Source organism: Silene latifolia, chromosome 11, assembly GCF_048544455.1.
Source record: "Silene latifolia isolate original U9 population chromosome 11, ASM4854445v1, whole genome shotgun sequence".
Classification (NCBI taxonomy): Eukaryota; Viridiplantae; Streptophyta; class Magnoliopsida; order Caryophyllales; family Caryophyllaceae; genus Silene; species Silene latifolia.
Window position 1 is genome coordinate 209,075,977 of NC_133536.1, and position 72,089 is coordinate 209,148,065.

General features: G+C 37.4%; 3 protein-coding genes across 3 annotated transcripts; all 3 read left to right on the forward strand.

Annotated features, from left to right (window-relative positions):
* Positions 1–25,472: 25,472 nt before the first annotated feature.
* LOC141612528 (receptor-like protein kinase FERONIA) lies at positions 25,473–29,552 on the forward strand. The gene is made up of 2 exons (XM_074431345.1): positions 25,473–27,661; positions 27,837–29,552. Exons 1-2 carry the CDS (start codon positions 26,454–26,456, stop codon positions 29,374–29,376), a joined length of 2,748 nt encoding a protein of 915 aa, XP_074287446.1. The 5' UTR covers positions 25,473–26,453; the 3' UTR covers positions 29,377–29,552.
* Positions 29,553–33,975: 4,423 nt separating this feature from the next.
* Positions 33,976–34,208, forward strand: LOC141614780 (uncharacterized). Its single transcript, XM_074433528.1, has one exon. It carries the CDS (start codon positions 33,987–33,989, stop codon positions 34,206–34,208), a length of 222 nt encoding a protein of 73 aa, XP_074289629.1. The 5' UTR covers positions 33,976–33,986.
* Positions 34,209–34,883: 675 nt separating this feature from the next.
* Positions 34,884–39,504, forward strand: LOC141614781 (uncharacterized). The gene is made up of 9 exons (XM_074433529.1): positions 34,884–35,222; positions 35,334–35,793; positions 35,901–36,039; positions 36,107–36,966; positions 37,057–37,288; positions 37,423–37,486; positions 37,628–37,992; positions 38,243–38,473; positions 38,703–39,504. The coding sequence occupies exons 1-9, from the start codon at positions 34,884–34,886 to the stop codon at positions 39,502–39,504; spliced, it is 3,492 nt and encodes a 1,163-aa protein (XP_074289630.1).
* Positions 39,505–72,089: the final 32,585 nt, after the last annotated feature.

The following is a 72,089-nucleotide window of genomic DNA, read 5'->3' on the forward strand; positions in this document are numbered from 1 at the left end:
AAGAGTTTGATATTGAAATTAGAGACAATAAGGGTGTGGAAAATGTGGTAGCCGATCATCTTTCTCGGCTATTCCATGTCAAGGGTAAGGATGGATTGCCAATTGATGACTCCTTGCCGGATGATCAATTATTCGCACTTGCTTTGATGGATGTCCCTTGGTACGCGGATTATGTCAATTACTTGGTATCCGGGGTCATCCCACATGGTTATGACTCCCATAAGAAGAAGAAATTCTTCCACGATCTTAAGCAATATTTTTGGGAGGAACCATGTCTTTACAAGTCTTGTGCGGATGGGATAATTAGAAGATGCATCCCGAATGAAGAGGTAAAACCCATAATCTCTCATTGCCACGACATGCCAAGTGGAGGGCATGGTAGTTCACGAAAAACCGCCGCAAGGGTACTTCAATGTGGTTTTTATTGGCCTTCTCTATTCCATGATGTGGCAAGATATGTCAAGGGGTGTGACAAATGTCAAAGAAGCGGTAACATTTCAAAGAGGCATGAAATGCCAATGAACTACATACTTGAAGTAGAGGTATTCGATGTATGGGGCATTGACTATCAAGGCCCTTTCCCCTCATCAAATGGGAATGAGTATATCCTTGTTGCGGTGGACTACGTGAGCAAATGGGTTGAAGCAATCCCAACAAAGACTTGTGACGCAAAATCGGTGACCAAACTTATGGAGACGATCATATTCCCAAGGTTTGGGGTTCCACGAATTGTGATTAGTGATCGTGGAACTCATTTTCGGGAAAGGACTCTTGATGCTCTACTTAAGAAACATGGGGTGCAACATAGGCGGAGTCTTGCCTACCACCCACAAGCTAACGGCCAAGCCGAAATCTCTAACCGCGAGATCAAGATGATTCTTGAGAAGACTGTGAGCCGGTCAAGGAAGGATTGGTCAACCAAGCTCAATGATGCATTGTGGGCTTACCGGACCGCTTTCAAAACACCGATAGGAACTTCACCGTTCCGGTTGGTGTACGGGAAGCCTTGTCACTTGCCGGTAGAGTTGGAGCACAAGGCGCATTGGGCAATCCGACTCCTTAACTTTGACTTGAAGAGTGCCGGAGAGAAGCGACTACTTGACATCAATGAGCTAGAAGAGTTTAGGCTAGAGGCTTATGAGAGCTCTAGATTGTATAAGGAGAGGACCAAAAGATTTCATGACAAGGCCATAATTCGGAGAGAGTTCAAGGAGGGAGAGTTGGTTCTCCTCTTTAACTCAAGGTTCAAGTTGTTTGCGGGGAAGCTCAAGTCTAAGTGGTCGGGACCCTTCACCGTGGTCCGAGTCTTTCCCCATGGCGCGATTGAAATATCCGATGGAGATCAATCCTTCAAGGTGAACGGGCAAAGGCTCAAGCACTACGTTGCCGGAACCCCTATCATCAAGAATGTGAGCTCCATCGCTACCTATATTCCAAATTATTGATTGTGATTCATAACTCCGTCGAGCCTACGACATAAAACAAGGGCGCTTCATGGGAGGTAACCCATGCATATTTGTATATAGCTTGCATTTTAGACTAGTAGTGAGAGATTTGGAATCGTTTTTTTGTCTATTTGGATTGGTGACGGAGGTCACTTTTGAAGAACACAAGTATTATTTTCGTTGACCCGAAATCCCGACATCATGCGTCGGTGTAGTTGTGGAAAACAAGAATCCCGGGGTCAATGAAAAAGCTAGAATCCCGAGTTGAAGAAAAATTGAGCAAATTGGAAGAACACAACGAAAAATAGCTGTGTGTTGTGTTTTGTCGGTGGACCGGCAGCCGGTTGGTCCACCGGCAGCGAGGCCAAACTTATTTGCTGAAAAATTGAAGTAATGGTGTGTTTTGCCGGTAGGCCGGCAGCCGGCTCACCGGCATAACACACCTGACAAAGCCGAAAACACGAAGAATTGATGATGAGGAGTGTGTTTTGCCGGCAGGCCGGCAGCCGGCCCACCGGCAAAACACGCATGCTGACTTAGAAGAATTTGGAAAATTGGTGAAGATGAGTGCTTTGCCGGTAGGCCGGCAGCCGGCTCACCAGCAAGACACTCCTACCTTGAAGCTGAGAAGTTGATTTTTGAGTGGGAGTGGTGTTCTGCCGGTAGGCCGGCAGCCGGCTCACCGGCAGAACACACCTGGTATATTGGAAACTTAATTGAGGAGAGTGATTTGTCGGTGGACCGGCAGCCGGTTGGTCCACCGGCAGCGAGGTCAAAAATCTGAGGAGAAAAATTCGAAGAATAGGAAAATGGGAAGTGCGTTTTACCGGCAGACCGGCTGCCGGTTCGCCAACCGGTAAAACACACTCGCATAACACAATTAAAACCGAGAAACCCCCCTTTTCCCAAATCATTTCATCATTTCTCCTTCATCTTTCCTCCTTATTTTTCCCCCTTTCTAACCCTAACTCCCTCAAATCTCAATCAAACTTCCCTCAACCTTCACCAATCTCCTCCAATCATCAAGATGGCTGGAAGGCGAACAAGAGCAGATGTAGCAAGGGATCAAGCGGAGTTGATTGCTCGCGCCGCAAGTGATACAAATCCCGATCCGGACTTTCCTACGGTTGAGTTTGCCACACAAACTCAGAAGGGTAAGTTTATTCTACTCAAAAATCGTCCCCTCACCCCAACTAAGTTTTTACATCATCCTTCCTTGTCGACCCTTGGGATAGCTAGGGAGACGGAAGCTCTCTTTACGGGGTGTGGTATGAGGGGAATATTTACAATGCATGAGTATACTTACCCCCGGATTACTTGGGAATTTTTGAGTAGTCTACAGATTAAAAAGCACCGGCAATCGAATATGGTGGCTACCCTTAGCTTTCGTCTCATGAACCGGGAGCACAATATTACTTTGGGTCGGTTGGCTAGCATGTTTGGGTTAGAGAATGCACCGTCACATAACCCACCCGCTGATTTTCATTATTCCCGAGCGTGGAAAGCAATTTCGGGCCTTGATGATAAAGTTGGGGTGAAAAGGCCCGCGATTAGTTGCCACAACCCCGTCATTCGGGTGTGGCATAGATGTATGGGTTGCACCGTTCTTGCGGTAGATGAGCCATGGATGTTTAGGACCCACGAACTTGAAATATTACTTTGGGTCGGTTGGCTAACTTGTTCGTTCTATACTTGGCCCATTTTTCCAAGTGCGGGAACCATTGCCTCTCAATATAAGCCGCCACTCCCGCCCATTGCCTTGCCAAATTGCCCCACGCAACATTAAACTTATCTTCGGTCTCCGCCTCGACAACCGCTTGAAACAAGTTACAAGTTATGTGCTTAGCCCAACTATCATGTTTCGTGATATCAAGTGCTTTCGTCTCCACGTTAGAATATATATGCCAAAGACATAGCAAGTGAGACGAATCCGGAAAAACAATGGGAATCGCGTTCAACAAACCTGCCTCGCAATCAGTAACAATAGCATTAGGTTGAACGGCATCATTGAGAAGGGCCTTCGCTTTAAAGTAAGACCCACAAATATCCATCCTCGGACTCATGCGTCACAAGAGCATACGCGATGACAAAGCTCTTCCCGACGGGTATGACTCCAACCATCTCAACAAGCGGAAGACGGTATAAATTTGTCTTGTACGTGGAATCAATCAATACCACATAATAGTATGATCGAAACATCTTAACGGCTTCTGGATGAGCCATGAACACGTGGGTTAGCTCATCGGTCTCCGATCGCTGACCCAATAATGAACGTACTTATCTTTGAACCGCAAGTGCTAACATCTCATTGTCTTGGGTTTCTCCCATCTCTTTCCTCGGCCCTTACTTTCGAGAACGATTGTAGATTTGTCGCCGATTAGGTCTTGACTTTTCCGGATTCCGCCGATGCAAACCCGCACTAATAATTGCTTGGTCTAACGTGAGCTCTAACTTGGGCATCGATATAAGCCAACTCCTCGTCATCAAACTTTGCAAAGTATCTGTCGCCGTCACAATACAACATTAAAGCATGATTATGAAACCCGGATCTCATCACAAGCTGCCACTTATTCTCTTCTAATTCAACAACTTTCATTGAAAATTTGCAATTGCACCACGCGGTAGCCGTGTTACCCCTCATTAAAGAATCGACATCCTTATTTACGGGACCTTTTCCACCCATCCGACAAACAAAATAATCTTGTCTCAAATTCGTATTACGACCAACTTTCTTGTTGCTTGCTCTTTTTATACCAAACCCGAGTCGGAGTCCGATCTCATATGCCCAATTAAACGCTTGAATACTAGATGCAAAGAACAAGCTAGTCGTAAAATGATCTGAGTAATCAATACCGTCTCCATCGTTAATCACCTGCGCACGCATTTCGATAAATTAGTTATTAATTAATTATTTGCTACGGAACGAGTCGGAATAAATAAAAAATAATATAAAAATAATACAAAGACGGTAATTAATTATTTTAATTGTTTATACAAAACGAGTCGGAAATATTAATGAAAAAAATATAATATAAAGACGGTCATTAATTATTTGAATTGTCGGAAAAAATAAAAAATTAAAAAAATATAATACAAAGACGGGAATTAATTATTTTAATTGTTTTATACAAAACAGGGAAACAAAAAAAAAGAAAAAAAAAATTACACGAACTGGTCCTGGACGAAAGGATTTTTCGTCCAAAACCAGGCCTGGACGAAAAATTCTTTCGTCCAATATGGGCCTTGGACGAAAGAATTTTTCGTCCAAGACCAGGTCTGGACGAAAATTCTCTTCGTCCAGGCCCAGTTCGTGTAATTTTTTTTTTCTTTCAATTGCTTTTTCAAATAAATCCGTCACAAATTCTATCATAATTTTGTCTACATTCATGGCATCTATCCTAATTCGGGATTCAAACGATAATAAAACATAAATTTTTAACAAAACTAAATCGTAAACTAACCTCGTTACTAGCTTCATTGTTGGAATCGTTGTTAAAAATCGTTAAGTTCATTTGTTAATTACAAAACTCGACTTCTTTTTTTGTTTGAAATATTTTAGTGAGACGGTGACTTGTGTTTTAGTGAGACGGAAATTGCATTTATGTTTTGAGACGGAAATTGCATTTTGGTGAGACGGATATGGAGTTATGATATGGAGGGCAAACTTGGAAATTTACATTAATTGTCGACGATATTTAGTAATTTGTCGACGACGTATAGCAGGACCTAAAACAAGATAGGTAGCTAGTACACATGTGGGGAAATGACAAATAATAACCACTCCTTTATCATCTCAAACAAGAACCCAACCAATAAGGAAAAATAAAGGAAAAATACTCCTAACAATGGTGATAATGACTTGACACTCACTCCCCACTTTGTGTATTGTCTACTTAAACACTGATAAATCTTCAAACAAAACCACAAGAAGAAAAAGAACTCCGTAGAAAAAAAGGAAGAAATAAAATCGGGAATAAGTTAAATAAGATGAAGAAATATGGTAATAATAATAATACTGGTGTTATAGTAGTTGTAATAGTTCTGATAATGAGCTTAATAAGCATGGCAGACGGTTCGTGTCCCAGAGGCACGGTCACCTCTGGAACATCACACAGGAATTCACCCGCTGTACATCCAGGGAGCCAGAATTTAAACATTAACACCTGTGCTATATTACAAGTACACGGAGCATCTCCCTGCGTTATTGGACCAGGCAACTTATGCCATTACAAACCCGGCATGGGTGGGTGAGAATTAGTTCTAATTAGTCTTATTTATTCTTGTAAGCTTTATCTTCAAAATCTTGTTCAATCTTTCATGTTTTCTTTCACTTTTGTAATCATCTTCAATTGCAAACTTAAGCGATCCATCTCTACCAAGTCGATCCTATAATGGTGGGTGTTTGTTACGAGCTTACTAGCTTTCATATGTTCTTAATTATTCATTCTGCTTCCTTGATCCATATCCGCGCTTTCACTTTGTTAAATTGAATACCATAATTTGACTAGCCATAAACTAGCAAATTAAGAATTCATCATATAATCTTACACTGTTCACATACGGAGTATTAAGTTATGAACAATGAATCACGTACAAGAACGTGATCACTTACCGCCCGAATAAATCAGTCGGTAACATATAAAATTGGTCGTTAAAATTATTAACCGAATGAAATTTAAACTTGGCTGTCTACTGAGAACGATCGCTAAAGTTGGTTGGTAAATTAGTTTACGGACCAAAATGCTTCAATCGATATTTCGGAGATTGACTCATCAGTCGAAAAAAAGTAATGTAGTCAATACTTGTAGATACCCGTTGCAGTACTTTGTATTTGCAACTCCCGATAAACACCGGAATTTTTGTTTTCGTTGTTCAATATTCCTCGTTTCTCCCTCTCATTTCATGCCTCGTTTTACATGAAATTGATCCCGACTCCTTGCTCGACACGCATCAGGATGCTCAACCCCTTACCGGCCACCCTCGACACACATCCCTATGCCTATGTAAAACCAAACCCTATACCCATTCCGATACTACCCTTCACCCGTGTTCAAAATAACATTCAATACCAACACATCCTTCTTCAAAACCAAGCCCAGCCTTCTTGATGTAAAATAACTCGCATGAATTAGATTGAACAGACCGAGGGGCCTTTCAGGATGTAAAACATGTGTATCTGAGTGTCTGTTTGACTGTTCGTCTAAGTATTTTAGGAATTTGTAGCGGAATTGTCACTACAAAAAGAATAAGTCATAGCTACAAAAGTTTTGCGATGGAACAATAATCCGTCGCTAATTACTGATTTGCGATGGATTTTGTGATGGACTACTTCATTTGCGATGAATTATGCGATGGACTATAGTTCGCGGCCAAAAATCTAATAGCGCCAATCGTATGCGACTGATTTTGCAATGGACCACTGTCACCACTTTAATTAACTCTCCACCCCAATTAAACAGAGTGATTAAATCCCTTCGTCCGTCACAGTATTAATCAATCCATCGCAATGGAAAAATAAAACACCAAAACCCCTAACTCGACATAATACAATCCCCAAATGTATTCCCAAATCAATTTAAGCACTCAATCCCTTGCATGCTCCTCCGTCAATCGTCCGCTCCGCCATCGTCCTCCACCATCGTCCTCTGCTAGCTCTCGTCCTCCACCATCGTCCTCCGCCGTCGTCCTAGCTGCGGTAGCTCTTTGTTTCCGTTTTTTTTTTGTTCTCCTTCTCCCTTTACGCTAATTAATCCTCTTCCCCTTTTTGTTTTTTTGTTTCACCAAATTAACTCTTTCACGTTTATGACTATTTCAACATTTGGGTATCAATCATTTTTACCTCACCATTACCCGTCTCGATATCGCTTACGCCATACAACAGGTTTCCCTTTTTATGCATGATCCTCGTGCTTCGCACTTTCAATTTTTAAAGCGAATTTTTTGCTACATTCAAGGTACTGTCGATCATGGTCTCACACTACGGCCGTCTCGCTCTATAACTCTAATAGCATACTCTGATGCCGATTGGGCTGGCTGCCCTGACTCTCGACGGTCAACATCTGGGTATTGCGTGTTTCTAGGAGACAATTTAATATCTTGGTCTTCTAAGCGCCAAGCTACAATATCTCGGTCTAGCGTTGAGGCCGAATACCGGGGAGTTGCTAATGTTGTAGCTAAAACTAGTCGGATTCGTAATTTACTTCTAGAGCTACCCGGTCCAACATCAGTGAACCACGATTGTTTTTTGTGACAATATTTCAGCCGTTTATCTTTCCGGCAACCCGGTCCAACATCAGTGAACCAAACATGTTGAGCTCGATATACATTTTATTCGCGAAAAGGTTAAAATGGTGAAGTCCGTGTTCTACATTTGCCATCCGAATATCAATATGCCGATATCTTCACCAAAGGACTCCCCCATCATCTTGTCACTCGGTTCCGTACCAGTTTGAGCGTCCAGCCTCCTACTGCTCCAACTGCGGGGGCGTGTTAGTCAACGATGATATATTTTGTATATAATTAATCGCGATTGTGTTAGTTATTCTCTCCTTATTTAGTGTGCATATCCCATATATTTAGGAATGTAATTAGGCTAATTATGTTGTATATTTTCATATATATATCAATGAGAAGAAACACCCAAATTAGGGATTCTAATTTTAACACTTTTATTATTTTTATATTGCTCAGACTCACCTCATACTTCATACATTATCATTTAAGCTTACCTTAGACTCCATACATTATCAGTCAGACTTAACTTCAGACTCCATACATTATCAGTCAGACTCGGCTCAAACTCAATTTTTCCATTTCACTTTTTTTTTACAAACTTAAAAAAAAAAAAAGAACAAAAAGAAATGACACAAGTGATTCATTCATTAGATAATTTCCTTTGAATGTAGGGTCAAGACTCACCCAAAGTATTAAGTTTAATCTTGTCTTAAGATTTACTAAATTTTTGTCTCAAAACTAACAATAATCACAAATAGGATTATACAACCAGTTGTACCATAAGCATTGTACAACCAAGGTATAAGAATTCGAGATTATATGTATTCTTTCTGAGCTAAATCAAAGTTCATGTTTTTAATGTGTAAATGGATGAACTCAATACTTTCTAATAAAGCTCATATTCTTTAACATAAAGCTCGGATATTTTATCACAAAGCTCATATTCTACACCGTACAACATATACAACTGGTTGTATAGTCCATGAATTCAACAATAATCTCACCCAGGGTAATTAGGTCGACCAATGATAGAAGAACTGTTTCATATTAACGTATCTAGAGTAAGGAACGGGCTCAAAGGAAAGATGGCCCAAGCCCAACATTTCCTAAATCCGACATCACTTTCCAAAACAATAGCTACGCTTGCATAATTGCATGTGATAAGATTATACGTCGCAATATCGCATCACTATCTGTTGGTGTAAAGCAAATGAACAATTGAGTAAAACAAGCTGCTCATCCACAAGTTGATACCTTTGATCATTTGATGGGTTGTCAAATTTTGACCTTTACAATAATAGCAGAAAGTGGACCCTCCGAAGAAAAATCAAATTGTTGAAGTTAGCACTCCCTCCACATACATATATTCACCATATTTCAATAAATACTCCTCACATATATATTAGAGAAATTAGTTGAGACACGGCATTTGAGAGGATTCTATATATTGAGTTTCAGAGAATTAAAAATATTTATATAAATGAGCTGTACTTATAATAGAATGTTGCAATGTATCGATTAAAATAATGGTAGTTTATTAATATGGAATAACGTAATCTAATATAGGCTCAGGAATTTGTTATTGAATTGATAGGAAAATTTATAGATGACTTAATTTTTCAGTTGTAGTTATAGGAGGATTATAGGGGGTAGGAGGGTGATAGGATTGAGTTAAATACGAAATAAAAGTAAACCGCATAGTGACCTTATAACAGAAATAGATGTAAAAAGTATACGACACATCTAGAATTGGCCTTTTATTTGGCCCAAAAAGATTACGATTAGGGTATTTTATGGAGAAATTATAGTACATAAATGAATCGAAATAAGTATGTTAATTAGGAATGTATTTTTGTATAATATTTTAGGGAGATGCTTAATCTTTTTATGATATCAATATGTTATCTTTTTTATTTAGTCTTATGCTTAATCTTGTGGTTTTTTATATTAAAAAATATCGGTATGTTATTTTATTTAATTTCGTATTTTACATTAATATGGTTTTTAATTTATTTTCAGGTTTTTTTTATGAAGATTGGAGTGTGCATGCGTTATTAAATAGGAAGTTAATTGAATGCAAGAATATTTTATTAAATATGGGATAAAGTTGTGGAATCTTTCTTGCCAAATATTTTATTTGTGGCAAAGATTGAGCCAACAATTATGGAGCCCAACGTGTAAACTTGAAGTTGTTTTTAATCTCTCATTGGCCCACTAAAGTATTGAATTGTACTCTAAAAAAATAGGGCCACTTATAGGCATAAGCATTTAGGCGGGAAAATAATTGTGTTTTCTTATTCTTTTAGTTTTAGGGGATGGGTAAATACTTATGTGTGGAGTGATTAGAATTTTTTTTTTCAATGATATTTACACCAACAATAATATTACACCAATAGAAATTGTCATAATGAAAACTAGTATAGATCCCGCGCAAATGAGCGGTTTTTTAGATAAGAATATTAGAGAATTTAATAATTATACTATTAATATTTAACTCCATTTGAAATTTAATTATAAAATTTACTATTAGTAATTTTTTATTAAGAGCTAGAAAAGAGATTGTCCAACACTTTTACTCCGTATAAGATTGTCGATTTTACTAAAATTATTTTATTAACTCTGTTTTAAGAAAACATTGTTTTTAATTATATCACTATATCCACTAAAGGTGTTATATAAACAATTAAAAAAAAGTAACCAAAATTTAAGTTTTCATATATAGTATGGAGCAAAGATGGATATTAAGTTAAAGTGTAAAAAAAATATATCATAAGTTTTTCTTTTTAGAAGTAATAACAATTTATGAATACTCTCAATCCGTAGTACGTTTGTATCAAAAGCTAGAATAATAGAATTAATTAGAAAATGTTTCATAAAAAAAGTTCTTGGTCATAATAATTCTGCTTAGGTATGCTGCTTAGGTTGGATTTAATTGAGATTATTGATAGGATGGAGTGATTATTGCATACCACCAATAGGATGGATTATTGTTATAAAATAACCCTTAAAATAATAAAAGTAAAATATTTATATCACGTTGTACATATAATTAGCGTAATTTCATATATGTAACAAAATAAGAATATCCTGTTAATATGTCTATGCAAAAGTTAAAAGAATATTATCCTCTTTTTTAAATGGTATAGAATTATTTATTGTATGAAATTAATTAATATGGTCCAGTTGTAGATATGATATTACGAAGCCCATTTATAGCTTAAGTCGTAATTAATCAGGATGGCCCAGTTGTAGATATGATGTTATGAAGACTATTTATAGACTAATTCATTTAGGCGGGAAAACTTTAGAGATCTCTTATTCTTTTAGTTTAAGGGGGATGTGAAACATTTGAAAGGTTTTCAATGTTAAGAGAGAAATGGGTAAACTGTCATAATATTACATCAACAATAATATTACACCAATAGAAATTGTCACAATATGTGTAATGGTTTCTTATTGATTTAATGGTATTTTATATTCATACTTAAATGGTGTATGTAGGTGATATTTATAATGAGGGCGTAAAGTTGATTATTGTGAGCTGGTGCGCGTTACTGCAAGACGATTTTTTTTTTGACAACAAGCAGAGAATACCTTACATTATTTCAAAAGTTACAGTGTAAGATATTCGACTAAGTAGCACCAGACACATGAGCACCAAATCTAGTGCTACCAAGCCGATCCTAAGGGTTACATAAACATAAAAGACAGTAACAACAGCTAGAAAAGCATTAAGGGTAAAGTGATAGTTGCAAGCGATAGAGCCCCGGGCCATAGAGCGAGCTTCAAACACATGGAAGATCTCCAAAAATCGCCGATACATACGAGCCGCAGAGCGACAAAAGCAAGGTGTACTTACGATCTTGCGAAAAGATCGTAGAAAGACTATGTGGAGAACAAGACGACGAAGTCCGCCCCCGATGGAGATTAAACTCCTACACCTTAGAGATTGACCCCTTAGACCGTAGGACCAACAGCCCAAGAAATACAACATGCGTTGCCCAACTCGACCACGAACCCAATGGGACAGGACACCCAAGCTCAAAATCGGGTGCGAAGAAACCAAAACCCAATTAGGAGAGAAAGCCATGACACTACGAGCCACCCCTAAGATTAAGGGACAGGACACCCATAACCCAGAGGATTTTATTATTATAAACAAAAGCATATAAAATAACGATAGCATGATGATAAAAGAGAAAAAGACCACCGAAGCCATCCAATCCAACGCCTCAGCCTACCCACCTTAGTCCAACCCAAACTCATCACAAAACGACTCCAACACCAACACTGACCCACACCAGTCAAGACCTCAACGAAATCATCACAGCACCCAGGGCAGAAAAAGGCAACCCGCGACCGCCAACAAAACACAAACACCAAACGATGACCATAAAAACCCAGACAAACCCGACAACACCAAAACGGCTTACATGCGACCCCAACAACCCCTCAAAGAAACTGAGATCTAAACCACGCAAAAGGAATCAAAGACACTATAACGAGACCCGATTCACCAAAAGACACCTCCCAGGACCACCGTCAAAACAACCAACTAGACCAAAAAAAAACAGACGGACACAAAAGAGAATGAAGAGGGATCGAAAGGTGGGGGGAATATACGTGATTGTGAGTTGATTAAATCCCCGACTAGGGTTGATTATCATTAGCCAATATCACAAAATCTCATTGAAGACGTGTCAAGATACAGCTCACCCATGATAAAGGCACATGTGAGTATCCCACATTGGAAAAAGAGGAGAGAGTTGTCTATCATATAAACCAAGGAGTTACTCCACCCATTGCCAATTGGTTTTGGGATGGAACCTCCTTGGACTTATAAGCCGGACTCTCTCTCCTCCATACGGGTGCGGCCCACACCCGATAACGAAACTTAACATGGTATCAGAGCCCATGGTCGAAAAAACTAAAACAAAGACCTGGGCATGAAAAATAGAAAAAGAAAATTGGGCCAGAAAAATTGCAGTTGGACAAAAGACTTAAAAAAATCCAATCTGCCTGAACAGGGACCTCACATGATAGGGGTGTTGGAGCTTGTGTCCTCCACAAATTAGTGTGATAACATTTGTAAATCTCTTACAGGTTCACAAGGGTATACTTCGTATATTTAATCAGTTGATTAACGTTTACCTAATAACGGTTGGCTTGCTAGAAAGTTTGACGTTATTATCATACAGATGGCGGTGACCAACTGGTCCCTAAAGGTCACACCTATAGGATGTGTTTGAGAAATGCGGTTATAGAAATATAATCACATTGATGCCCAATATGACTAAATAGTTAGTCAATGTGTTGATGAGATAATTATTTAATGATAATTAAATAATATTAGTTGAGACGAATTAACTGTCAATTCGTAAATTAAATATAATAAGTTATTGTTCCGGGTGTAATTCCAGAGCAAGTATTGTTACCACCCGTGGCTTGTAGAATGACGTCCTTGCTTGAATCCTCCTTTGGTCTCTCCTGAAACGATGAACAAACTGAGGGCTCGGCTTTGGCCGAGCGTACTCACTCCGACGCTCAAGTCAGTAAACTTAGAGAGGTAAGTTGTTACTTGGCTAAGTATGTGTTGTAGAGAGAGAAGGAAGATATTACCAGATGAATAGTGATTCTTAGGTTAAATTGTGGATCCTTTCCTCAATGAGGAAGATCCCATCAACTTTCCGTTTTAGAGGAAGATCCCATCAACTTTTTAATTCATTTTAAGTGAACTAATATCTAGCATGCGAGAATGATTTAAACTAAGATGATGGCTTAAAGACTGTGACATCTGCATGTCCATGAAAACTAACATACAACCTATATGAGTCAATTTTCATGCATTTTAGTAGTAGGTGGTTTGGTTTTAGGCGGAATATGATGCAATTACTAGCATGTGAATGAAAAGCAATAAAATGAAATACGTAAAAAAAAAAAACAGTAAAAGTCCTAGTGTGGCCTATCCTATCAAAATGAACAATAAATACAAGTTTGAAATCCATCCTTGGACCCGAGAAGCTTGTCTTGATGTTCCATCTTGATCCATGTAGCGGGAGTGAGCTTGAATCTTCATCTTTAGTCTTCTTTCAAATTACAATAATTAAAATTACATAATTGACCTATTAATTACATTCTAATTTCAAAACCCAAAACTAAAATAAAGGAGATTCGAGATCTCATAATTACATAAAAATCATGTTTCCTTCATTACGAAAACATGATTGACTAAGGCCACACTAAGTATTACAAATTACAACCGATTGCAAAAAATTAAATACGTAAATAAAATTTATTCATTCGATTCATTCAACATAATTAAAAGCATCAACTAAAATAAATTAAACATACATAATACAATAAATTAATTATGTTGATTAATTTATCCAAACCACCTATTTAAATTAAATTAAGTGACAATTCCGCAATTAAATCACATTAATTTCATACTTAATCCATATTAAACTTGTAATATGAATTCTATCCGTCAAAATTTTAAACCGCTTTAAAATAACTCGGTATCATTTAAATTGTGAACCGATTCACAATAACTAATTGGCCCAAAAAAACTTTTAATTCTCGTTTGGTCTCGGCAAAACCAAAAAATTTTTTTTTATTAAAATTCCAGCACTCGGCTGAAAAAGAAAAACAGCCAAATTTTTTTTTTTTTTATATCCGGCAATAAAAATAAAACTTTCCTTTTTTTTATGCGGCAAATAGAAAAAAAAAAACAAAACTTTCCTATTCTTTTTCTGATTCGGTAAATCAAAATAACCTAAAAACAGTTTTTTTTTCATTGTTTTTTTTTTTAAAAAAACACTGTTCACGTGAACAGTACCGAACAGGAAAAAGAAAAAAAATACCAACGGCAAAAAAAAAAAAAAACAGCCGTCACAAAAAAATTTGCGGCAAGAATTGCCCTAAAACAAAATCGATGAAGAAAATGTTTACAGTTGCCATATAGAACGTGATTTAGCAAGTGAATTAATGAACATGATTAATTTTATATGCTAAAACTATATAGCAAAAACAAGTTCTTGTCTCATCGACATGATTATTCCATTAACAATTTAATTTAATCCGAATTAAATCAAGGTATCTACAAATTCATTTTATTATCATCTTAACATATTAAAACAATAATTCATATGAATCAAATGGAAATAAATCATCAACAAAGGAAAAACAGGCCGAAAAAAAAAATTCTCTCAGCACAAAAAAAATTTCAGCCGAAAACCCTAATAATTTTTTTTTTCGAAATCCCCATGGTTTACATACATATTTTATGAAAATCATCAATGTTGAGCCTGATATTTTACACTACCGTCAGGCTAGAATTCAGCCTCAGCAGTACCGTTCAGGCGAGTTCAACATAGCGGTCCAGGCAAGGAGACAGGCTAGAAGACTATATCAAAGTGACAGGGCATCATACTCGAAAATACCGATCGTGGTACAACTCGGTCGCATTATTATAAGTCAAAGACAAGACAACAAGATAAAGAGGCATTGTCGGTACAACAACAGACACGGTCAGGCTTGCGTACAAAGCGATTTAGCCTGACAGGCATTGATACTGAGCCAGGAGAGGTATCCAGGATGAAGTGGACGACCAGCATACAATATGAAGAAGATATTTACCTAGCATGGGATGCTAAGTTAATTAGCACATGTTAATTAAACTTGGTCTTAAGTAGTTCCTATTATTATGGAAGACTAAGTCAACATTGTTATAATCACAACTAAAACCCTAGCAAAATAAGGAAGAAGCAAAGAACAATTAGGAAGGAATGGTCAAGAGAAGAAGAAGTCAACTACAATTAAGGAAACAACCCTAGAAAAGTGGAGCGACCTCCTACTCACAAGCAACCACTCTTTCTACCTATTTTACTATAAATACGAAGGAACAAAGAGACATCTGATCCCACTCTCATCTACTCTACCTTAAGCAAATACTACAATTATTTAGCAATTACATCATTGTTCTTAGATTACGCAAAATACATAGTGAAATACTCTCCTGGCTTGGTGCCCGTATAAATCATTGTGTCATGTCTCTTTTTATTATTCTTTACTTTTAATTTATCTCTTTTTACTTTATAATCAACCCTGCAAAGGTACAACCACAATACCATCATAATAGGATGATACTAGTTAACCTCACCATAATCTACCCTGGCCGGAATACCCTAGAATGCCTGGCCGGATTCCAGGCTGCGTAAAATCCGGTCAAAACAATTGGCGCCCACCGTGGGGCAACTAGTTTATCAATCCTACAAATTATTCACAAAACTTTTTCTTATCCAAAACAAGTTTTGAAAGACTTGGGAAAAATTGATACAAAAGTTTCTACAAATTTACACTTGGAATGAAGAAATGTTATATCTAAGGGAAATATTGCCAAGGCAAGCCAGAAGCCCTTCCAATAACAACAAGTATAACATTGCTTAAGAGAATGCGGAGTTCAAGTGAAAATTTCTTTCTAAAGAAATTCAAAGATAAGTCTTTCTCATATCCAATACAAGTTTCGCAAACTCTAAACAATATATCTTAAAATTTTGGTACTTTGATCTTACTTCAACATTTAAATTTTATATTTTGTTAATTCTAATAATTTTATGTTCTTAGGAGATGCAACTTTGAACATCAAAAACCCAAGCCTGGCTGGAAAACTTGGTCCTGACCGAAACATGCTTGAAAGTCAGCCCTGAACAGTATCGGTGCAGGACAGTCCAGTCTTACAAGAATTTCACGTCGGGGAAAAATTTCTACCAGGAATTATTATGCAAGGCTATTAATCTATCATGATATGCCTGTCATTCATTCCCTCTATTGGCTGATTCCTGGTCGTCATCTGCTAGCCTGGCTAGAATGCCCCTACCAATATTTCCAAACTGCACAAAGCCTGGCCAGGATAAGATTTTCATCCTGGCCTAGTAAGGGTGTTCAAATATTCCTGCACAGATAAGTCCTTATCCTTTCAATAAAATTTAAATATATATGTCATCGCAAGTACAAATTCAAAAACAACTATGGATCAAATATTTTTTTTAAAAAAAAAATAATAATAATAATCATCTTACGTATAATATTCTTAGTCAGTCCTGATACACTAGTGTTAGTCAAGCCTGGCCTGACTGTTTTGGAAAGATAAATTGGCCTGGCCTGACCAGTCAGTCCCGATATGCTTAGATTGGTCATCACACTACCTTAATGAATTCTCACATTATTACTCATTAACTTTTCCTTATTATATTTCAAACTTGTGTAGCATAAAACTAAAAACTTTGAACCAATAGAATTGTTACCTTTAATGGTTGATAATGCCTGGACAATTAAAGACACAATCTATCCTGACCAGCTAGTCAACATGGTTGTAATTGAATAATTTATGTGAATCATTGAGAAACTACTTATGACTATTTTGGAAGATATGATATAATTTCAGTCCTATCAAATACAAAACATTGTGTGCCATGTGATAAGTTTATAAGTTACAAGGAAACCAAAAGAGGCATAGAAGCTTGTCCTGAACAGATTAAAGCAAACTGGAGCTCCAATCACCAAAGTCAGTCAGGGGCATAAAAAAAAACTCTCGCCTGGCAGGAAAAGTTACAGCCCTGGACAAATTCTTATCGAGGCCCTTAGAAACATGCAAAGCTTTCTATAACCTCCCTGAAAGGAAAATACAATTATTCGTGTGAACTCCTGATCATGAGACAACACTCCAAACTATTTTTCTATTCCTCTGTTATTGGCCTGGCCAGGCAAAAGGAAACCACTATCAGTTTACTTATTCCTGTGACTGAGACAATCATCAGTATAGTCCTGGTCAGGAAAGATAACGTTCATCAACACCCAGCCTATTCAGTAAGTAAAAATCTACTAGATGCGGACATTAGGTATGACTTTCTTGACAAATATGTTTTAGATATAATTATTTCATGTACTAAACTTCGTCCCTACTATGAATGTCGCCCTATTATAGTCAGAACTAACCTCCCCATTAAACCTGTCGTGAGGAAGCCCGCACTTTGTCGGCGAGAAGATGACCAAGTAGTCTCATCCACTAAACACATATGATATCACCTTTAACCTATGATAATAATCAAATCCCATGCCCTAGCAAACTTTGTGGCTGATTTCAGTCCTAACCTAGAATCAAACTTTAAACCAATTAGACACCTAGACCTCCGGTCAGGGATGAACCATGTTTACATATGGGGCAACCAACATGCAGGGGACATGATTAGGTTTAGTACTAAAATCGCCACAAGGGGACATAATAGCACATGTTGTAAGCTGTTTATTCAAAATTGTCAACAATGAAGCTCGATACAAAGCTCTCATAGCAGGGCTCGGGGCTGAACCATACTTGAGATGTCTTGAACCACACAAAACTAACCAAGATCTCCAGGAGATGGACATGATGGATGTTGTGTCAACCACAAAGAGGAAGAAGCCTGGCCAGCAAAGTGCTCTGGGCTGACTATTATTGGCTAACACTGAGGGCCAATTACCTGGACTACAACACAAAATGTGAAGCTTGACACAAACATGCTCCAATAATCTAACACGATTACTTGTCTCCTTTTTTCTCCATGAGCAGGATGTCAGGCTATCCAAAAACAAAATGTTAGGCAGAATCTAGCAACAAAGTAATAATCAGTTGCCTAAAGAAGAAGCTAGAAAGAAAGAAAGGAAGATGGGCTGAAGAACTTCCCTTGGTCCTTTGGGCTGACCGAACCACGTCTAAAACATCCACAGGCCAAACCCCCTACTCCTTGGTCTATGGATGCGAAGCAGTAATCCCAGCAGAGGTCGACATCCCATCAGCCAGATGCAGCCTAAATACAATAACGAGCAATATACTTCTAATGGAGGACAACCTGGACTTGACGGAAGAGCTAAGAGATGCAGCCAGCATTAGAATGGCAGCATATCAGCAAAGAGTTGCAAAAACCTACAATAAGACTGTCAAAGCTAGAGTATTCAGGGTATGAGACCTTGTTCTCAGAAAAGGTTTTCAAAACACAAAAGAGAAGAAGGCTGGCAAATTGGCCCCAACCTGGGAAGGTCCCTACCTGATTGACTCGATAGTCGGCCAGGGTGCTTATAGGCTACAAACCCTGGACGGCGAAATGATCCCCAGAGCTTGGAATATTGCACACTTAAAACTATTTCACATATAAAATATATCCCCCAGCCCAGGTATAATCTTTACCTTACCATTTTCTGCCTGACCTGATATGCAACTAAATGTGTGATACTTGCCATTATATGAATAAATGCCTTATATGATTCCTTTCATTATGTGCCTAAATACTCGTCAATATTCTCGTCTTTCTCTTTAACAAGTAGAATCTTCAATATTTGTTTTGCATATTGTACCTTACTTAAAACAAATTTTTAAGATTGAGGGCCACTCCATTAATATCCAACTTTCAGTTGCAAAAATAGGCCTTAAAATATTGAGCTCAATTTAATATACAAACCTGGGAAAACTTTTCCTGGATTGTATGTCATAAATGGGTCATAAGCCCTCCAGACAGGCAAGGGATATAAGCCCTCCGGATGTGCAATAACCCCACCCATGACACAAAAGATCGCGAGATCCAAAGCGCAAAAAGTCGCCCGATCCATTTAATAATCGCGGACCAAGTACATCAAAAGATCGCGATCCAGCAAAAAAAAAGTCGCCCGATCCAGGCGAATAATCGGCCAGATCAAGATACATCCAAATCGGCGATCCAAATAAAAAAAGCTGGCCCGATCCAAGATACACAAAGAATCGCGAGATCCGATGCAAAAAAAAGTCTGCCCGATCCAGGCGAATAATCGGCTAGATCCAAGACACAAAGAATCGGCGGATCTAGTGCAAAAAAGCTGGCCCGATCCAGACGAATAACTGGCCAGATCTAGTACACATCCAAAATGGCCAGATCCAGACGAAAAGTTATATTCACGAGCCCTCCAGACAGGCATAATCAAAGCCCTCCAGTCAGGCTAAGGATAATAAGCCCTCCAGCCAGGCAAAAATCCTTTTATACGGGGACGAAGGTGAGAGATCCTGACAACTCGTACAAAACCCTCCAGACAGGCATAATCAAGGCCCTCCAGTCAGGCTCAGGATCATAAGCCATCCAGACAGGCAAATATTCTTTCAAAAGTACAACTATCGAAAAACAAACAAACAGGATCAAATACTATCACCAGTCAGAAATTGTTTCTCGCCTGACCGAGCACCATAATTCTTCTTTTGTCATGAAGGACATCAACCTCCATCAGCTTACGATCCCAGGAATGTTCCAGAACTAATGCCTTCACTTAAAAGGTGTCCTGAAAAGTTATAACGTTATTTATCTTCATCAGCATTGGGGCATCCTACATAACATATTGTTCAAAGGTTGTCTTATACTCATCATCATGTCCTTAAGGAGGAAACTTCACCTCAACTTCATCGTCAGGCTTCTAATGAAAGTCGGGGTATATGTCATCAAAGCTATATCTTTCCTGACTTGGCAAAAGCTTCATGAGTGATTCCAATACACTTACAAAAAACAATATATCAGCGATTGCTTGATTATTGCCACCAGGTTTACTCTTTCATATATTTCATATTTCACTCTCCTGTTTTTCTTTATATTTTCCACCTATCAGGAGCTATCATTCACGTGCAGGACACAGAGCGCATGACTAATCTAATTTTGTTTACGATTATCTAAATGCTAGTACAAAAAATATTGCAGGGATATTAATTCATACACTTGATCAAGTTACTAACATTGTCGATCTGCACTTTACTCTAATTTTATCTATCATATAAGTGGGGCAAAAACAATCCCTACCAACTGTATGCAGGTTAGAAAGAATCCTTAGACACGTAAGAAAGCGGTTATTTTTTCATATATGGCCTGACCCAGCGCAGTGAAGAAACATTAAGTCAAGAATATGTACAACTGCATGATCAAGCTTTGTCTATGATTGGAATGAAGTTATCTCCTCATTATTGGCTTGAACCACAAATAAATAAGGAGATAAGGGGCAATTGTTGAGCCTGATATTTTACACTACCGTCAGGCTAGAATTCACCTCGGCAGCATCTGTTCAAAGAGTTCAACATAGCGGTCCGGCAAGGAGACAAAGCTAGAAGACTATATCAAAGACGACAGGGCATCATAATCGAAAATACCGATCGTGGTACAACTCGGTCGCATTATTATAAGTCAAAGACAAGATGCAAGATACAATCAGGCATTGTCGGGTACAACAGACACAATCGAAAGCTTGCGTACAAAGCAGTTTAGCCTGACAGGCATTGATACAGGCCAGGAGAGGTATCCAGGGATGAAGTGGACGACCAGCATACAATATGAAGAAGATATTTACCTAGCATGGGATGCTAAGTTAATTAGCACATGTTAATTAAACTTGGTCTTAAGTAGTTCCTATTATTATGGAAGACTAAGTCAACATTGTTATAATCACAACTAAAACCCTAGCAAAATAAGGAAGAAGCAGCAACAATTAGGAAGGAATGGTCAAGAGAAGAAGAAGTCAACTACAATTAAGGAAACAACCCTAGAAAAGTGGAGCGACCTCCTACTCACAAGCAACCACTCTTTCTACCTATTTTACTATAAATACGAAGGAACAAAGAGACATCTGATCCCACTCTCATCTACTCTACCTTAAGCAAATACTACAATTATTTAGCAATTACATCATTGTTCTTAGATTACGCAAAATACATAGTGAAATACTCTCCTGGCTTGGTGCCCGTATAAATCATTGTGTCATGTCTCTTTTTATTATTCTTTACTTTTAATTTATCTCTTTTTACTTTATAATCAACCCTGCAAAGGTACAACCACAATACCATCATAATAGGATGATACTAGTTAACCTCACCATAATCTACCCTGGCCGGAATACCCTAGAATGCCTGGCCGGATTCCAGGCTGCGTAAAATCCGGTCAAAACAATCAAAATTATAATTCGTGGCCTTGTGCTCTGATACCACTTGTGGGAAATAATCTGTATACTTCCCTTAATTTAAAGGATTATAACGATATAATTAGGATGATCTATGGTCATAAAATAAAATACATAAGCATAAGTAAAAAGATCTAGAATTAACCTCGGGTCCTTGCAAAATTGGCCTAAGAACAATACCAAAGTAGGTATTCGCCTATTGGTTGCACCCAAGACGATCTAAGATATACCCTTTGATTATGCTAGAAATCAATCTAAAAATTTCTGTAAATTTTAGTTGTTTTGTGTTTTCTTGTGATGAGAAAGAGAGGCTAGGTCAGAAAAAGCATTAGGGTAGAAATAATTCTCTACCTTTCTTTTATATAGACCGAAATCCGAAATCAATTAGGAAAGAAAAATAAATCCTAATTTTCGGCCAACTATAACCGAAATAAGGAATAAAATTTTCCTTATTTTTGGTCTTTCCAAAAATATATAAAGTGTGTTAAATTGTCATCTAGTGAGGATCGAACCCATGACCTCTTGGCTTGTGTACCCTCACTATTACCACTATGACACATTCAACTTGTTGATTATTAAATACAACTGATTATATTTAACCACGAATTAACAGATTAATTCGTCCAAACTAACCTTATATATATTTAATTAAATATAACTTATTATAATTAATTTACGAATTTACAGTTAATTCGTCTCAACTTAATATTATTTAATTTTCACTAAATAATTTTCTCATCAACACATTGACTAACTTTTTAGTCATTTTGGGCATCAATGTAATTATATTTCTATAACCACATTTCTCAAATACGTCCTATAGGTGTGACCTTTAGGGACCAGTTGATCACCGCCATCTGTATGATAATAACGTCAAACTTTCTAGCAAGCCAACCGTTATTAGGTAAACGTTAATCAACTGATTAAATATACAAAGTATACCCTTGTGAACCTATAAGAGATTTACAAATGTTATCACACTAATTTGTGGAGGACACCAGCTCCAACATATGACTATTAGACTTAAGCAAATGTAAAATAGACGAACCCGGGTGGCCTAAGCGAGAATGCCAAACATCGGGTGAAAATGCAATCAAAGAGTGGCTGGACGCGGTAGGTGGGGACGCGGTTGACACGGCTGACACGGGGTAAAGATCGCCGTCACTATTGCTCCTCAAAATCAGATTCCCATTCGCTAAATCCTTCACAGAAAAACCACGGGGATCAAATTTAACGGATACGTTATTGTCTTTGGTAAATTGTCGGACGGAAATAAGATTTTTAATAATTTGCGGTGTATATAAGACATTGTTAAGTCGAAGGGCTCGGTGTGGTGTGTCAATTTTAGTCTGTCCTGAACCGTGTACTTGAATACTAGCACCATTTCCAACGTAAATAGAACGAATCGTGCTATAATTAAGAGGGGAATTAAGCATACCTGCGTCCGCGCTAAGATGAGAAGATGCTCCCGTGTCCATGTAGAACGGACTGTATGGCTGCATAGTTAAAGCATTGAACGTGTGTCCCATATCCGTCATCTGTGCACCTTCATATGTGGCCGCGACATAGGCCTGAGCAGAGCCAGTAGCAGGTGTAGACCTGCTGTGACTATTTCGACTCGAGGGACGAAATACAGGGGGCAGTTGCATAGGCCACGGAGGCGTCCATCCTGGGTATGTGGGATACGGGCAAGGCGGAGGGACCCACTGGTGGGACGGCTACCCTGGCATAGGGCCCCACAGCTGAGCAGGGGCAGTAGACGGCTGCTGGTGTTGTTTGGAATTGCGATGTCCACCCTTCTAATGACCAGAATTGTTGCCTCGTTTACCGCCATGGCCACGGTTATTGCGAGACTGGCCGGACTTGGGTGCATCTTCCCAAGTGCGAGAATCAGGAGGGGAGAGTTGGGAACGAATAGAGCCGCAGGTTCCTCACGGCTCTCTTGGCGATGATTCTCAAGCTCGATCATGCTCCTTGCATTTTCGAAATTCAGAAGCGTTTGGTTTATGTAAGCCGCGACCGTATCATATTCCTTAGGGAGGCCGCGAACTAATTGCAACACCAATCGCTGATCGGTGACGGTCGAGCCGACATCTGACAAAGCTACTGACAAATCCTTAAGTTTTTGACAATAGGAATCGAAATTAGGAAATTTACTGAGTTTGAGATTAATAAATTCATGCTCGAGACTTGCGGCACGGGCACCCTTGTTGTTGAGAAAAATGTTCTCAACACGAGTCCAGGCTTCGCGAGCAGTGGAGTCACGTTTGAGAACAGGTTGAAGGAGATCGTCTGACATTGTGCCATAGATCCATTGCAAAACAATGGCATCTACTTCCGTCCAAGAAACATACAACGAATCCGACTTTGCCGGAGGAGCGGTACCGTCAATATGATGCAGAACCTTGTAACCACGAGCATGAAGCGTAAACAGGTCAACCCAGAGCGAGTACGAGACCTTAACGCCGTCTAAGACACGGACCTTGTTTTGAATATTAGTGACCGTGTAGACGGGATGGAGGGCGGGTTTCTGGTATTCAGGTTTCTCTTCACCGGGCATCTTGGCGTGAGGCTAGACCGGTGATGGGGAACGATTCTTTGTGGTGCCGTGAGCAAAGAAAATGCACAAAGAAGAAAAGACCTAGACACTGATACCATGTAAGTTGATTAAATCCCCGACTAGGGTTGATTATCATTAGCCAATATATAGGTACAAAATACTAACTATATCCTAATTACAAGGAGAGTATTTCTCTAAGTATGGAAAACATGTTATATCAAAGATATACAAGATCATAAAGGATATATACAAACTAACTAATAATATTTACTAATAGTGATGTTTTTGGGGTGCCCCAGATCCTTTAGAGCGGAGGATGAGAAAATTCGGCCAAATTTGAATTGGGTGAATCTTAGGGCATTAGCAATTGATGAACCTCCACTAGGTTTGTTTTCATGTCACATAAGTTAGTATGTAAAATCATTTACCTACAAACCCCATCCCAACAATAAATAAACCTCTTCAAGGTTTATCGCATAGCCCACTATACTATTTCTTCTCTCATATTCTCTCTCCACAAACTTGTATAATATATTGTAATCCCTCTCATCCATGAACCTCAACACTCATGTCCAACAATAGAGGGTTTGTAGACAAACCTCTAAAATAGTTGACAGATCATCTTACAAACCTATTGACAAACCTCTAATGCTAATAATGCTTAGTAAAGTTTAGGTTAGCTATGTAGCTTGGGCTGTAGCTAGGTAGAACGGACACTTCTCTTAATCAGCCGTCCCGTGTCCGACACCGATACTCCTCGGACAAACGCCGAAACGTGTCGGACGCCTATAAAGTCGTGTCTAACTTTCAACATTTATTTGGACACCTATTGACAAACCTCTATTTCAACATTTACCTTTACTTATTTATTAAATTTATATAATGTGTCCCGTGTCCTAAATTTCATGGGATGCCGTGTTAAGTATCCGTGTCCATTTTGATGCTACCTAGGGGTGTAGTAATATCCCTCATGAAAATAGTTGGACGATATTAATTAAAAAAAAAGTAAATTAACAATTACTCCCTTTTATAAACCACTTTTCTAAAATAACTCCCTTATGAAAACTTTTTAATAATTTATTCCCATAAAATGTTCTCAGGTCAAAAATTGCACCCAAATTGACACTCCGATGAAAGATTCCGTCAATTTTTGAAGTTTCTGATTTTAAGTCTATTTTTGGACGAAAATGCCCTTGCCCATGTTTTTATTAGTTTTTTCCTCTCCCTTATACTTCAACCACCCCCAACCATCATCAGAACACCACCACCTTCAAACCACTGGCACGCCGCTTTGTCAGACGACCTTACCCGCATTGTCCCTCCTTCCCATCGTCTCCTTCACAGTAAACCCAGAAAAAAAAAAACCAGAAAATAGAAAATGTTACATAACCACCAGAGAGAAAAAAAATTGAATTGAGATATGGTAATTATGAATTTGGGAAAATCAAATCCAAGCGGTCAGTCAGTGTTTCATATTCAAGGGCGGAATTTAATTCTATGCGTGTACGTAATTTGGGTTCGCGAAACGCAACTAGGGATCGAGGTTGTGTATGGTGGAATTAATGGTGAACGAGTTTGAGAACGAAAATGGCGGTTGAAGCTTTGATAATGGTGCTAATGGTAAATGGATGGGGATAATGAGGGATGTAAATGGTAAACGATTTGTAAATTGAATTTTTGGGGGCTTGGTTGTCAATCCAACGAAGTAGCAAGGGAGCAAGGGACAATAAATTTGATAGGGAAGAAGATGAAGTAGCAGGGTAGCAAGGGGCAATAAATTTGATAGGGAAGAAGATATGAACATAAGGGTAAAACGGTCATAAAAAAAGATTTTTCACCGGATTCTCAATTTGGGTGCAATTTTTGACCTGAGAATATTTTATGGAAGTAAATTATTAAAAAGTTTTCATAAGGGAGTTATTTTAGAAAAGTGGTTTATAAAAGGGTGTAATTGTTAATTTACTCTTAAAAAAATGTTAACGAAATTTAGCACGGGAGTATGAGCTAATCTTTGGTGATCTGATGTTGAAAAGTATAATATCAGCATCGTCAAGTCCTCTAATGCGCCAAAGACAAGTCTATAATTCCACAAACTGTAGTCATCTGTACGCATATACAAAGTATCATTCATTTCTGCATACTCGCTTCAACAAGAAGTATATCAACTAATAAATAAACTTCGAAATTAATTTTGGAGTTTGAATTTAACAAATTTAAAAATAATGAAGAATTACATCAAGTTGTTAATCCCCATCATCCTGTGGAATATAATTGTTTTGAGTTGTATCAAGAGTGATGCCTTAGACACTCCACTCCTCATCAATTGTGGGCTTCCCAAGTCCACCCGATCTGAGTCCCCCTTGGACGGTCGTGTATGGCAAAGCGACGACGGCCCTGCTTTCGCTCCTTCTAACCTCGACAGCGTCTCAACTAACGTCTCAGAGAATGCCGATGACCTGCCATACAAAGTAGGACGGGTATTATGGTCTGATATCACCTACACCTTCTCTATCACCCCAGGTCCCATATTCATACGCCTCTACTTCTTCCCTAATGTTTCCTCCAACAACACTCCTCCTCACCTATTTTCCACATCTCTCCTTGCTAATAATTACACTCTTTTACATAACTTCAACCCTTTCCTCAACTCAGTCCAAGAAACAAAACAATATGAATTCCAACTTATCCTCGAAAATGGTGAAAATAATCTCAAATTAACCTTCTCTCCAGGTCGTATAATAAATAATAATACAAGATCAACCTTTGGATACATCAACGGTATAGAAATAGAATCAATTCCGGAGGGTTTATACATAAACGAGTCCAACCCGAATTACTTATATGCCAAATATCCTGTAAGCGAGTACTCCTTGGATCAAAATTCGACGGCGTTCCAGACAGCTTACAGGCTAAACGTGGGAGGAGAGAACGTGGATAGGAATGACGATAATCCAGGGGGAATGAAGCGTAAATGGGAGGCGGACGAAGACTACGTAATGGGGGAACGAGGCATAAAGTTGCAGCCAGATCCAGGGTTTAACAACTTAGAGATTAATTACACGAAGAAGACGCCAGCCTACGTGGCGCCTAAGATAGTATACGGGACGAGGAGGAGCATGGGAGACAACTCGCCTGATATAAATCTAGGTCGGAACATAACGTGGACGTTTGAGGTGGACCCGGGGTTTGACTATGTGGTGAGGCTTCATTTGTGTGAGTTGGGTGCTAATGTGACAGGGATTTTACAGAGGGTGATGGAAGTGTATATTGATGGCATCCTGGTGGATCCGGGTCTTGATATTTGGGCCGAGGCTGGAGGAAGATATATTCCAATGTACAAGGATTTTGTTATAAGTCTGCCGCCTCCTGCTATTACTAATAATGCTTCAAAGGTTGCTCTCTTCTTGGCCCTCCATCCTCTACCTTACCTGTAAGTATATTTAAACCACTCATCATACTTCTATCATTATTAATACCAGGTACGGTAGATTTAGGGTTACGGATATTAGATTTACACACCTGTCTTTTAACAATTCAAAATATACTAAATGACTCATTCACGGATATCATCTTACTTATTTGTTGCATTTATTATGTTTGTTTAGGGTCACGGATATATCTCTAAGTGGGTTGGAGATCTTGAAGTTGAGCGATACAACTAGAAATCTTGCAGTTCCAAATCCACCTTACACTGGTACCGACACAACTTCACTAAATCAAACTCCAAGCCATAAAAGTTCAATCCGTAAGATTCTCTTTGTTATAGGAGGCGTCATTTCTGGTTTACTACTAGTTTCTGTTCTTCTACTTGCTCTGTTTCGACGCAGACTACAGTATAACAAGCTATTTATGTCCACCAAAAGTTCAAGCAAGGGTCAGTGGTTGCCTGCTTCGGTCCAATCTCAATCATCCACGGCAACCACCAAGGCCAACTCGTCTAGACCGTCCTTACCATCCGATCTCTGTCGACGTTTCTCGTTGAGTGAGATAAGGGTTGCCACATGTGACTTTGACGAGGACTTGGTCGTAGGCACGGGTGGGTTTGGAAAGGTGTATAAAGGTTGTATAGATGATGGAGCCATTAGTGTTGCTATTAAACGGCTAAACTCAACATCCAAACAGGGTGAACACGAGTTCCTCACTGAGATTGAGATGCTCTCCAGGCTCCGTCACGTACATTTGGTGTCTTTAATCGGGTACTGCGAGGACCAGGGAGAGATGATATTGGTGTACGAGTACATGCCACGTGGCACCCTTCGCGACCATTTAAATTACAAGGACACCAAGGGAAAAGACGAAAATGAGGTATTATCTTGGAAGCAACGTTTGATGATTTGCATAGGCTCTGCCCGTGGACTTGACTATCTCCACGCCGGCGCAAAACAGTTGATTATTCATCGAGACGTGAAGTCCACAAATATCTTGCTTGATGATAAGTGGACTGCCAAGGTGTCGGACTTTGGGCTTTCGAAGGTGGGCCCTGCCAGTGACACAGGTGTGGGCCATGTTAGCACGGTCGTTAAAGGTAGTTTTGGTTATTTGGATCCCGAGTATTACAAGCGAGGACAACTAACTGAAAAGTCGGACGTTTTTTCATTCGGAGTTGTGCTGTTTGAAGTCCTGTGTGCTCGACCCGCTATTAATGTTAGCCTTCCTAAGGAACAAGTGAACCTGGCCAATTGGGGTCGAGCATGCTACAAAAAAGGAACCCTATACACTATTGTCGATCCTAATCTAAGTGGTCAAATCGCACCCGAGTGTCTAAGGAAATTTGGAGAGATTGCGGATATGTGTGTGAGGAGTCATCGGGATGAACGTCCATCAATGAGGGACATTGTATGGAGCTTAGAATTCGCGTTGACACTTCAACAAACGGCCGAGAAGAATACCAGTAATGTTAGTCCAATGGTCAAAATTCCTAGCAATACTACCGATGTTGCGAGTGAGGGAGATGATGGAGATGGTGGTTTAACAAATCCATACAAGGAAAATATGACCCAAAGTAGTGGAGTTGGGGTCGACACAGGGGAGTTTGGAAGTAATACAGGGTCGACTGCCACTACTAATTCTACTATCACCAATTATAATATGGATATCAAGTCGGGTTCAGTCTTTTCTGAAATTTTAGATCCACGGGCTAGATGATCTTATTTTCGTTCGCTTCTATAAATGCTTATAAATGAATTGCTACTGCTTGCTTTTATCAACAAAACTATATACGGACCATGTAATTTTTATTTTGCAACTTATATTAAAATTGTGGGATATTATACTGTGTGCTCTTGAATTTTTTGGTGTTATATATTATACCCCAATATTTTAGTTTACCCTAAATTCTATATATTAATCTATATCATAGGCTTATTTATTAAATCATCTATTTATCATTCCAATTACTCGATAACCTAATCAAGTACTTATTAGTTCAACGAATTACCCATAACCCAACAAATAGATACTGTTCTAACTAATAATTCATCAAGTCTCCATTATCATATCATGAATCATAACGGATATTTTTAGTAGTATTTGTGCATATTGCAAGTGATTGGTGTTATGTTTCTTATATAAAATGGTCATACAATATTAATGAGTCAGAATAAGGTCAAAGTACGATTGTTTAATTTTGATAGTGGTAAAGTTAATGGATAGTTAGACAACGTCATGATTGAGAAATAACTAAAAAGTTTAGACGTATAATGTAAAAAAAAAAAAAAGGGGGGGGGGGAGGCAAGACATAGAAAACCAAGGGGTACAACGTAAAATTTCCCCAAAATTAGCTTGCAACTAATGCTTGCATTGCGGAACACCGTGTAAAAAACTTTGGATAGACGTTTCTCACTAATTTATTGAGAAACGAGTTTTATATATATCGTACCTTTTCGTACCTTTGTCAATATTGATTGTGAGTTTTGACTCAAAAAGTATGTTTTAATAATAATCTTTTATACTTCATTATATATTGTAAACATTTCTATAAATACCTCATTTTATAGTATACGTACTTATTTTATCACTTTTTGTATTATGTTTTTCAGCAATTTGTAATTGGTCTTTCATTATGTTTATTGAGAAACTATCTCTTAGAAGACTTACATTAATTGAATGACTAATAATTTTTAAAACATATTTAAGACAATTATGTCAAATGTTAAATGACAATATCTACTCATATGTCTCACTTTATACTTTACAACTAACTAGTAGTATTTAAAAGTGAACCAATTTATAACTAGTATTCCCTTCAAAAAAAGAAATAAACTTCTCTTTGAATTTTCAAGGTTGCGTGTAGAGTACAAACCACTAGTTATGGGTTCTTTGAATTTTCAAGGTTGGGTATAGAGTACAAACCACTAGTTATGGGTTCCATAAGTAAATTATCAGACAACAAAGTGGACAATTTTTTGCAAGGTAGGATTTCTGAACTCATCAATCCTTGACCTGGCCCATTCGATCGGTTAGCTCATTTCAAATCGTCATGGGTCAATAAGGATTAAGGAAAGATGCACCATCATAATAGTCAAAATTCCCAAAAACTTTGACTTAGAAAGCGCACAAAATCAAATATGATGTTTTTAGGTTATATAGGGATGAATATAATTTTAACATTTAAAATACACTTAAAATTTTTGGAGAAACGGTCTTTTACTAAGTTGTTAAGAGATCACTTTTATCGTATCTATTTATGTATTTTTTCGTACTTCCTTTTTTATTGGTTTTGGTTCAAAATATCTCTTTTATTTTTTACATGTTTTCATAATGATTGTACCTATCCTATTCGGGGATGTAACAAATTACCCCCATAACATAAGAGCTATGTGCAAATCTGCCCCCTAAATTTCACTTGTAGCAAATTAGCCCCATAACTTTCCAAAAATGTGCAATTAAGCACAAATCAAGTTTTTTTTACCATTTTTTTTAACTAAAACCTATTATTTTCTATTATAAAAACTATTTTAAATATATTTCTTAAATAATTAAATATAATATTTATATATTCAACGAAAAATGCAAACCAAATTTAGTATAAAAAAAAATTGGTCATATAAATTTTCATTGTAACTTCATTAACAATTCTCATATTATGAACATTTTTCACCAAAATAAAAAAAAAAATTTGAACATGTTTTTTAATAATCATGAATTTTAGGATAGAAATCTAATCAAGAATTTTGATTTTCAATATTAGTAAAATATTTAATTAGCAAATTTTATTTTTAGAAATAAGATATGTGGTTACTTGCACATTAAGAGAAACTTATGGGGTTAATTTTCTATATTTATAAGTTAAAGGGTTTGATTGCACATAGTATCAAACTTATGGGAGTGATTTGCTATATTTTCCCTATTTCTATTACATGTTTTCTTAATTATTGTACCTATTTTAATGAATTGTTTTTTATTACACCTGTCTTTTGTAAGTTTTTTTTTTTTTTTTTATTATTTTTTTTTTTACAGAAGGTGAATAACTTACATTATTGTAACCAATACATAGTAAGCTATTCGACTATATAGCACCAGACACTTGGGAGCTAAATCTAGCACTACAAAGTCATACGAAGAAATTACATAACCTTTATTTAAAAGTAAAGCTAAAACATTAAGATAAGTAAGATTAACGATGGTAGAATGGCAAAAGATGGCAGCTTGGTCACGAACCTTGATGTCATCTTCATTAACACGGAAGACCTCCAAGTACCATCGATACATATAAACGAAAGAGTAACAATGACAAGGTGCACTTACGCTCTTACCAAAAGGACGTAGAAAGAAAAGGTGAGAAGCGAGACGATGTCTGCCCGGCCCTCGACGGAGATAAATCTCCTACATCTCAAAGATCGCACCCAAAGATCATAACACAAACAGACCGAGAAATCCAGCATGTAATAAGTAACACGAACACCCATTAACAAAGGCACCTCAACACCAACACCAACACCGATCAGAGGACTTAGCTTACCACTAAAAAGACTACTTAGACTCCCATCTAAGGAGGTTATTAGGAGGAAAAAACAAGAAAAGAAGATAAAAAGCGACACCATTGAAAGATGAGGAATCCACCGCCTCTTATCCCAACCAAAGACACCACCAAAACCCAAATTCACCCTACCCAACACACCTCAATCAGAAATTAACAGACCCCAAAACAGCAGCCTCACTCCAACCAAGAACAACCGAACACAACCCACCGTCCACGAGGACACGGCACACCTAACGAGCACCAAATACCAGAACACTGAGACTCCAAATTCCAAACGAACCCCCAGGACCATCGGCAGACATGCAACCCGACAAACAACATCACAACAGACCGACATAACACCGAACCGGAAAATGGGCCAATTTGGCGGGGGAGGGGCGAGGAGAAGGGGAAACACTATATTGTCCCATAAACCACCACCACTTAACTGAAAAACACCACCCAGATGAGCTATACTCATCGACCAGACACAACGACGATCGACGACCATCAAGGCATCAGGACTTACTAGGGGCGGGGAGAGGGGCGATGGGGAGCGAAAACACCCCTGGAACGCATGTGACACTTTCGATGACAGAACATGGGAACGCGGAACAGAACGACCTCAGAAACCACCACACGAAAACCAACCAAACCCGTCGGACGACTAGGACGGAAAAGATCCACAAAGAGAAGGGTGTGAGATCAGGCCATTGGGGTCCGCCACAAAGAGGAAACTTGAGCAATCACAGGAGATGGGTCAAGGAGTGACCCCATCTCCGGCGAAGGGTAGGGTAAAAAGGTGGGAAGTAATTGATTAGGGGAGGCGGCGGGTCAGAAAACAAGGGATTAGGGTTTTCTTTTTTAGAGAGAAGTGGGAGGTTTAAGAGAGAGAGTCATATTATTAATGAATTGATCTTTCCTTTAAATAAAAAATAAAAAATATCAACCAAGCACATAATAACGCATTTAACATTTTCTTTGGGAGTCATATCGTACTTAACACTTAAATATAAATCACTTGACAAACATCAAAACATTAATCAATTATGTAGATCGTAGATTTAGACCAACTAGATAAGTACAATAGAAATGCAAAAACATATACATCCAAAAACATTAAACTGGCCCAAATACAAACCCGTGCAATTTTACACGGGTTTAAAACTAGTTAATCAATTAAACCTAAACTCAATAAATGTATTCTGATCTTGACAAAAAAAAAGCCAGAGTCAATTTGAATGATTACGTTAAGAAATACACATCAGATCGTTTTGTTTGACTATAACAAAAAATGAGAAATGTCAATCTTTTAATTACCATGGACCCAAATAAACAATAGGCTTTAAGCACCTGGTTTTTATATGATTTTGATTTGAAGTCAACATAAAATTGTGCATATATTTCAGCCCCTTGAAATAGATCATCCTCCGACTCTATATATATAAAGTATAGACAAAACGTAATTCACATGTTGCCATTGTACGTAACTTATACGTGAAATTAAGCAAGTTAGCAACGTGAGTCTACTCGATCGATTGGCTTAATCTTCATTCTCCACAAGTTCGTAATTCATATTTTTAGCACAAATGGGTCGTTGGATTAAACCTGATGTATGTATTCTTCGGACTTATTTCTATAACTTATATTAGCAATTTCTGCTATGTATTTTTAATTGTTATTTATAGTAAACAGAAATTAATACCTCGTATGTATTAGTATTATGGGGGGATCCATTTTAAGTAAATTAACCGTGTTTGTCAAATTGTGACAGGTATATCCACTAATTGGAGCAATGTCATTTGTGACAAGCTTATGCATATTTCAGCTAACAAGAAACGTCCTTCTTAATCCTGATGTTAGGATAAATAAAGGGAAAAGAGGGACAGCAGTTCTTGAAAACTATGAAGAAGGTGAAAAATATGCACAGCATGGACTTCGCAACTACTTGAGGAATCGTCCTCCTCAAGTCATGCCTACTATCAACGCCTTCTTCTCCGACACCAACCAAGATTAATTTCTCATTTTACGTATAATAATAATAATAATATCCAAAATCAAACATGTAATAATAAAACATTATTGTTGACTGTAAATTATTGTTTGTTTTGGCTCAAAAGGGTCGAATAATATAACTTACTCTTAATTCTAACGATTTGTTAGGACCTTTTTGGTTTATGTTGAAATCATATTAGATAGAACATCGAACTTAGGCCTGTAAACAGTATATGATTGGGCTGGCCCCAAAACTCATTTACGATATTTATGCTAAACCTCGTCTCTAAAATTTAGGCACCTTTTTCCACTAAGGGCTTTTTGAAGGTTCACACTTAACAATACCAAGTGTTGATCATGAGTGGGCCTTTGACACTTATATATACAGTCTACTTTGTAAATTTCAAATGATGGTTTTCTTACGTTTTAACTCTTTTTATTCAATCTCTTCCATAAAAAACGTAGATGGACCTAAAAATAAAATAGTCCAAACTTAAAATTTTAACTTATTTAGCTTTTATTTCATAACCCTGATATATTATAATGATTATTAACATACTTAAATAGGTAATTTACTGATACAAAATGTAATAATGACGGCACTAAAATGTAAAGATGAATTATTTACATGGAACCATGAGAGGAAAGTTAGAGAGAGAAAAGCTCTTTTATCATAAACCCTAATAACAACATAATAATGACGGCACTAAAACTCACACAAAATCGATTTTCGCCATTAAATTCTGCTACTAAATCAGCTCTAAATTCTTCCAACGCTTCTATTTTACCTTCATCTGATGCATCTCGCTCAAAAGATGGCACCTTTGTTCCTTCATCATCTGATACGGGTAAAACTAAGTCCATTAACCCTATACAGGGTATCCCTGTTTTGAACCTTGGTGAAGCAGAACCGGAAGAAAATGATGGATGGAAGCTGCGAAAAGGAGGTAAGGACGTCCCAGTATTGGAAACAATTGTTGAGGAAGAGGATGTTTCTGATTTACTTCAGTTTTCCCATGAAGACATCAAAACTGAGGTAGATTTCTAGACTAACTCTGTTACTTGTTACATACTTGGAGCCAATCCGCCTTGGGATATTGTGGAAGATTATGTGTATCGGGTTTGGGACCATTTTGGGATTGATAAGGTTTCCTTCCTTGATAATGGGGTCTTTATTGTTAGATTTTCTAAATCTGGTGGTAAAGATGCTCTGCTAAAATCTGGATACTACATGTTTGATAATAAACCTGTGATTATTAAACCATGGGTTAAGGATATGGAGATGGTTAAAGAAAAGGTTGAGGTGGTTCCTGTGTGGGCCAAACTTCATGGTCTCCCCCTGAAGTTTTGGGGTTCCTGTTTGCCTAAAATTGCCAACTTGGTTGGTAAATATGTTAAGTTGGATTTGGACACACAGGATAAAATCCGCCTGAGTTTTGCGAGGATAATGGTTGAGGTGCCTATGGATCAACAGCTCCCTGGAAAAGTGAAGTTTTTGGATGAATCTGGGACTGTGGTGACTGTTACTGTGGAGTATGAGTGGCGTCCTATTTCTTGTACCAGCTGTAAAGGGATAGGCCATGAAGCTGCTCAGTGCAGGAAACCTGGTGGCCTGGCAAGAAGAGACTACGTCCACAAGCACCTAAGATAGTATCTAAACCCCAATAGAAGACTGAATGAAGGCCAATTGTGAAACCAACTCCTGCTCCTCCAGGTGTTCTAACTCCTGCTATTCTTACTCCTACAAATTTTCCCCCTTTGCATAATGTCAGGAGTTCCCCTGTTGTTAAGTCTACCCCTGTGAAGCAAATTATTAGACTTAACAGGCAGGATGGAATGGTGGGAGTGAGACTGTCTGAAAAATTTAGTAACTACACCTTCATGGATGCTCTTAAACATAATGTTGTTACTCATGAGCAGGGGGTTGATAGTGGTAAGGACCCTCCCTCTTCCAATATCCATGCATAGCATTGGATTTTGGAATGTTAGGGGTCTTAATGACCTGAATAAGCAGAGAGTGGTGAAATGGTTTATGCACAATAATGGGGTGGGTTTATTTGGCTTGCTTGAAACTAAGCTTAAACCTGGAACTCTTTTAAAACGTGATACCTCTATTTGTGATGGTTGGAGTGTCTCCACTAACTGCAGCTGGCATAAGGGTGGTAAAATATGGATATTGTGGAAACCTAGTCTTTTTGATATTCAGTTCCTTTCTTATAATGCCCAACACATTCATATGTTGGTTTCTTCTCAAACTGATGGAAAAAATTTTCTGCATACTATGATTTATGCCTTTAATGGATTATATGAAAGAGTAGAATTATGGAATATACTTAAGGGGATTGTTGGTGAATGTAATGATCCTTGGTTGTGGCTTGGGGATTTTAATATAGTGTTATCTCCTGTTGAAAGACTTGGTGGGAATATTTCTGATGCAGAAATGGAACACTTTCAGGATTGTGTCTCTATTTGTGAAATAGAGGACATTCCTGCTACTAGAGCTTTGTTTACATGGTCCAATAAGCAAGGCCCTTGTGACAGAGTGTATAGTAGGTTGGATAGAGTTATGGGGAATCAGAAGTGGATGGACATGTTTGGTACTAGTCTTGCTCACTTCACCCTAAGGGGCTTTTTGACCATTGTCCTTGCACCATTATGGATAAGAATACTGAACTTGATGAGAAGAAGAGCTTTAAATACTTTAATATGTGGGGTAGTGATCCCACCTTTAAGGATTATGTTGCTATGTCTTGGGCTAATGGTTTTAGAGGCACTAAGATGTTTATAGTGGTTAAAAAACTCAAGGACCTTAAGCATGTTCTGAAAGGTCTGAATAGGGATTGCTTCTCTGATATTGAGAACAATACTAGCATTGCTAGTATGGCTCTGGAAAGTGGAAACTATTCAAAAAGCTTTAATTGTTACTCCTAGTGATCCTGATTTATTACAGCAGGAGGTGGATTTAGCTCATGATTTGAAGGAATTAATTGCTACCAGGGATAGTTTTCTTCTTCAGAAGGCTAAGATACAATGGTCTTTAGAAGGGGATCTTAATACTTCCTATTTTCATCATATCATAAAAAAAGGATGGTGCTTAATAAGGTATTCCAAATAGAGAATAAAGATGGGATAATTTGTACTAAGGGAGCTACTATATAAGCAGCTTTTTTGGACTACTATATTGACCTTCTGGGGGCTCATACTGTTACTGATGAGGTTAATATTAATGTAATTAGAAAAGGGACCTGTTGTTCTGAGGAGCATTGGAATATTTTGGCTCAACCTGTCACTGTTGATGAGGTGAAGGCTTGTATCTTTAGCATTCCTAAAAACAAGTGACCTGGACCAGATGGCTACTCAAGCCAATTCTATAGGGATGCTTGGGATATTATTGGGGGTGATGTATGTGATGCTGTTTGTGACTTCTTTACTACTGGGAAGTTACTGACTCAAATAAATGCTACCATTATGACCTTAATACCAAAGACTAAGAGACCAACCACTGTTAAACATTTCAGGTCCATATCTTGCTGCAATGTTATTTACAAGGCTATTTCAAAGATTCTTTGTAATAGATTGGTCAAGGTTTTACCTGATATTATCAGTAAGAATCAAGGTGCTTTTGTGAAGGGTAGAAGTATTCTTGAAAATATTTTGATCTGTCAAGACCTAGTAAGGATGTATCACAGGGGTAGAGCCTCACCTAGGTGTATGTTTAAGCTAGACTTGCAGAAAGCTTATGATTCTATAGAGTGGCAATTTGTGAATCAGATGTTAATGGCTCTGAGATTCCCAGAGAAGTTTAGGTTGCTTGTTATGGCCTGCCTTTCCTCTCCATCATATACCCTTAATCTGAGCCCACTTTGGATATTTTAAGGGTAGAAAGGGATTAAGGCAAGGGGACCCTATATCCCCTCTAATCTTCTATATGTGTATGGAGTATCTGACTAGAATCACGGACTTTGAAACTAAGCAATGGTATTTCAGGTATCACCCTCTTTGCAAGAGCCTACAACTAACTCATTTGTTATTTGCTGATGACTTACTTATGTTCAGCAAAGGAGATGTTAAATCTATTATGCTTATTCTGAGAGCTATAGCAACTTTCTCTGCTGCTTCTGGTGTTAAGGTTAATGCTTCCAAATCTGAAGTGGTGTTCAGTTGTGTAGCTGAAGAGTCGAAGCATGATATTATCCAGATTTCAGGTTACCAGGAGAGTCATCTACCTTTTAAATATCTGGGTGTTCCTATCCAGCCTGGTAGTCTGACTATGGCTGATTGTAATGTGTTATTAGAGAAGATTGTGGCTAAATGGAGCAAGAAAGCTTAGCTATGCAGGTCGACTTGTTCTTATAAACTCTGTCTATAACACTCTTCATAATTATTGGGCTTCAATTTTCCTAATTCCTAAAGGGGTTATAAAGAGGATAGAAGCTATCTGTAGGAATTTCTTGTGGTGTGGAGAATCTGATTATAGCAGAACACCTTTGGTATCATGACATGGCATCTGCTGTAGCAAAAAAGAGGGTGGTCTGGGTATAAAGGAAGCTGGGGTGTGGAATACTGCAAGTGTAGGTAAGCTTGTTCATTGGTTGTATACTAAGGCTGATAGACTATGGGTCCTCTGGATTGATCATGTGTATTTGAAAGGAGCACAATGGGACACCTATTTACCTCCTCCTGATTACAATTGGAACTGGAGGAATATTTGCCGTGTGAAAGGATTACTGGAAGGTGGGTATCAGAACAGCTCTTGGATAGCTACCCCTGGTGGTTATTCAGTAGGTGTTGGGTACCAATGGTTGCAGGGATCACACCCCCATGTCTATTGGTATAAAGACGTATGGGATACTTGGATTTTGCCAAAACACTCACTTATTGGCTGTTTGATTCAGAAGAAGGCTTTAAATACTCGGGCTAAAATTTACCAGCTGGGATTATGCATGTCTGATAGATGTGTTATTTTTGAAGTTGGAGAGGAAACTCATGAGCACCTCTTTGGTGACTGTGTTTATAGTACTCAGGTTATTGATTGTATTGAGCAGTGGCTCTGTCTTCATCTTAATGGTCCGCTTACTCATTATTCGAAGCTGCAGAGGAAGACTTGTAGAATGGTAAGGATGGATGTGTATTACATGCTGTGGACTGAACGAAACAAATGCAGGCTGAAATTACAACTTAGCAGGCCTGAGCATCTGGTAACAACTCTTAAGAAGCAGCTGCATTATAGAATTGTACGTAATGTACCTTCTGTTATGCGGCCAACTGATTGTGCTTGGCTTAGTCTATTGTCCATTCAATGTAATTTGTGTACTTAGCTTTGCTAGAGAATTGAAATAGTTGCTGATTGTAATATCCTTTTGGAAGTTTTCTTTAATATATAAAAGCTCACATGTTACCAAAAAAAGATACAAAATGTAAGGTTATCAAATAAAATAATTTATTAATATTATATGTTTACTAAGTAACTAGTGTAGATCCCCGTGCTATAGCGCGGTATTTTTTTAGTTTTGTTTTATAAAGAGACATTCTCATTATATTAATTGCATAAATTAATTGTACCTTTAATGTTATAATGTTCTAATATAATCTTAATAAGATGTAGAAAATGAAAGTTTATTACCATCAAAAGAAACTTTAAGTTAAGTTATTTTTGTCTTAAACCATTTTTACTTTACTATAAAAATTAACTCTATAATGCTATATCATTGCATGAAACTAATTTATGACATTAAATTACAATTAAGTGATGTAAAAATGTAAAATCTAATTAAAATGCGTATAAACCTTATAACAATAAGAGGTAAAAACAGTATACCATGCACTTAAAAAGACGATTTACGAATAATTAGACTAATATTTTTTTATTTTTAATTAAAAAAACATAAAAATTGTTACGTCCTTTAAAATATACACCATATTTAGTGTGTAACCGATGAAGGATAATATAAGAAACAGATTTACGTAATTTTAGGGTGTAAGTGATGACAATAATCATGTTAAAGACTGCATAAGAAGCAGGCTTGCGTAATTTTAGAGTGTAACTGATGAAAAATAATATTTATGTAAATGAAAATGATTGCATAATAAATTATGGATTTCAATGAAAAAATCATAAATATGAATTTTAATTAAAAAGATTAGAGTTTAATTATAAAAATATATTAATTGAAAAGATAATATGTAATGAATTTTTTTTACTTGTTACCTTATTTAGCTAGATGCCTTTTGGAAGGAAAACTAAGAGAATTTTTATTCTCTTAGTAGTAGGGGGAAGTAGTAGGGGGGATTTTGTTGACTTTGTCGTTATTGGGTTAATTAGTATTACAAGTACAATACAATTTGTAAAATTCATTTCACTTTCGTGTCTTTACATTTGATTAGTTTAAGTTGTTGATGTCAAGTTTACGCTAATACCCACTTTGGTGACATTCTTTTTGGAATCTAAGAAATAAAATAATAAAACCTTTTTAAATTGATTACATTTTAAACATAATTTTATCAAAAAAATATAGATGAAAGGAAATATTATAAACATAATTGTATCAAAAAAATATAGATGAAAGGAAGTATTAGAAGAAGTTTCACAAAATAATGCTATAAAAATAAACTATTGTATCTTATTTGAAGGTGACCTAATTGTTGTAAGTAAACATAGTTAATATAAGTGTATTGTGTTCCAGGACTTCTGAATGACGGGATACCACTTGTTGTGTGGAAGCGTGAATATCTTGGGTTGGGCCTCTACTGTATCTGTGTCCACAACCTATAATAGTACGATATTGTCCGCTTTGGGCCAAGCCCTCACGGATTTACTCTTGGGCTCCTTCCCAAAAGGCCTCGTACTATTATATTTTCTGGACACTTATAAAGATGATCTTCCATCTTTATTCTACCGATGTGGGACAAAGGTTTGCACCCTAACAATCCTCCCCTCAAACCAAGGACCATCATCTTGAGTCGGACCTAGACCTCCATGGAGGACTCTCCCACTCTACAGCCCCAACTTCTAGACACCCGAAACATCACAAGTCTTGATAACCTCCCCTTAGCCGACACACCATGCTACCACGAGCCGTCCATGTGCCCTTCTTGGGGATTTGCTACACATGCATATCGGACATCCTCTGCATCCAATATACCCTGGACCGGGTCCGTCACTTCAGAAGTCCTAGAACACAAACGGTCTCTGACATCCAACCTGGAAAGGATCCACCAGACCTGTGGCACCCAATCTGATAAGGGTCCACCTGATCAACAGTTCTAGTACACAAATGGTCTTTGCTGCACAAGACCTATGACGCCTTTCATTCATTTAGCCCTGGACCGGGCTTGCTCAAGGACTCACCCCGAGCTAGGAGTTCCATGCCTTATAGTGTACAACTTCAAGTCTTGGGCCTGCTGATGATTCCTCGTGTCTAGCCCAAGTCGAACCTTGGGCTCTGATACCACTTGTTGTGCGGAAGCGTGAATATCCCGTGTTGGGCCTCTGCTGCACGCCTGCACCGGTGTCCACATCTCATAATAGTACGATATTGTCCGCTTTGGGCTAAGCCCTCACGGATTTACTCTTGAGCTCCTTCCCAAAAGGTCTCGTACTATTATATTTTGTAGACACTTACAAAGATGATCTTCCATCTTTATTCTACCGATGTGGGACAATGATTTGCACCCTAACAATAAGACGGATCACCAAATTTTAAACATAGAATTAAGGATCTAGGAATCAAATGTAAATAAATACTTCGTATAAGTAAGGCCACTTTTTGTAGCGCCACATGGCTGCAACGACTAAGATTAGTGTGATTATTTAGTGGATGTCATGTTAATTGGAAATTAGGATGCAATTAATTAGAGAAAAACATCCAATCAATGAGACGGTGATCTCTAATTGGTCAATTACTGATCTAATTACCACCATTTTTTATACACTTAAAAACAATATAAAGTGAGTTGATGACGAATTGACGACGGATTATGATGGATTCCCTTTGTTCCCAACAAACAAGTAGAAAGCTACGGAGTATTATCGGATGTTATGTGAGTTATAATACAATATTCAATCAAGAATTGGCAACTTTTGACCTAAATGAATTAGCCTTGCATGGTAATGCGTGTAATCAACTCATCCGAATATACATCAAATCTTTGTATACACAATTACACACAACAAGTCTTTGTCACTTGCTTTCTAGAGATTTCGGTTAAGATTCTACTTTGGAATTTTTGATACAAATAATATAAAAAAATATAAATATAATATTTTTGTTATGCGATTATCCAACAACATAACTTGTATTATTATTCAAATACTAACAATAATACAATCTATCATCCAACGTACACCTGACTACTAGCTAAGATTCCAATATATGTTTAACTCGGGATATTAAGCACACACTCACTCTATCTAAGAATGACCAATGACCCTTATTTATATAAGGTCCTAAGTCCTACTCCCTCCTATTCTACATAACCCTCCCCTTTCATTGAGGGCACGGGAATTAAGGAAGGTGAGTATTATATGATAAAGTATTAGAGTGGGGTAGGAGATTGGAGAGAGGGAAGGTATTGTGTGATTAAAATAAGTATTGTTGTGGGGTAAGGTGATTAAAATAAGGATTATTGTGGGGTAAAGTGATTAAAATAAGATAAAGTATGAGTATTGTGGGGTATTGTTGTGGGTGAGGTGATTAAAATAAGTATAAAAGTTTGCCAAATAAGGAAATAGGGAGAGTATTGTGAATAGACGAAAAAGGAAAGGGTGGTGCTCATTCATGTACGAGTTTTACTCTTTCATGGACGTAAATGACCATAATACCCTTTTTATTTTAATGATTTTCGTTTTAATACCCTTCTTTCATTCTCTCTCTATCTCTTTCATTTAGTCTTTTCTCACTTTAACTGCCACGATCCAACCACCATTACTCGTCAGCCACCATCCACCAACCTCACCACTGCCTCCCTTGTACCACTGGCCGTCTTGACGACCTTCTCAAACAATTTAAAAAAATACAAAACATTTAAAAAAAAAAAAAAAGGAAAATTAAAAACGGAAAAAATCAAACAAGCAGGAGTAAGACCATCCCCAAGCAGAAGGTCACACTAACTGGGTCACCAAAAATTTACCTCTTAATCACACCTTATTAATCTTGACCCACTTTCACCCTCCCAAGCAGAAGGTCACGACCTAGGTCACTAACCCAATCATTTTTCCACTTTCCAACATTTACAATCATTTACCACATTCACTACCCCACCAAAACCTCTCTATTACTTTTACAATTATTTTTCCATTTACGTTTACAATTATTATTTACTATAATTAAGTTATTTTTGTCATTTTAATAAAATAAAAACTACTCAAATATGTTAAGTAAATTAATTTTGGAAAGTGTAAATTTTAAAAAAAAAAATCGAATTAAAATTGACGGTTTTATTTGAAATATTAAATCTAAATGTTACGATATATCGATTCTATTAACGAACATATTTGAAATATTATTACATATTTGACGATATACTAAATAGACGATATACAAATATACCGAATATGTTAACGAACGTATTTGACGATAAACTAAATAGACGATTGTTGTAAGCCAATAGAAATGCGACATGTTGAAGGTCACCAACCTTCAACCTCTTCTCAACTCAAGGTCACCAATTGACCTTGAATAACTCAAGGTCACCAATAACAACATCGATTTACTCGCTAATTACGTCATTAGCATGACCCAACAAGGTCACGACCCGGTTGGTGACCTTGCTTGGGCATGGTCTAATATTGCGTTCAATCTGTTCATGTACTCTGGACGGGATTCGTACGACACAACTTTATTGATTTTTAAATGTATTACATTGGGCAAACAACTTTACAAGTACGCAAATGACCTCCGTCGCAAATAAGAGACGGGTACCATATTCTCTCACACAAAACCCATAAAGGTGAGAGACAAAACACATGGGGTGGGTGCCCACCTTGTCCCCTCTACCCATTTTCACTCACATAATACCCGTCGCAAGATCCGACCCGTCGCAAGCAAGACTTATTGTTACAAGTATACTAAGAAACCAAAAAAAAAAAAAAAACAAGTATACTACTGTATACTCTTTCGTGGTCGTCCCTACCCCAATGCCGGCGACACTTTAAACAAATCCTAAATTAATTAGTGTAAATAAATTCTTTAATTTGATATTTCTATAATATAATTGATAAAATTAAGAATTAGAATTATTACTCGATTGATACGAGAATTACCATCCATAATTGTGTAATTTGACGGATTTGACTAATTTTGTGGATTCGATTAATTTTGTAGGGGAGAGAGAATTAGAGAGTTTTTTTTTGTTTCTAGGCAAAGGGTATGCTATGGAAAAATAATGAAAAAAAGTCCATGAAAGAGTAAAAACTCGTCCATGAATGAGCAACTACGAAAGGAAATAGGGAGAGTTATTTAGAATAGGAGGGAGTAATATTTACTACTTCCTCCGTTCCAGTAATATGTTTACACTTGCTTGATTTTCACCTCACAAAATAAAGAAAGTGTAAACATATCAATAGAATAGAGGGAGTAGTACTTAAAAAAAAAATTGTCGAGTTTGGAATTCGTGACCAAGAGATATGGTCACTCAAAGTTTGTTCGTTAAAAAAAATTTGCCATACAAAAACTTCTAGCCAACGGGATCAAAATACGACAATTTTGTTTTTTTAAAATTTTAGTTCTCGGAAAGATGATTGATTTGAAAAAAAATTATCACTTTCTAAACTCGTAAACACGAGTTATGACCTCACAGACAACATATACATTTTCCAAAATTTGTATACAAAAATTGAAGTTCATGGGACTTATTATGATTCCTTACGTTAAACTTTTGCACGCTTGAGACGCAAATAAGGATTAAACCACTTAAAGAGGGAGGCCCACAAGCTGACTCCCAGTTGAGGCCACGAAGACGACGGGTCACATGGTTGCGTCTTCAAACCTCAATTTTAAGAGATGGTTATGATCGTACGTACTAGCTTCGCATTATATATGTACGTGAGAATAAAATCAATTCATTAAAGATGAAAGCAACCGGTGCTAGGACAAATAAGCTTCACATTATGCCATCTAAACTCTACATTTTTATATAGTACGGTATCATTTCTTTATTATATGGAGGAATAAAACTAGTCCTCTTATCTTAAATTTGTTATTACGTGAACCAACTTGTGATATCGAATATTACTAGTTTCAAATTTCAATTATGATGTACACTTTAAATCACTACAACAATTACTTAGTACTGTGACTGATCTCTACCAACCGAGGTTGGCAATTACAATTATATACTGACCGAAATTAGTTGATAATGTAACTGTGGTCGACTGGTCGCTAAATTGTCAGACTGATTATTTAGGATTTGTCACTAAGTTGATATTATTGGTCAGTAAATGTCACAATTTACGTGTATATTTACTGTTGAAAAGTATCACAATTCCAGAATAACCGAGAATTATTGTTAGAGAGTATCACAATTCGATTGGTAACTATATTTACTAAACGAGTTTTCTAGTCACCAACCATTATTTTTGGACGGTATTGCGTGGCGTTCTTGAATTGTTGTTATTAGTGAACTCTAAGAGAGAGAAAAACTATTCAAACACGAAAAATGGAAAGTTGTGGCTAGTCAACTAAAGTGATAATGAGACGAGACAGCTCGTGGGCAACTCGAAATCGACTTGGTCAAAGCTTGGCTCGTGTGAGCTTTAGCTATGTATTCCCAACTTAATTTTAGCTCCCTTCAGTTCAGTTTAGTTCAAATTTATGAAATTTAATTTAGTTTATTTTGACATAGGACCAACTTAAAATCTAAAGTATATTAATTCAACTTCATTCATATGACTTCAAATTTCCGATAAATTTCAGTGCAATTCAATTTAGCTCAGCCTTATTTGAGCTAAAAAGAACAAAACCTAATAAAGCACACATTTGATATTTTGATACCAATTACTTGGCATGCCTCTAAATTAAAGTTACAGGTTTGAGGAAAAACAAGGCGATGATGGATGATCAACCATGTTTGCTTAAAACGCTCAATTATGAATCATACAACTACACATACAATCATGCTTATTAGCGTTAAATACACAATTGACATAGTATCAATGAGCAATAAATATTTTCAAGTTATTAAGGAGTGGCATATGCATACAACAGATAACTTTCGGATAACTCGAGTCCAGTTGTGTTAATGTTAACACCCTGAGAATTAATGAATTATACAGAAAAAGTTGGATAGGTGTGGTAACACGGAAATGGGCTTGATTCACCTCTGATAAGACATTAAAGTTTATTTCATAATTTGATAAATTTAGATAAAAGATAATCTATACGTACTAAAACATATATTAGTGATGAAAAGAGAATGAAAGATACTCTGTAGTAAACATTTTTCTCTATTATCAATATGGAAAATTCACATGTGACATACTTCGTATGACATTTAGATGCATGTGTAATGTGTTGGAGCTTTACTTCTCACAATATATATGTGAAATATTCCTAGTTATTTTAATATAGTACGCCACCTTATATCAAAATCAATGAATATGTTTATTTAGTGAAATGAGATATATTTTGTTATTAATATATAAGTAGGGTTTATGATAACATGACATATTTAATGTATTTAAAAATGTCGCTTAACCAATTAAGGCGGTTAATTACAAAAATTCAACCAAATAGCGTAGTTCTACTAAAGAATGGACATCCGAAAATTCAGGACTACTCTTGAAACATTGGATTTAAAACTATTTTGAGTTTGGTTAAATATTGTTCTTTTTAACGCTTTGATTAATAGTACTATATTTTCGGATTCAAAACAACCAAAAAAGTTAAAAAATGTACTCCGTAGTAAATTTTAAAAAACAGCGAAAAGACGGTACATTTGTAAGTAAAAAAAGAAAGAGAAAAAGTAAGTAGGTTTAAAATTAAGAATGATAAAAGCAATGTAAAATAAATGTGGTAAGTAGAATGTCACCGTCTGACGGTACAAAGTAGTAAGTAGAAGCATTTATACTTAAAAAGAATGGGAAAATGCACACGGTGCCCTTGAAGTTTCGAATTTTGCCCGAAATACCCAATTTTTTGTTCCGGAAAACTTTAAGCGGATATAGCTCGTGTCTACGAATTCAGAAAGTGATAATTTTTTTTTCAAATCGATCATCTTTCCGAGAACTACGATTTGAAAAAAAAAATTGTCGTATTTGGATCCCGTGGCTAGGAGTTTTTGTACGTCAAAGTTTTTTTTACAGTACAAACTTTGAGTGACCATATCTCTTGGTCACGAATTCCAAACACGACAATTTTTTTGTTCAAGTTGTAGGTCTCGAAAATATAATCAATTTGAAAAAAAAAATCGTTACTTTCCGAGCTTGTAAACACGAGTTATAGCCTCTTAAAGATTTCCGGATCAAAAAATTGGGTATTTCGAGCAAAACATCAAAGTTCAAGGGCACCGCGTGCATTTTCCGTAAAAAGAATTAGTAGTCCATGTAATTTATGATATTTTCACACTATCTTTAAGCTAAAGCTAGGTTGCATTAAAATGACGAAAGAAACGAGAAATATGAACGTAAATAGAGGGACAGTAAAGCTGATGAACAACAGTATCATGTAGCTCCATCTCCATGCATCATTTTAATTATGTCTTTAACTTGTATGTTCCGCTATTATTATCATAGTTGACATTTTTTCTATTTATTCCTCCTTATAATTAAATGAACACTCAGCTGCAGTGTTACATGATGTACAAGTCAACATTAACATCATTATTATTATACGTTAAATTTTACAATTAAATGGGTGGACCTACCTACCTATACAAATGTGAGAGGATTTATTTTATAAACCTAAAAAATGTATCAAAAAAATATGTCAAAAAAATTCCTACAACTAATGAAACATGGAATAAATCTAGTCCATGATGGGGTTTGAGTTCTGATATAGTCATATTAAGATTATTTTACGCTAAAAGTATAATTTTGGTAGAAATGATACTCCCTCCGTCCCGGTCATTTGTTGTCCTTTCGTTTTGGCACAAAGACCAAGGAAAGAGGAAATGACCAATTACTAAATGACATGTGGATGAAATTGAGTATGAATAATCAAATTGTTCATCAAATGCAATCCTAAAATAGAAAGGACAACGAATGATTGAGACACCCAAAATGGAAAAGGACAACAAATGACCGGAATAGAAGGAGTAACTAATAATGTTATGATATTTCTTATTGTGACATCACTATTTTAAAAACAACAACATACATTCCAATAATGCTTTTTAGAAATGCTGAAACAGTAGTTCTGGCTAGATGGTTTTATATTAATGAAGAAAAATAAAAGCGTGAGTTGGAAATTGGGAGATCAATTTCAAAGTATGTAATCAAGTATATGTGACACAATAAGAATATGGAGTATAAAAGGATTAAACCCCCCACCTTTGTTCACCCACGAGGAGATAACATGCTGATGGTCGATTTTGCATTTGTTATTTATATAGTAGCCTAACCCCACTATATTATTGCTTCTATTATTATTATTACTACTGTATATCACATTCGTATTTTGTTTTAACCTACTATATCAAATTTGCAATATTTTTAATTTTCATAATATATTTTTACGGATCAAATAATATACCTAGTGTATGGCCAAGTAGAGTATAAATATATAAGCATCAAATAAAAAGCGTATTTTACAATAATAGTCAAATATATTATGTCGGTAACAAAAACACATATAGGAGATCGAGTCGAGATAATAATAATAATAATAATAATAATAATAATAATAATAAGAGAATGAAAGAAACAAGAGGGAAAAGAAGCACTAAGAGAGTCAGCCCAAAAATGGGAATGGGGACCTTCACACATGGATGGGGTAGTCAGTATGTACTCAGTAGTCAGTAGTGGATGCTAATATGAGCTATCTATGGTGGATGCTAGTGTGGAGGTGTGGAACCAATCTTTACCTATATGTTGCTTGGATGCATACACTTATGGAATTCCTACTTATTCATTCATTCATTAATCAAAATCCAATGTTAAAACATAAAATAATACTCCGTATTCAACTAGTTTTGTTGTAATTATTTCAACTATCTAATTAATCATATTTTAAACTACATACGAAGTATTTCGTAATAAATATTGAAGTACGTCTGTATCAACACAATCCCTCATGTACTTATTTCGAAGATTATCTCATATACATGCTTGATTTAAGTGATTAAGGTTATAGTTAGTGAATTACTTCGCTAGTAGAGTATAACTTTGTTAGAGATAAGACAAACAAGGGTAGAATCTTGCAATAGTGTGTCGCTCAAAAAAACACAATTCTCATATAAAATCATTGTAGCGTGTACAACCACCTTGATTAAATTAGCATATAAATCTCGTTTAATACTTTCATAGGTTATATAATGATCAAACAACCAACTAGCATGACTCATAATATTCCCCAATTTTCTGAAAAAAGATTATGATCGTAGGATGGTAAAACACAAAGTAAAAGCTGTATGAGGTTTAGGCAGAAGGCCATAAGAGTTGATAATGACAAGGTAATCCAAGTTGGAAGTGCATGCAATGGGGGGTTCAAATGGTGGAATAAGAATGAATGAACAAGAAATGAATCAAATCAAATAAAAACAAAAGACGCGCACGGAGGAAGAAGATGAATGAAACCATAAATAAATAAATAAATAAATACAACTATACAAGGATACAAGGTCCAAGCGTGACTGAGTGTAAATACGGAAGCACACGTGCACTCCATAATCTTACAAGTTACATACGACGACCCACCCATTTGTGTCGAGCCCAGCACCATTGACTTGTTTCTCTGCTGTGCTCATCATCCCCACTTTTTCCTAGGAACCTGTGTACTCCTTTGTGTGTCTCATTCAACAATTAGCCTTATTATACACGGATATATCCGTTTAAAGTGAAAGACGGGACAAATATACTTAAAGTGGTAATATTTTTGGGTCTCACCATACAACTTGTTGTTTGTCTTATGCTTAAATTGGATGGATATTTGGTTCGTCTATAACTATAGACAAATATCTCCCGTCTATAATGAAAATTTGTGCTCATTAAAACTAGAGTTGTTCATGGGTCATACCGCCCAATAACCCGGCCCATCCGGCCTTTATTTTTAGCGGACTTCACACAAAATTTTCTAAAAAATGGGTCTTGGGCTAGACAACCCCGACCCAAGACGGGTTTAATTAAATTAAATTACCTAATGTTATAATCAGTTTAATTGTTTCGTATTATAATTATTATCTATGTTAGGTGACGATTTTGTGGAAGACTAGTGAGTATTATTAGTTGATTTGCATGGGTTACTTTATTTGGAGTATTTGCTAGCCAGGTAGGATAACTACTTAACTGGATTGTCTTATTGTATTTATATCATTCATATGGCATTATAACTAGATGGATGTTAGCCTTTGGCTGGATTATTATTGTGGTTTATATTTTGGTGGATTATTATCGGTATTGCATATATTGGCATAGCATTGCATTGCTTATTATGTAAGTCCCCAGGTTGGTTCTGTAGATCTGTCTTTGGTGTGTCCTCAGGTTTATTCTGGCAGACATTACTTTATAGTGATGTAATGTGTTTTCTCAACTTCGGGTTGAGACTGGTCCGGGCCAAGGATTGACGGGATGAACGGGTGTTTCGGGTGATGAGTTCAGCTGCATTGTCATATCATATCATGCATATTCATGTTGTTATTCATATTATATCTTGTTGGTTGTTTATTTATCCTACTCGGCTTTTTGGTTGACTTGTTTTCTATCCTGTCAAAATAAAATTGATGTCTGCTTTAATTGATGGCGTCCTGTGGTGAATCAATTAATATTTCCGATTAATTGGAGAGCATATTAAATAATAGGTACTTGATTAGCTGACTTAGGAGCTCAAGGGATCGTGAGGAGTTCGACTAGGACTACCTAGAGTCTAAATCACATAGTTTCAAACATTTGTTATTTATGTTATGCACTTTATTTAATTCCACTGCGAGATGTAATTAATTATTATTTCAGTTTATTTAGTTGGTTAAGTTGTAATAAGACAACAATTCATTAAATTTATCTAAAGTACTTTGGATTGTTTATCTTTGTTATTCACTGCCTCGGGACTCCGAGATGGTAACAGTCTTATTTATCCGGGAATTTCTTGTTAAAGGCTCCTGAATAAATGGGGGTGTTACATCCTTTGCGATAGATTTGTCGGTGGGATTTGACATTTGTGGTGTTTTGTGTTGTTGAGGGACATTGTGCTAGTTTTCCATAGACGAAACCAATTGTTTCGGGTATAAATGTACATAATATAAGTTACAAATATACGCGAGACTAAATTACAAGATGTGAGTTCTAGATGATGCCAAGCTTGACTCGGCCCGAGGTTTTGTGGACTTGAGGTTCGTGGAAGAATTCCGTTCTCTCAGCTTTTGACTTTAAAATAAGAACAGGTCTAGCCTCGGGGAGTTTCGAGAAAACCCCCTTCGATGCCAAGGTCAGATTAACTTTAGATCATTAGACCGACCCGGTTCCTCATGAGGAGTTTCCCAGGATCGACTTCTGTAGTGAGAGAAATCTTTTAGAGAGTGGAGATTAGGTTAAAACTTAGGTTCTTGCTTATCTTGCTTCATGAACAGTAACCCTTATTTATAGGCAAATGGCAAGGATTTCCAGGTGCTTACTATATGTGGCAGCTTCCATATGAACCCATCCTCACCCGACGTCATGCGCCGAGGCATGTCGTTGAGCTGGCAACTTTATTCCCTTGGGCCTTCGTCTCGGTCGGCTCGGTACCGACCAGGTGGTTGGGAAGTGTGGGCTGACTTGAAGGATCCCTCTTGATGCAGCTGGCGTTATCTGAGCATATGCATTTGGATCCAAGCTTGCGCCTGTTGGATCATGGGAGGTCCCGTCATTGAGCCTCGCTAAGTGGTTGATGAGTGCCCTTTTTGTGTCAATTTCACCCTTCTTTTCTATGCATATTTCCCAAACATACGCGGTTTTTGACCCTTCTAGCCCGCATTTTGTAGCTTTAGTCCCGTACTATGAGCTTTATGTCCCTCCTTGCAGGTTTTGCATCAGAAAGAGGGCTAAGGGAGCTAGCTAAGGACCTTACAAGGCATGCATAGGGAAGAAGAGTGAAGAGAAGAGAAACAGGACTCCCAGCCGGTCGGCCGGCAGCCGGTCGGCCGGCAGCCGGTCGGCCGGCAGCCGGTCGGCCGGCAGCCGGTCCACCGGCTGAGAGTCCCCTTATACGAGCATTGAAGATGAAGAGGTGAAGGAAGACTCCAAGCCGGCTAGCCGGCAGCCGGTCAACCGGCTGAAGTCCTCCCTCAGAGCCGGTCCAGAGCCGGCAGCCGGTCCACCGGCTCACCACACCTGACGATTTAATTGGCACCAAAAAGTTCCAGCGGGTTATGCGCCGGTCCTTGACCGGCTCAGACTCCCTTCCCCGCATTTTGAACCTCCATGTAATTTTTGACCTAAATTATTGTAAAACTATAAATACCCCTCTCTTATTCATTTTCGACACACAACCCTAGATCTGAAAACTTTCCTTAATTTATGCAATCTTTCCCTAATCAAAGCACTAATCTTTCCTTAATCAATATTAATTATTATTATTCATTTAGTAAAATTAGTTTAGTAGTAGTATTTGTCAATTGTTTACATTTGGTTATTGGGTTGTATTCGGAGATATTGAAGGAGTCTCTTCATTAATTCAATCAAAGCAACCATCTTTACTCATTGTTGGTACATTTCTCTTCTTATTTACTTGTTTAATCAATTGTTTACATTTCAAGTTGTCTTTTATCATTGTTGGAATTCATACCATGTCATCTCTTTTGATTGTTTGTTTTTCTTCATTTGTTTGTTTGAACCATTTGAATATGTGTGAGTAGTAATCCTTCTAGGGTTTAGGGGGAGTCTAAATGAAATTAATGGGCATGATTGTATGATTATTTGGGTCTTTGGTGAATTGTTTATCTTTCTTATCCATGCACACAAGGTGTTTGATGAATTGTGTGAGTAAAAGCTTATGCCTTTTTTCATTATTGCTTAATTCCTCCATTGAATGAATGTTTGTGGTGGTCTTGTTGTATGTTTAAGAGAAGTGTGATGCTTAATGAAAGTTAGTGGTCACCTTTAGGATAATCAAGACATTGATTTTTCATCCTAGGATAAACTCTCATCATAGACTCCTTAAATCATCATGTTTGCCCTTAAACCATTTAGATGAACCCGAAAGCCCTAGCCTTTTAACAATCGTATACATTTCCTTTCAATTGTTTGTTTTAGTTACATCTAGTAGTTCAAATCAACTCCTTTCCTTTCATTTTTGACTAGACTAGACTCCTAATTAAGCTAAGTAGAAACCTCTCCATCCTCGTGGTTCGACCCCGATTTATACTACTAAATTGGGTTAAAAATATTGTTGGTGATAAGAGACTCGACCCTACCTACATCTTACTCATCAGTGATTGGGCCGTAAATTCATGCCCCATCATACTTGAATCCTCTTGGTTCAAGTAATTAATTATAAGAGTTTTTTAATTAATTGAAAAGTTTAATTAATAAGTTTAATTAACTAGTATTTAAATGGCTTTAAAAACTACGTTTATCAATAAATTGCACTTTCTTTAATCATCTTATGACTCTTCTAAAATAAGTTTACAATAATGAGATAACTAGGTAAAAGTCTTTGGTTGGGTGATCTCCAGGGGAATTCCCAAATTGCGCATGCGCGAGGATAAAATATGTTAGACAAATAACTCATGTTAATATATTGGTCAAGTACACAGTATGACAAGCTATCATAGGTGAATACTTTCAGTTAAAGGCCTTGGTTGAGGTGTTTACTATTTTTTTTTAAATACAATACTTTAGATGTGGATTTAAGTCGTAGAGCCACCACTTAACGACTTTGCTCAAACCTGATAACGTGAATTTTAATCTTACGTTGATCCATTTTAATAATTCCTTTAAATACAACCTTATTTGATATTTTTTTTTATTTCACACATTATTTAGAAGGGAAAAAAAGATGGGGAGTTAGACGGAGATGTGGCTCACAGAATTAGAGAGGTATGGATGAAATGGAAAAGTGTTACAGGGTTTTTATGCGATGAAGATATGCCCTAAGGATTAAAGGGAAAATTTTATCGCACGACGATTAGGTCTGCCTTACTTTACGGGTCCGGGTGTTGGGCCATGAAACATTGTCACATTCAAAATATGAGTGTGGCGGGAGGTGGATGTGCGGACAAACAAGGAAAGATCGATTATGGAATGAGGTGATTAGGGAAAAGGTGAAAGTGGCGCCAATAGAGGATAAAATGATGGAAAACCGACTAAGATGGTTTGGCCATATGAGAAGTAGCCTATGGACGCACCAGTTAGGAACATGGAGACTTGGGGAACGGAAAAGGTTGCTAGGGGTAGAGGGAGACTAAAACAGACATGACTGAGAGTGATACAACACGATATGAGATTTCTCGGGTTTGATGAGGTAATGATGACGGAGAGGGTACAATGAAGGCAATGATACATGTAGATTTTTAGTATTTGACGTTTATTTAATATTTTTATTTAATTTTAAAAAAAATTATTTGTTTTTTTGGATTTATTACACCTTTTTATCAACAACTTTCTTATATATTAATATTTGGTTCACTTTCAAGGTATCCCAGACCCATATGTTTTACTTCGGTTTTCAAAATCGTTTGAATCTTTATTCTCGATTTAAATTCCAAGTCTATAAAATTTCGAATTTTAAAACTTAAGTATACCTGGCTTTTGTATTATGTTTCACTTCCCTTTTGTTTTTCAATTTTTCTTTTCTATTTTTTCGATTTTGGAGGTGTGCGTTCACTCATGGATGGTTCTAAAGGATGATTCATGTCAGCCGATCCCAGATCATTTTGGGATTAAGGCGCTGATGTTGTTGTTGTATTTAAAAGGGGGAAAAATTCAAAGGAGTTCCAATTAAAAGAAACGTTAATAAATCACACTTTCCACATCAACTAATAATCAGTCTCTTTCTTTACAACTATCTTTCCTCATCTTCATCGTTGTTTAGATTTATTGTCTGTTTTAGTCCCTTTAATTGAAAAAAATTCACTTTTTTTTCTTGATTATATTCTTCTTAAAGACTAGACTTTAATTTACTCTCCATTTTAGCCTAAGAGAGTTTATTTTAGTCATATGTCTTTATTAAAAAAGTTTAAATCAAGGAGTTAAGAGCAATATTTCAAGAATCTTTCTTTGTACCTAATTCATTGTTGATGATAAAAATCTATGTATATGATTATGTGGTTGGAACTTAGTGCATTAAATTTTTGGATTTCTACTGGAATTTTAAATTTTATGCTACTAAAATCTGATTTTTTTTCCAACACAGTTTGGGCTCTTTTTGTGCCTCTTTAGAATTATTTGCATTTTATAGTGTAGTTACCCATTCGTCGATATTGGAATTTGCATAAATATCGACAAAACACCCGTTGATGATAGGATATATGTTTACTTATCGACATTGCTCATTAGTGGATTCCATTTTGTGATGCGAGACGGGCGTTTATTTGACAGTTTTATAATTTAAAATAAATAAAATTTATTTCATCGGTTTTACATTTTCAAGTTTATTTAAAATTTAAAACTTTTATAATTTATTTGAAATATTTTAAAGTTATTATTTTTAAATTCATTTGAAAAATGAGATATGTGACGATTTTACGACTCATCGTTTTATATTTAATTTGAAAAATTAGATTTGAAAGCGATTTTAAACGAAGTTTTTGAGACGATTTTAAGCTCGTTTTCTAAACGGTTTTGAGTACGAGTTTCGAGGTATAACTTTGGCACAACCCATCCCCCATGGTCACAAGTTCAAACCCCCCATACACACGTCATTCCCTCTTCCTTTTTCCACCTCAAGCACACGACCCAAACACCACCCCACACCCGACACCTATGTTTCCCGAGCCCAAAACCACAACCAAACACCACCCAACCCAGCTCCCACCTAGCCCAAACCAAGCACCACACCTATCCCATAACCCAACACCCTATCCTAGCCCCAACCCATGTCCAAACTCGCACTGAAAACCCACAACTAAACCCGCACCCATCCTCTGTTTTTGCGAGCCAAAATAGGGGACTTCTCGTCCCTTTTCGAGCCCTCATCCAAGCAACTCCTATCCCTACTTTCTCTTGCTTATTCGCCAAGCATAAGAAGATATTTTACTTATCCAACCAGCTCATGAAATCTTCTCAAAACCGAAACACAATATCCTCCATTATCCTTTCCAAAAACCAATTTATCTCCTCATACACTCCATATTTCGACCAAATACACTTCCTCCTTCCCCAAGCAAGCTATATTACCAGCAAATCGAAACCTAAAAGCACCCCGTTCTCCATTTTCTATATAAACAAGCCCACATACACACACACACACACACACACACACACACACACACACAAAAGAGGAGACGGACAAACACAATACACACATACACGGTTTTGCACTCGAAACCCTAGCACTAGCCTCTTAAACCTCACGTAAAAAGCAACCCTAAACTTCTCTCATACTCAGAAACAAAGCACAAAGTTCACACAAAATATTAGACGAACGTTAGAGCATCGATTTGCTCTTCTTTTCGTGTTTTCTCGAGTTCTGGATTGCTCATGTTCTCGTCTATTTTAAGTCGTTTTGAATTTGTTTTTGGTCTGGTTTTTTTTGCTAAAAATCAAATATTTGGAGTCTAAGGATTTCAGAACATCTTTCGTATTTAAAATCGAGTGAGAAACAAAGTCACAATCTTCATTTGGAAATCGCTGCACGAAGTGCATTTTACGCCCCCAATTGTTTTGCTTTTCGAAATTGTTTTCGTGAAATTGTTTCGATAATTGATTAAAAAATCGTCGAAGACGCGCCTTCTAAGCAACACTTGCATACGGGATCCCGAGTGGTGTCCAAGTCTACATGTAAGTTGAGGGTGCACAAAATCTCGACTCATCTCTTTCCTTTTGCTCGTGTTGATACAAGGCCTAAGGCCTTTTATTTGCTTTTTACTTCGTCATTTAATTATCGTCTCATGTTTGTTAATATGTTTCGTAATTACAATGTTAATGATGGTTTAATTGCTGTTTAGAATAATATGTTAATCACATGTTTGTCTTTCAATTTATGACAATAACATGTTTATTAGAATAATTGCATGTTTAAATTATAAAATGAAACAATTTGTTAATTGCATGACATTAACGTGTTTTAAATTGATTAAAATGAAATTTTAGTTAGTTTAATTCGCTTGCACATGATTTAGAACTTGTTTAATTTTAATTATTGAATAATTGGAATTTGTTCACATGTTATAGTGATTTATTCATTTTATGACATATACATAGTTGTTTTGTCTTTTAGCACATGTTTAAATCGATCAACACCCTACTTGGCCTAATTAAACTTGTAGAATGCATGTTTAATTGAATTAGACATTCATAGGTCATACAAAACCCGACATAGGATGATCTAGATGAATTTCTTTAAAGAATTTAATTGAATTCATCTTTTCTTATGACAATTTCTCGCTTGTTGAATTGTGCAGGCCTAGCATCCGATTCATGACATTCGATGACTAGAATAGTCCATATTGATCACCCTTAGGGCCGTGTATGGCCACGTGCTGGTTTCGGCCTCCGTGCCCCTTTTTGTTCTTCCGTTCGTTTAATTATTACGGTTTTATTTCAATTGTCATTGTAATTTAATCGTTGTAATTTTTGTAAACATTTTGAGTCGATGTAATTTATGCCTAAGGGTCAAGTTTGTCTTTTTTAGCTTATTTCAAAATGATTTTATAAAACCTTTGCTTTAGCTAATTAAATTGAAGTATTTAACTAGTTAAATCGAAGCGAGTGCACAAAATGATGAAGAGACTAAGGACGAAGTCCATGTGAGTCGTGGCCCCTTCATTAACACGATTTTCTAGGCCTAGAATAGGCGTGTGTGTCAAGTGAGTCGCGTGTCATAGTTTAGTAATAATTGTAATTAGATTGTGTTGTATCTTTAATTCCATTGTTTGCACATCGAATCGACGAGAATCGTCTGGGTTGTAATAGGTAGTTCCTAAATTGCTTCCCTCCCCCCTAAGCCATGTCGTGAATGCTTGCTTAGTATAGTTTTAATCAACCTCACATGCTAAAACAACTTGGACAAAGTAGTTCGAAATGCATTAAACGATTAGAAACCAAGCTCACATGATAGGATCGAAGTGGTGTTTTGCACTCTCATATAACGATTGTAATCTCATATAAGAATCGGACCACCCTCTAACACCTACTTGCCAAGGACTCGCTCTTGCTAATTCATGAACAACTCTATTACACTGACGACGCACACACGACCAAAGACAAGACCGAAATGCCACGCTAGTAACAACTTGGACAAAGTAGTTCGAAATGCATTAAACGATTAGAAACCAAGCTCACATGATAGGATCGAAGTGGTGTTTTGCACTCTCATATAACGATTGTAATCTTATCCAATTACTCATTATAGTCCCCAAGTATAGGCCGTTATTGCAACGGGCGGGGGTGGGTGTTTTATTAACGAACTTCTCATCACGTACTCTCAACAACGAACTCAAATCTCATTTTTAAAAGTGGTTCCCAAATTTCCTTAAATTTGGTGGCAACTCCAAGACGATTTTCAACCCCCTGGATAATACCCCATTTTCCCACATCCACACGTAGTATTTTTCTTTAAGTATATTTATTTTATATTATTCTTTGTTGGGGAGTTCAAACTTCAAAGTGAAATCCCTTTTGAGAGTTTCTTATATTATGTTTGATTCCTGGTAATTTGAAAATCATCGATTTCTTTTACCTTTTTTATTCGCAAGGATATTATAAATTGATTTCGATAAATCTAGTTTCTTTACCTTCTAAAAAAAAAATCAGTGCATGCAATTACGTGAAAAATACTAAAGCAACAAAGGGATTGATTGGAAGATATTAAAAGTGATTAATCTAGAGCCAAAATCATTCGAGAGAGCATGAAGGGGAAAGGGGATAAGACTTGAGAGGGAGTAGTATTGGAATTGAACACAAATGAAGACATTTTGGACAATAGCTAACTCACCTCACCAAAGGAAGAAAAGGGTGATTATGCTTATAATACAAGGGACAAATTACAGTGGGATTGTGGGTCACTATACCACAAACCAACAAACTATGGCACTCGTGCAATACATTGTTTCTTGGATCAATATCCAACCAACTTTCAGCTTATCATTATTATCAAAATACATAAAATTTACATACTTTTTAAGAGATTGATCCAATGTAAACTCAATCTATGTGTTATATAGCTTAATTAAGTGTATAATTTATTCTTACACTAGTGATTAAATTGGAGATATATAGTTAATATTAGGTTTTAGGTCAAATTCCGTCTCCTTGGTACTTCTCTAATATAAATTTATAATGTCCCTATAATTCATTTAATACTAAAAAATATACTCTGTAATACATACGAAATAGTCTGATTTCACACTTGTTTGTGTAACAAATGTGAAATCAACTACATACATAGCAACACGGTGTACCATATTAAGAGATTGTACCTATCACTCCATATTCTGATATTCCGATTTTTATAATAAAACTATTATGGAGTACTACAATTTTAAAAGATCCCATTTGACAACATACAGTAGTACGTAGACAAAATAAGGCCATATCGATTAAACTCTGGATTTGTTGTCATATATGGCGTTTATTATAAAAATGCTCATAAATTTCAAACCATTAGTGAGCTTGTGAGGCCCTCTTTTTTGCCTTGTTGCAATCTCTTCTTTAGTCACTCTCCAGATTTTTCGAAAGTGTTTGCCCTTTACAGGCTACCATACGTGGTATTTTGATTGGACCATTTATATTATCCTACTTTAAATTAAGATAAATCTTTTTTTTTTAATTATTAATATTTGTATAGTTTGGAATTTTGATTGTTTTCAAATTTCACTGGAGGAGTATATATTGAACAAATATTACTCGTTCTTCTCAATCGCTAATATGAATCTTAACTAAAATAAAACAAATGCATCATTTTATTAAGGGTTATTTGATGTAAATAATCCAAACTATTGCCCCTCTTCTTAAAATAATCCCAACTAAGACTTATTCTGGAATAAACTCAACTTTTGATAGTATAATCTCAAAATAGCCTAGATGACTTGCTACCTGTTTAACAGGTTATTGTTTTTTACTTTGTGACCAAACATAAAACTAACTCATCTTCTTCTCCATAATCTTCATTCGTTCACCATTAATATGTTCTTAGAGATATTACCGAATAGTAACAGAATCACCTAAATTACCAACTTTACCACCAACTTTCATATGTTATTGAAGAAATTTCTCAAGTGAAGCAATATCTATGATTTTATCTTAAACTTGTTTTGTGCAATCAATTGTAATCGTTGCACCTTTCGTCTTTCCACCCTTTGTTGTTGCTGATTTGCTAATTTCCCCCCTTTTCTATTGAATCCTGCAAATCTAATTGAAGAAACTCGGGTTTGTATGACGACAGGAAGTGCTCCCCTTTTTGTTGTTATTGAATTTGGTTATGGTTTTAGTGTTTGGGGATTTTGATTTTTCTGGGTTTATTTAGGTTCACATAATCTGTAACCACCGGATTTTGGATCCGTGAAACTGGACAAGATATGGATAAACCCTAATTGAATTTGGTTACTTTTTTTTTTTTTAAATGCCCACCTGGGGTACTAATTTATAATCAGTAAATCATCCGAAACAAGACTCTCAACGTACGGTGGTAAAGAATCGGACCACCCTCTAACACCTACTTGCCAAGGACTCGCTCTTGCTAATTCATGAACAACTCTATTACACTGACGACGCACACACGACCAAAGACAAGACCGAAATGCCACGCTAGTTCTATGAATGTCTTCGTACAGCAGATAAATCGTACTCCTCCCGCTTTTCTTCAGCTTCAATGCATCAATCACCATCGAACAATCACTCTCAATAATAACTTGTTGATTTCCTCGCCGAGCTGCTTCCTTCAGTCCCACAAGAATCGCTAAGGCCTCCACTTCACTTGGCTCCATCATCCCGCTCCTCTGCTCCGTCACGCCCCACACCACCCGTCCTTCTTCATCTCTGCAGACAGCCCTGACACCTACACCAACACCCTCTCTAACACTAGCATCTACATTGATCTTCAACCATCCCTCTTATGGTCTCGACCACCTGGCACTCGCAACCCCTGCTGCACTCCGCTCGCCACACTCTTCTACCACATCCCTCATCTCCCCAATAATCTCATATACCCTCTTCACCACCCTATCCAGCCGCACCTCCTGCGCCTCAAACAACTTCTTATTTCGTCCTTCCCACAATGCCCAACACCCTATGACAAAGCGCACACTCTCACATTCCTCCATCTCCCTCAAAACTTCTTCCACCCACTCTCTCACCCTCTCACAACCCGCCCCCTTAGAGAGCTCCAAATCCAACCCATCCCACAAGCCCCCCGCCCAACCACAGTCACGGAAAAAATGGAGAATCGTGTCAACATTAGCATTACACAAAGGACAACTAACATCGTCAATATTTATGCGTCGAGCTAAATTAGACCTTGTAACCAAGGCATCGTTGAGCATTTTCCAAACAAAGATTTTCATTCGAGGAAGCACAGGTAACCGCCAAATTTTCTTCCATACCCATCTCGCACTGGCCTCATTTGACGTTCCCACTGTTTCCTCATTATTTGTTGCAAGCAGCCGGTACGCGGATCGAACCGAATATATCCCATTCTTTTCACCATCCCAGCACCACAAGTCACTAGGCCTAGATTCGCTTATCCGAATATTAAGAACTCTCTCTTGCTCGAATGGAAGAAAAGCCTCTTCGACCTTCCCACGATCCCACTGTAGTCCATCTGAGGTCATCAACTCAGCCACAAGCATATTCTCATCCGCCCCGCGTCTAGGAGATAGAACCCTTCGAGTTTGGGTGTTAGGAATCCACGGGTCGTTCTAAACTTTCGTGCTCAGCCCGTCACCAATCCTCCTGCGAACACCTTTTGCAACCACATCCCTTGCCTCCCATATTCCCCGCCAAGTGAAACTCGGATTGTTTCCTAATTTTGCATTCCAAAACGATCTATCTGGGAAATACTTCCCGCCCAAGACCCTCGCCATTAGACACGTTCTATCCGTCATCAATCGCCAAGCTTGCTTGCCCAAGAGGGCCATGTTAAATTTATGATCGTCACGAAAACCTAGGCCACCCTTGCATTTCGGCTCGCATAGTTTCTTCCAAGCTATCCACGGTATTTTGTTTTTCCCATTTTCCGATCCCCACCAAAATCGCGAAACAAGTGAGCGCAATTCTTCATAAAAATTATTGGGTAATTTGAAAACACTCATAGCATATGTAGGGATTGATTGGGCCACCGCCTTTATCAATGTCTCCCTTTCCGCCTTCGAGAGTAACAAACCCCTCCAACCTTGAAGCCGCTTACTCAGTTTATCCCGAATCACATTTGCAAGGACCTTCTTAGAATGCCCAATCACCGTTGGTAGGCCTAAATATTTTTCCTGTACATCGACCACCATAGCTCCTAGTACCCCGGCTACTCCTTGCCTGCGCTCCATCCTCGTACCTCGACTAAAAGAAATAGTTGTCTTATCATAGTTGACCCGCTGTCCGAAAGCAAGCTCATACGATCGAATAATATCCTTTACTGCCCTTGCCTCGTTTTCCTTAGCTCGCACGAATAACAAACTATCATCCGCGAAAAAAAGGTGTGTCACTACAGGTGCATTAGCGCTGACCCGTATCCCCTTAATCGACCCAACCTCCCCAGCTCTTCTTATCAGGCTCGAAAACACCTCCGCACATAAAATGAACAAATAAGGCGATAAAGGATCGCCTTGACGTAGCCCTCTAGTCGGCTGAAATTCACTCGAAGGATTCCCATTAATTAAGACTGCAAGGGAAAATGATGAAACACATTTCATGACCCTATTCACCCACCCGATATCGACCCCCATACGTAACAAAACCCTCTCGAGAAAACCCCACTCAACCCGATCATAAGCTTTTGACATGTCCAAATTCATAGCCATGTGTCCACCGCTGCTCCGAGTATTTTTCATATGGTGAAACATCTCAAAAACTACAAGGATATTATCAGTAATGAGCCGATCCGGAGTGAACGCACTCTGATTTTCAGACACAATTTCCCCTAAAAATCGCTTGAGTCTATTTGCCAACACTTTGGAGACTAATTTATAGACAACATTACACAAGCTTATTGGTCGGAAGTCTACCATTTTATCCGGCGCCTTCTTCTTCGGTATTAATACGATATGTGTCCTATTAAATCCATCAGGTGGCGGCCTGCCTCGAAGAATGCTATGGACAGTTGTGACCACAGACTTCCCCACGATATGCCAATACGTTTGGTAGAATAAGCCGTTCATACCATCCGGTCCCGGAGCCTTAAGAAGGTGCATTTAATTTAGCGCTTCAAGCACCTCCTCTGCCGTATAATCCGCCCTTAAAATGTCATTCATTTCCGCTGTCACACGTCCATGAATCCCGACCAGCAGCTGCTCATCAAAGACAGGTTGACCCAAGGTAAAAAAAACTCCATGAAATATTCATTTGCAACAGCTGCAATCTCATCCCTTCCCTCCTTAATATTCCCGCTTCCATCAATCAACTTGGAAATAGTATTCTTCTTCCTCCTTTGGCCCGCCTTCCGATGAAAGAAATTTGTATTTTTATCGCCTTCTTTGAGCTATAAAGCACGGGATCGTTGCCTCCAAAAAATCTCTTCCTGCTTTATCAATTTTGATATATCATTCACCAATTGAGCTCTCTCTCGTAACAGTGGCCCTGATTGTTCCCCTTCATTGATAAATTTCAGTCTTCTTCGCCTTGAATTTAAATCCCGAACAATCTTACCTATGTTAATGCCCTTCCACGCTTGAAGCTCCCTCGCACATCGACTCAAGTCCTCCACCAAGTCACCATCCCCGCCTTCCCAAGCTCTCTGTGTAGCCTCCCCACAACCATCCCCCCCTCCACCCAAATTTGCTCAAATCTAAACAACTTTTATCGCCCTACCTCCTGCACACCTCTCTTATCGAACATGAGCTTAATAGGGCAGTGGTCAGACCACTCCCTATCAAGGTTAACAAGCTTTGCATATGGGTACAAATCAGTCCATCCCTCATTGCACAAAGCCCGATCAAGACGACTCTGTCTATTATCCCCTCCCTCCTGACCATTGTCAAACGTAAACCCGTACCCCTTCACCTCAACATCTCGCAGTCCACAATCATCCACCGCATCTCTAAAATTGTTCATTTGCCATTGCGGTCGTATCCCTCCCTTTATCTCCGTAGAGTACAAGATTTCATTGAAGTCTCCAATACACAACCATGAATCCCCCTCCTACGCCCCTAACTCTCTCAGTGATTCCCAAGACAAATACCTATCCGACACCGTCGGCCAACCATAAAACCCCGTCATCCGCCACTTAATCCTATCCAGTTCAATATCGACATCTATGTGATGAATTAAACACGACCTCAGCTTACATTTAATGCCCCTCTTCCATAAAAGGGCTAAACCACCAGAGCGCCCAACACTATCAACCACCATACACTCATACTCCTCCTTACTTAACCATAACTTGCGAAACTCATTACCGCTTAGCTTCGTTTCGCATAAGAAAAGCAGAGCGGGGGCCTCTCTCCATATCAAATTACGGAGACCGCCTACTGCATCGGGACGGCCCAATCCCCTGCAGTTAAGGCTCAAAAGATTCATAATGCCCGGCGGGGTTGGGTCGACTCAACCTCCGCCTCAGGTGAACATACACCCATGAAAGTTTTCGATTTTTTTGTAACCTCCCCACCTGACAGATCAGACTCTTCCCGTCCCCTCTTCTCTTTTATCAGCTGCAAGCAACTTGAACCATTTACCTCTTGCGTTTCCCTGGGTAATCTAGTCCATTTTCCCCTCTCTTTATTGAACTGAGTCTGCCTATGTCGAGCCTCACTCGCCTTCTCCAGTCCACCTCCCCCAACAGTCCCAATCTCCAACGTATCCACAACCCTCGCCCGATCAATCATCTCCTCCTCTACCATCACAACATGATCCTCCCCGCCCTCTCCTCTGCTGATTTCAATTCCCTCCTTCGACGTCAGCTGCACTACACCCATTTCATTCCCCCGCCCTAGTTGCCCTTCAGTCATTTTATCCTTCTTTTTAAAGTTTAAGGCAATATTCTGAAGCTTGTCAATAATTTTCTCAATATGCTCCATCTCCCTCTGATTCTCCCCCCTCTCGAACTCCTTAGTAAGCGATCTCGCCGTCTTGCCACTAAATGATGCACCTGTCTTTACCACTTTCCATGGTGAAGCCCTAAGATCCTCATTAAATTTTAGCTCATCATCATCATAAGGACCCTCCTCACATTCATTTTCTCCATGTCCTAGAATACCACACCCATAACAATATGTCGGTAGTCTCTCATATTTAACCTTAAAGGATAAAACTCTTGAATTCGGCATTCTGATTTCGACTTTTGGCTTCAATGGCGTGCGAACATCGTGTAAAATACGAACCCTAACTGCCCTCTCAACTTCTGGTAAAGGTGCTTCATCGACTGAGAAAAAGGTACCCAGGTTCTTCCCTAGACTCTTCAGATTGTTGATATTCGTTCTACCTCTCGTTGGGAGATCGTAAATTCTTGCCCACATAGGAAATAAATGCAGTGGAGTTTCAGTCATCTTCCCATCCTCGCATGGTTCGTTAAAGCACCAAACATGTTTGTCGAAATGCCATGGTTGACCCTCTATAACCCGAGCCTTATCCCGTTCATCATAGAAACGGAACGCGAAGATGTTCTCCCTACCATCCAAGATATTACCCACTATTGTCCCTTTAGGGTTCCACAATTTAATCATCGAGTCAATGGCTGCCCTAACATTAATCGCTTTCAAAGACCATATTTTTCCAACTAAAAGCAGGCTAGACCTATTGGAGATCGTTTCTTCTTGCTCCAAATTCCACAAGAAGATATTGGTTCCCGCCTCTGTATCCTACCCCACAATCTTCTTATCCTTCCTCCTTGATGATTCTCCCATCAACGGAAAAAAAACAAAAACTAAAATATGAAACAATAAAGAGCACGAAAAAACACGAAGAAAAACAGTTCTTACGTACCAGCGCACGCAAGAAGGCCTTGATCAGAAGGAAGAAGCGAAGATTAGGCTTAGACGAAGTCTTCCATAGAAAACCCTAGGAGAGACAGTCATAGACGTAGATTATGTGTTTTATTGTGGTATTTGACTAGGCTTTGATTATATTTAATTGTTGTGTTTGGGTATAACAATAGCTAGATCTGGACTATTTTTTGGTTTAGTTTGTATTTGTTTTATTGTGGTATTTGACTATTTGAATAAGATGAAAGGAAAATATGCCATATCAATGGGGGAAATGTAACGGAGGAAACTTCTGTTAAAGATCAGATTTGGGGGAGGTGAAATGGAGGAAAAATCTGGAGAATTTGGAAAGGAAGAACAGTAAGGAAGAAGATCATAAGGTAAAGAAAGGTTACCTACAAAAAGTTTTAAGTTACCAGTTATCACAAATCACTAAGAGCAATGGAGTATTGTGAGTTAAATGATAAAATAAATCAAATTATTGTGGGTTAATGAATTGCTTGTGTAACGCCCCGTAAATTTCGGGCCGTTAATATGTTTCGAAAATAATTAATTAATCAAGTAAAATTTGACAATAATGTATTTAAAGTAAAAATAATTCAAAGAAATATAATTTTATTATATTTTGAAGAAAAGTATTTATTTTGATAGTTTTGAAATGTTTAAAAATAGTTTAAACCGTGTAAAAATTTTTTATTTCGAAATAAGGGCGTATCGGGGGGAAAATGACAATTCGTTTGAACGTTGGGTAAACGAATTTGGAAATGGATCGTATGAATACTCAATTTTTTTGTAATCTCGTGTTTAAAGACTTTGGACTTGACGAAATTTGCATTTGACTTACGGATTTAATTATTATCGAAACGAGTCAAAACCGACTCGAAAAATCCCGACTCAAACCCGAATCCCGTCCTTTCTTTTCCTCTTACACGGCTCCCCTTTCCTCTATCCTTTCTTTTTCTGATTTTTGGCCTTTGTTCATCTTCTTCAATCGTCTAAAACATTTCCAAACACCATTTTTACCAATTCAAGCTTAAAATCGCCATAAATCCTTCGTTTCTTGTCCGTTTTTCGCGAAATTTACCTTTCCGGAATCCCCTCGCCACGATCTACAACTTAGTATGTTCTAATTTCAGTTTTCATTAAGTTATTTTAAGACCAATTTTCGGAAATTCGGTATTTTTGCTTAATTATTGTGTTTTAATTGTTTATTTAGGTGAAGGATTGGAAGACGAGTTCGGGGACTCGTATATTATAGAGGATAGCGGCTAGTGTCGTTAGGGTTTGGGTTTTCAAGGTGCTAATTGCTCATTTTCTAGCTTAAGGTAACATATTTCGAGTTAACGAAAGATCGTCACATGTTTTTGATTTTTGTATGTTTGGTGATTTTTGTTGGTGTAGAAATTTTCACATGTTTAGAATGGTTGCATGCATGTCAAATGTTAGCTTAAATTATGCCTTTTGTTAGTTTAAATTATCAAAATTGAATTTGGGACGATTAATTAATGTTCAGACGGTCTTATAATGTATAAAAATGAAAAAAAAAGAGGAGAAATGGTGCGGCAGCGGGCCCGGCAGCAGCCGGCAGGCCCACGGCAGCCCCGGCCGGTCTTGGGGTTGGCCCGGGTCGGTCCGTGCTTGTTTCGCGGGTTTTCGTACAATCTTGGTCTTTTCGGGCTAATTAATATTAGAATAGAATAAGTAACAAAAGGGTAGTAATTTGAATTGAATCATTCTAGTAATAAAAAAATATGTTAATGGTAAAATTGTGCTTATATTAATAGTTATCACATGTTAGGATAGTTTACAAAATAAATTTTATAGCGATAAATGTAATGTTTTGTTGATTGTGCCGAAAACTGAGCCTTAGTCCCTTTGACTGATGCGATGTCAGTTAATTGAGTGATTGGTCAGCCGCAATTTGACCCGTACCTGTCGCAGGGCTGGGGTTGCGGGTAAAAATTCGGTTGAATGATTTAGATAATCGGCCTTTTTCTTGTTTTAGGCCATTTATTATATCTCTATTTCACATGTGTAGTTAGTTGAATTTAAATAGCTTCTTATTTAGTTAGTTGAATTTAAATAGCTTCTTATTTTGTAGTAATGGCCCTAGATTCCCCTAAAGCCTTTAATATTGTTAAAATTGCTAGAATTGGAAGTTAGTATTGAATTCTTATTGAGGAACTGTTGGGATTGTATGCTGTAAATAGACATTTATATAGCTTTCACATGATAGAATGTTAGAATTTATGTTGGTAAGTAGGACTTTTTGCCCTCTTAAGGTTAAGTGGGTGTCTTACTTGACTTATGTGGTGAGTCTTGGGTGGTGTGGGCTAAAATATTCAAGCTGGGACTAGCTGTGACTAGGTCCTAGGTGAGTATTTCGGCCTTCATCATAGATAGGTCTTTATAGTCTTTGACGAGTATATGTTCACTGCTTGATAGCCTTTGTGTTCCTGACTAGTGGATGTTTATCCAAGTTGGGACATGACCTCAGGTACTAATTTTGATAGTATGGGGTCAGCTTAAGTACTAGCCGACCCTTCGGTGGTGTCCTTAGGGTACTCACTTCACTTGGTTTTAAAAAACGTTGTGAGTCTTGGGTGCGGTGGTGTGTATCCGCATGTCTAGGTCTCCGTGATTTTAGGTCAGGGGTTGTGTTGTCTCTTGGCCATGTTTTCTTAATAGTAACCGCCGAGCCAAGATACCGGTTCGATTACCTTCCCTACCTCGTGGTATAGACTTGAGTTACAAAGTGACTATTGACCGTACTAAGAACTTATGCTGTCTTTGATATATTGCCCTTTCTTGTTTGATGATTCTATGAATCATAGAAGGTGAGATGCAAGCCGGCTATGGTTGATAGAGTTTGGATTACAATTTGTTATATGATTCACATGATAGTTAGTTGGGTCAGTTTAGGGGTCATTTGTTAGAATACATGATAAGTAAATGGTTTATCAAATTGTTTTCATGTTACATTAATTTTGACGATTCGTGGCTGGGAGGACTCGAAGTTACTCCCCACTGAATTGTGGCTTTCGTGTTTGTATAAAATGCGATTGACAGGTTGTTGACGCTTTGTTGGGGTCACAGATGAGCTAGTGAGCAAGGAACCTTGGACCTAGTTTTGGCTATTTAATTAGTAAACCTTTTACACTTTTGGTTTGTATATAATTTGAAGGGACATATGTCTCCCTTTCTATTTTTGGTTTGTATCCTTATATTTCCGCGCCTTTAGTTATATATGTAAGTTAGTTTATCACCAAGCGGGGTTATGACACTCTTCTTGAGTTGGAATTGGTTGTGAATGGTTTAGTTGAATTTTTTTGAAATTGCGGGTTTTTGACTAGTTGAACCATTTACAAACATATCCTACCATTTTTCTCAGTAGAAATTACGCATTTAAGTAATTAGATAACGCTAAATAAGTAGGGTGTCACGGTTGGTATCGAGCCTATTGCTCTCGACGCACGTTTGTGCACCCCACTTAGAAATCACTTGACCTTAAAATAATAAACTTGAGAGAAGGGTAGGATGGGTAGAATTAGGATTTTATGTGGTAGTCATTTTGATTGCTAATTGTTAGGTTTGTTGATTGTTAGTTATTAGTTTTGGTGCCACTAAAGGTTGGTTATGCCAAATGTAGAATGCTTCCACTTTCTTGATATTTCTTTTCGTATTCAGTGTATCTACCTTAATCTTCCATTTTCGTTGGTCATTCGTCTTTCAAATTCCTTTTATCTCGCCTTGGTAACTACCTTTCAATTCTTTCTCCCGATTCATTTTAGGTTCGTTTTCTTCTTATAATAAAGTCCATGTGGACACCTTCCTTTTATACCGCAGGATAGTTCCCTTGTTCAAGAGAACCCAGTTTTGAGAGAATGTATCATTGGAGGGTGTGAACGAGTGGAGAAATTGATTGTTTAAGGTTTGAGTTGTATAGGAGAATATAATTTGGGATCCTTTGGTTAGTCTTGTTAGTTGTGCTTGATATGAGAATTTAGTGAATTGAGAAATACCTTGGGATTTATGTCTATAGAGAGCTTGTTTGTTATAGATGATTAAGCATGGGTACTACCTTAGCACATAGGATGGAATGAACCTAAGCTACTTCATTTGAGAGTCTCGATGTTTCTTGTGGAGAATTAAAGGTATGATAGTTAGCCCTAATCCTTGTGGGCCTTGAAAGGAATACAATAGGACATTGATGTTGATTAATGGATTGGTATTGTACTTTGGAATTAGTTAGTTTGTTAAACCTTTTAAGTTGACCAAATATAGTATAGAGTAGCCCTTGTTGACCTTATGAAACATATCTGAATTTGGGAATTTTGGTGGAATGTTGTTCGATGTAGTTCGTGAGTTCAAGGATGTGATTACAATTTATGGTATCGGAAACTAGAAGTATTAAGTGGTGAGATGTTGGAGTAAACAAGCCAGGGTACTTGGAGATGACATAGTAAGTGAAGTTCAATGACGAGAATTGTAAAGGAGATACTTTGGGACATGGATGGTAACAAATGAATTTGTGTGGTGAATTGATTTTGGCTCTTAGAATCAATTGAGTTGAGGAATACTTACCATTTTGGAATCCTTGTTAGTCCTACGATGTAGTAGACATTTAGGGCTTTGTTGAGCACCTTAGTGAAGTAACCTTATCATATCAATCATAAGCTTTGATGAGTGTTTAGTAAGCGGTAACCCTTTCATTGTGCCGCTCCTATTCTCCTTTCCTTCTCTTTAACGATCGTTGAACCTTGTCTTTATGCTAAATTTTACGTATCTTCTTTTTTCCCGAGATATCTTCTTAACTCGAATACCTCTTATTTTTGTCAACCGTTATCTTTACGGTCTGACTCCTTAGTTTCCTAACTTGTCTGATGCATGCACCCTTCAGAAATGTTTTACTGTTTCTCTATTCCGTTATCACTCCTTACCTCCTTAGTATAGTTGGTACCCTGTTGACCATGTTTACAGAGTTTGTAAGATGTGATTTGAGGATATAGGTTTGACTAAGTAGCCGAGTTTGGGTTGGGCTTCCATAATCGTTTTGGATATGAGGGTTTGATAGTGTATATGTTATCATGTGGGAAATGTTAAATGTGGGATTATTTGTTGGTTTTTAGAGGGTGATATTGATTACTACTTGAAGTATGTTGTGAGAGTGAGAGTAAGCTACATTGTTGGGAAGTCTTAGCACTTGTTTTGGTAACTAGAAAGGGTAATGGTATGGATGACACCAATTGTTAGGCTAAGGAACCTAATTTCAATTTATGGTATTAGAAACTCTGAGGTGATAAAGTGTTATTACAATTATGACCTTGTACCTTGAGAATTTGATGGTAAGTAAGTTTAGGATATCAAATTTGAAAGAATACTCCTTGGGGATGTTGATGACCAGAATGGTTTGGTGATGTGATTTGGCATTCTAGTTGACTCTTGAGAGTTCTTGAGTTTAGAGAGACTTAGTGTTGAGAAGAATTTGTTAATCCTATAGTTTTATAGACCTTGAGGTCGCATTGAGTGCTTGAGATGATGAGACAATGTTGGA

Coding starts and splice junctions, on each gene's coding strand:
- LOC141614780 (XM_074433528.1), top strand. CDS start 33,987: ATGTCATTTGTGACAAGCTTATGCATATTTCAGCTAACAAGAAACGTC.
- LOC141614781 (XM_074433529.1), top strand. CDS start 34,884: ATGACGGCACTAAAACTCACACAAAATCGATTTTCGCCATTAAATTCT. Junction 36,967..37,056: donor GGTTTTAGAGGCACTAAGAT/GTTTATAGTGGT, acceptor GAACAATACTAG/CATTGCTAGTATGGCTCTGG. Junction 38,474..38,702: donor ACTATGGCTGATTGTAATGT/GTTATTAGAGAA, acceptor CATCTGCTGTAG/CAAAAAAGAGGGTGGTCTGG.
- LOC141612528 (XM_074431345.1), top strand. CDS start 26,454: ATGAAGAATTACATCAAGTTGTTAATCCCCATCATCCTGTGGAATATA. Junction 27,662..27,836: donor CTCCATCCTCTACCTTACCT/GTAAGTATATTT, acceptor ATGTTTGTTTAG/GGTCACGGATATATCTCTAA.